General features: G+C 38.5%; 7 protein-coding genes across 7 annotated transcripts; 2 read left to right on the top strand and 5 right to left on the bottom strand.

Annotated features, from left to right (window-relative positions):
• Positions 1-8,739: 8,739 nt before the first annotated feature.
• LOC138819493 (trace amine-associated receptor 7a-like) lies at positions 8,740-9,771 on the top strand. The gene has a single exon (XM_070011022.1). It carries the CDS (start codon positions 8,740-8,742, stop codon positions 9,769-9,771), a length of 1,032 nt encoding a protein of 343 aa, XP_069867123.1.
• Positions 9,772-18,854: 9,083 nt separating this feature from the next.
• Positions 18,855-19,892, top strand: LOC138819516 (trace amine-associated receptor 6). The gene has a single exon (XM_070011052.1). It carries the CDS (start codon positions 18,855-18,857, stop codon positions 19,890-19,892), a length of 1,038 nt encoding a protein of 345 aa, XP_069867153.1.
• An 8,933-nt stretch (positions 19,893-28,825) lies between these two features.
• On the bottom strand, positions 28,826-29,839 carry Taar5 (trace amine associated receptor 5). The gene has a single exon (XM_070010447.1). It carries the CDS (start codon positions 29,837-29,839, stop codon positions 28,826-28,828), a length of 1,014 nt encoding a protein of 337 aa, XP_069866548.1.
• A 5,964-nt stretch (positions 29,840-35,803) lies between these two features.
• On the bottom strand, positions 35,804-36,847 carry LOC138819225 (trace amine-associated receptor 4). Its single transcript, XM_070010569.1, has one exon. It carries the CDS (start codon positions 36,845-36,847, stop codon positions 35,804-35,806), a length of 1,044 nt encoding a protein of 347 aa, XP_069866670.1.
• A 6,402-nt stretch (positions 36,848-43,249) lies between these two features.
• On the bottom strand, positions 43,250-44,281 carry LOC138818946 (trace amine-associated receptor 3). Its single transcript, XM_070010086.1, has one exon. It carries the CDS (start codon positions 44,279-44,281, stop codon positions 43,250-43,252), a length of 1,032 nt encoding a protein of 343 aa, XP_069866187.1.
• Positions 44,282-53,246: 8,965 nt separating this feature from the next.
• Positions 53,247-54,158, bottom strand: LOC138819060 (trace amine-associated receptor 2). Its single transcript, XM_070010232.1, has one exon. It carries the CDS (start codon positions 54,156-54,158, stop codon positions 53,247-53,249), a length of 912 nt encoding a protein of 303 aa, XP_069866333.1.
• Positions 54,159-60,806: 6,648 nt separating this feature from the next.
• Positions 60,807-61,808, bottom strand: Taar1 (trace amine associated receptor 1). Its single transcript, XM_070010454.1, has one exon. The coding sequence runs from the start codon at positions 61,806-61,808 to the stop codon at positions 60,807-60,809; it is 1,002 nt and encodes a 333-aa protein (XP_069866555.1).
• Positions 61,809-72,089: the final 10,281 nt, after the last annotated feature.

Genomic DNA, 72,089 nt, shown 5'->3' with positions numbered 1-72,089 from the left:
ACAAAATGCCACACTTTGCGGCTTGAATTCCAGAAATGCATTTTCTCACAGTTGTCCAGGGTACATTTCAACCATGAAAGGACCTGCAAAGCTTTCTCTAAACGACTAGTTTTCTCTGTTAGGCTTACTGGTGTCTCTTCTATTATCTTCCTCACTATCTGACCAGTGTCCTGGTCATCTCCTTTTACTAACTCACATGTCATTTTAGATTCTGGCCCAACCCAAATGCTTCATTATAAATTAATTACTTCTTTAAAGTCTACAGTCCTTGTGGTTTGGACTTCAACATTTAAATTTGGGTGACACAATGACAATACTATCAGTGAGGCTGTTTGTCATTGCTCTTCAGTGTGTGTCCTTCCCCTCTGTCAATGTTTGTGTATCTTAAGTGTCTTGAAAGCAAGTTAGTGTTTTTTGTTTATTGGCAAGCAGGATTCTTGCAATGTTCACATATTAATGTGAGACCAACAAAGCCTTGGGATCATGTAGTAATGACAGACACTATTCAAAAAATTTGCAAATGGACAATCTGCCAAGAAAAAAAGACACAGTGATCACTCTATACCAATATCACCTGATATAGTGGGAAATTCACTTCTGCGATTTCTATCAATAGTTTTTGTCACTTAACAATAGTATGTCCCATGCTCCATTTTTATCACCAGAAACATGTCCGATGACAATCAATGGCTGCCCAAAACCTTGGATAATTTTGAACTCAATTTATACTGTGCTTTAAAAATGTATACTGAACTATGTAGAAATTTAATTACTAAATTAAAAACAACAAGCCATCAATGGCAATTATTACTAATCAACAAGAATGGTAGCAAAATACTATAATAAAAGTTATATGAATTTGATTTCTCTTGTAAAATGTTTTATTGTACTTTGCTAGGCTCTTTTCTTGTGATACTGTGAACTGGTACAGCACTCAGGTGATAAGAATGATTATTCATCAGGTGCTAGAAATGCAACTTTTGGAGTTAGAGGAGGAATAAATAAGATAGAACAAGCTTATTTTTTCCCTTACAATTTCATACATTTGATGTTAGCAGAGATAGAAACATTTTCAACATCCATTTTTTTCTTTCCTTATTCACTGAAGAACTTGTACTTTTTCATTTAAAGGAGGCAAGGTTTCTCTTTGGTAAATATGAATTTACAATACCACTTATTATATGCTTTGGAGCAATAGTTAAGAGAATAAGTGTTCTGTGTTAATAAAACAGGCCTGATAACAAAGATGCCTAATAACTGAGCACCTAATAGGTGGGAAAGGTATAGAGTGTGCAAATAGTGGACAAAGAGAGGATTCATGATACTTAAATAGTGCTCAATTAAAAACCAGAAATTTTCAATTCTGGCATTTTAAAATTTAATATTTTCTGACTGAAGTTGGCTATGGCTAATTCAAATTAACAAATGGGAGACTGGAGAGAGTACTTGGAGAAATTATGGGACAAGACTAGATTTTATTTCCCTAAAAAGATACAGGGTCCAAATTTTTTTTATAACTTTTTTTTTTTCGGTTGTGGGGCCTGAACTCTGGGCCTGGGCCCTGTCCCTCAGCTCTTCAGCTCAAGGCTAGCACTCTACCACTTGAGCCACAATGCCACTTCCTGCTTTTTTTCTTTTTGCTTATGTGGTGCTGAGGAATCAAACCCAGGGCCTCATGCATGCCAGGCAAGTGCTCTACCACTGAGCTACCTTCCCAGCCCCCAGGGTCCAAATTTTTATTGATCATGGAAAAGAAGTATATGATATATGTCAAAATATTGAAACATATTGAAAAATAGCATAGAGATGCATTTTTAATTGTATAGTTTGTTTTTGAGAATATTTCATACTGTTGATTTAGAAGAAGTCATTTTGGAATTCATATCTAAGATACTTGTATAATCAAAAGAAATTATGCCAGGATAGTTTTAGATAAACAGTTTTTATAATTGTGTTTTTATTATCTGTGAAAGTAATAATTGGAATTTTTCAAGTAGCTTTTGCATTGGTTTCCAATTAGGCTTCTAATTCTTTTCTAACAAATTATGAACATAAGTAAATGTAATTATCTGTGTCAGGAATAATTAAGGAAAATGCATTTTAGTTATCATATTCTTTAAGTAAGATCATTTTGAGGATAATATAGCAGCACATGTGAAATGATACTAATGAGGTCCATAAATGTCTGGGATGCTATGGTCTGTGAGCGAGCAGAGGACCAATTACCAAGAATGGAACTTCATGCTGGTCGTTTGCATATCATTATCCTCTCACCAGCATGTGGTGAAGACCTGAGGGAGCTAAACAAAGAATTAAAAGAGATTTTCTTTTTGAGTAGGAAAGTTTTTTGTTGCTATTGTTATTTTTGCGGGTCCTAGGGCTTCAACTCAGGGCCCCGGTGGGTGGGTGCTGTCTCTGAGCTTTAGTGCTCAAGGCTAGCACTCTACCACTTTAAGCCCAGCTCAATTTTCAGCTTTTATAGTAGTCAATTGAAGATAAGACTCTCACAGACTTCTTACCTGGGCTGTCTTTGAACCATGATGCTCAAATCTCAACTTCCTGAGTAGCTAAGGTCACAGCATGAGCTACCAGTGCCTGACTAATTTTTTGATGGCTCTTCAAGCATCATAAGTAAGAAGGAATGTGTGTACCTTTTGCTGACAATAGAATTAATTTTTCTAAGTGTAGGCTGGGCTGGCAAATTGAATAAGTACACCAGAAGCAAGATGATAATAGGAGCTGTTTCATACCATCACTTACCTCTGAATAGGCTTGGAATATTACACAAATGATATCAAGATATTTTAGAGTGTGTAAACAAACAAAATTAAATGAAAGAGATGGGTGATAGTTTCATTCAATATTTTTTCTAGAACTGTACTGTTGATAAGTTAAATTATGAATGTGATGGTTCACAAGTAAGTGAAAATAAATAAATTTTCCCTGAAAGCAAGTAACACAGTTCGTTATGAATGATGCTCAACACCTCAATGTAATTCTAAGCATGCTATGTTAAACTTTACATAAAGGAAAAAAGCTCATGGCTTTTTTTATTTTATTTTACTTTTTTGGGTCCAGTCGTGGGGCCTGAATGAACTCTGGGCCTGGGCGCTGTCCCTCAGCTCTTCAGCTCAAGGCTAGCGCTCTACCACTTGAGCCACAGTGCCACTTCTGGCTTTTTTCTTTTTGCTTATGTGGTGCTGAGGAATCGAACCCTGGGCCTCAGGCATGCAAAGCAAGCACTCTACCACTGAGCCACCTTCCCAGCCCCAAGATCATGGCTTTTTGATTGCACAAGTATATAAGAGAATTGCTGGACTCAGTTACCTCACTGGCTGTAATTGGCTGAATTAGAATTGGACAGGATTCTAGAGAAACTCATCAACAGGGTTGAGAGTTGAGCTGTATTTCTATGGTTGTGTACTTGAGCATATGTTAAGCTAGAAAAAAAAAGAAGACTAGATTAAATCTGATATTTTTTTCTATTCATCTTTTTTTAATCACTATCTTTAAGTAGATATACAATCGAGTTTTTATTTAACAAAGTAGTTTATAAATACAATATATCTTGATCAATATCACCCCTTTCAATATTGTTATTCAAGAAAATATAAACTAAGACACTGGAGCAGGTTAACGTTGAAGATTATAACAAAGTTGTCCAGATTTTTCAAAGATCTAGTTCCTAAGTTATGATTTCTCATGTTTTCTTAGTTAATATAATACAAAATAGGTTTCAGCAGTACATGGAAGGCAAACATTAGAAGAATTCTTTGTAGAGTCCAGATGAAGACAAGGTAATCTGATATGGTCACATCATATAAATACTGTTTTAGAAGTGACTAATAGTTACAATGAAGTGAGAGAAAGAATACATAAAGAAATTCATGCCAGGTACTGTTGCCTCAAGCCTATAACCCTAGCTACTCAGGAGGCTGAGATCTGAAGATCACAGTTCAAAGCCAGCCGTGGCAGGAAAGTCTGTGAGACTCTTATCTCCAATAAACCACCAGAAAACCGCAAGTGGTGCTGTGGCTCAAGTGGTAGAGCCCTAGCCTTGTGCTGAAGAGCTGAGGGACAGCACCCAGGCGCAGCGTTCAAGCCCCAGGACTGACAAAAAAGAAAGAAAGAAAAAAAGGAATTATAATATACTTATATGCACATGATATGATTCAAAATAAATTTTCACACAAGCTGAATTGCAACTGCCAGCACCAGAATGTGTTTTGCCTGAGATCTTCTCTTACATGTGAGTTCACATTAACCTGGAAATGTAGGTGGTTAGATCTGAAGAAAGAATACCTTTTGGAAGCCACTCTCAGCTAGTGAATAGCAAAGCCTGGTGTATAAAGTTTCCAGGCAGAAAGACTACACGGTTCACACTCACACTGGTGGACAATGTCTCCTACAATGACATCTTCTCTCTCTCCAGTCGGGAGCATCTTGTCCTGGCTCTTTGCTATCTATGCCTCACTCCTGCTACTCTGCTTTATTTCCTAAGGGAAATTCATTCATGGGTGTTTCTATGTTTGAGCTGGCTTCTGGGGAACCTAGATTAAATCACCCTTAGGTCTTGTCTACTGGTTGGCTTCCTGTAACTCCACAAAAATTTTAATCAAAAACATTGAAAACCTGTCCATATTGCCATTGGTCATGAAGTTAGCTTTGTTTCTTGGTTTCTCTTTAGGGATATGTCTTTTGATTAGGTACCTAAAGCATGTTATTTCTTAATGACATAGGAAAGGCAAGCATATCAGAAAGAAAAAAGGTGCAACAAAATTTGAAAACAATATAATCTCTACGTGCAATGAAATGGTTTTTATGTTCAGAAAGAGCAGTGGCGTCCAGGAATTTGTCTCCTTCAAGTGATCTAAAGTCTCCTCATACAGATAGGAAATAATATAATTGTTTTATGTCTACAGGGAGAGCGAAATTCCTCGCATACCAGTACATGTGTAATGATCCTACAACAATACAAATTTTCTCCAGTAGCTTGTCTATGTTAGCACATAGACACAAATTATTAGCCCAGTCCTGGACTGACCTTCCCAGTGGTGGATTTGTGAATCTGTGACATTTCCAATATAGCAGCAGAAAAAGAATCCAAACATCATGCTAAAGAGTAATGGTCATCTGGGAACCTTCCGGGCTAAATGGAAACAACCTCTAAATGACCAAGGAACTAAATGTGTGCTTGGGTGTGGATGAGGAAGAGTCAAAATAAAAACAACTGAACAAATCTCCCTACTCAAAATAATAAAAATCCAAAGCACATGACAAAAAATATAAATCTAAAGGTGGAGCCAATAACATCAACAATAAAACTTGAAATACCACTTGGGCATCTTTTTTGAAGATCATGATCCATTACACTGAAAATAAACCAGTCAGGCAAGATGAACAAAGGTACCTAGTGCATCAAAGGCTTTAATAAAATAATGTATTTTCCCTCTGTTCCATGCTGGGTATGAAAAATATCTGCTAACTCTGTGTGAATGTTTGTGCTGTTGGGAGTGTAATATACATGGCTATTGGTCCACACAAGCAAGCAGTCTCATGTTGCCGGAAATGTTAGATACAGAAAAAGATGCTATGGAAGCTCCACTAGGGAAACAAAGTGCATCCTTTGGGCTTCTGACTCAAGTCCATGCTAGTTCCAGTGAAAGAGACAAGATGGTTTTTAAGTGTGGTACTAAAACCACGTGATGATTGATGGTCCCTTTGAAATCACATTGGAATTCAGAAAAGGCAGAATTTGTCATCAATAACATATTTACAAGGAGGAAGAATGAAAATGGTCCCCAAGAGAAGGCATAGACTGCAGGATAGGCCATCTTCCAGGCAACAGTGGCATAGTTATCCTACCTTCAAGTGATAACAGACACAACAACTTCTCTGGAGGCCCTCCCAAATGACCAACCAGGCCATTCATTGACCAGGACTCTTTAATCATCATGCACACTTTTGACCCTGTCCCTTATTTTTTTTTCTATTTAAACCTAAAGATCATATCTTTACCCAAAGATAGCTAAATATGGAAGCCCATCAGCCCAAAGCTCACTCAGAGAAAACCAGAAGCTTTAAGACAGACATTCAGAGAGGAAAGACACAAAGGAGGCATGAAAAAATTGAATATTTCACATGTAGGTCGTTTTCTTCAAAGCCATCTCCAACAATATGAACTTTAGGAATCATTTTCCTCCATGCCTTCTTCAATGGGCTGATGCTTCAATAAGCCCCAGTAATATATCCTGTTTGCCTGCCAATATGACAGGTGTACCACATTCAACTTTTTTTTTTTTTTTTGTCGGTCATGGGGCTTGAACTTTGGGCCTGGGCGCTGTCCCTCAGCTCTTCAGCTCAAGGCGAGCGCTCTACCACTTGAGCTACAGCGCCACTTCCGGTTTTCTGGTGGTTTATTGGAGATAGGAGTCTCACGGTCTCACCTGCCCTGGCTGGCTTTGAACCGCGATCCTCAGATCTCAGCCTCCTGAGTACTAGGATTACAGGCGTGAGCCACCCGGCTCAACTTTTGTAATTACTAAAGGTACTGTCTACGGTGAATGTAATCAAATTGGGCGCTGTAATATAAGAAGGAAGGTTAGGGCTGGGAAGGTGGCTCAGTCGTAGAGCGCTTGCCTTGCATGCTCAAGGCCCTGGGTTCGATTCCTCAGCACCACATAAGCAAAAAGCCAGAAGTGGCACTGTGGCTCAAGTGGTAGAGCGCTAGCCTTGAGCTGAAGAGCTGAGGGACAGCGCCCAGGCCCAGAGTTCAGGCCCCACGACCGGACCCAAAAAAAAAAAAGAAGGAAGGTTATTTGGAAAAATAAGTCGAGGTTACCAGCGACTCCAAAAAGCATGGAAGCTTAAAGGCAGTGTTCTATTTTCACAGGAATTTCTGTATGACTACTGATGATTACAAACCAATTAAGAAAACTACCATAACTGCGATGGTCTTGAGTACCACCAAATAGCTCATTCATTTACAATGATCAAAATAATTTTTTATTGAATTTCAAAAAAAATTTAAATGAACAAAAGAGACAACCTGAAATAGAAGAGGGACTATTATGGACTGGGAAGTGGACTTAGGGGAAGTGTGGTGGGAAGAGAAATTGGGAGAGAAGAGTAAGAAACACAATGGGAGCACATGATCAACCAGGATACATGCATGTGTGGGAATGGAACATGGAATCCCATTACTTTCCATAATTAATGAGTTAGTAATTATACTTTTTAAAGATCATGTGGAGATGACTTACAAAAATAATGCTCATAAAAATGTCTAAATAATAAAGCAGGCAATGTGCTATTAAATAGAAAAGTGAAGAAGTTACTGGTACAAGTATGAAAATATATCCATTGTCTCTTCAGTCCCATAAATATAATTCATGACAGGTGACCTTTTCATCCTGTAAAGTAGGCAAACATCAAACAATGTGCTATGTTGAATAAACAAAGGGGACATACATGGTCAAATACACTGATAAAACTGAAAGTTGCTTTAATTCTTTAGTAAGAAAATTTGGATTGACAAAATTTTGAATATATATCTCACCATCAAGAACCTGATTTTATAGAATTCCAGGAAGTATCATGACTCATAAAGGCCAGGTTGAGTGTCACTCACAGCACTAAAGGGACTGAGGTAGGAAGAGCATAGCTTGAGTCCAGAACTTGGGAGACCAGCCTAGACAACAGTCCTTCCCCACAAAACAGAGAAATATATGTCCAGCTTCAGAATTCTCAGAGGACAAGGAAGTTTTTCCAAGGCAAAATAGAGCCAAATAATCCCCACATTCTAAAGAACCTTTCTATATTTTGTAATTGAATTAGCTTTCCAATAGTTCCCTAACATTAGAAGTACTTTTTACTTCCATTTTCTTGTTTAATGCCTTGAGGATAACACCTTGTATTCTACTCTAATACTCTTCAGATCAGAATTACAAAAATGAAACCTGAAATGCTACATATATAACCGATAATATTATGTAACTGATAATATTATGTAATACATGCATTTTATTTCTTCAATATGAATCAATGCTAAAAGGCATAAAAACATATATGAGAGAACTTTTTGTTAAGTCATTATGAGATCAATAAATGGTTCTCAGAAAAATACAACACACGTTAAAATCAAAATATAAGATAATCTCTAATCATTGAGTCAAAACTCTTAACCAAGGTTTGTCAGGAAAGGTACATTTCCTTCCCATCTCATGAGAACACAAATGTCATCAGCCAGGAAATATATTTGATATGGAATAAACATTATGGAAAAGTGTTTTCTTTTGTCACCTCACACTATGGGGATTCAATCTTAGGGGCTTTAGGTCTTCAGAATCATTAAACTTCTTCCTGGGGGTAAACAGTGGTTTAATAAAAGACATCACCCAAACAGACATCACAGAATAGACCACTGCTTTGAGGACAAACATTTCACAGCTAAGAGGATGTAGGTAACACACAAAAATACTTCTTTAAAAAATCGAAACAGATGGCATTTTGTGTGATGATGACAGTTGAGAGCATATGTATCAGAAAAGAAATTATTTAATGAGATGAGGATATGAATCAGCTTCTGAACAAGAAAGAAAGGATTTTTTCTGAAAAAAAAAGAGAAATCATTTTAGCAACTAGGAATATATTTATATCCTTTCTTTGGATTTTTGAAAACTGAAGTTACATATTTGATATAGTCGAAAACACTCTTTTCAGGAATCAAAACAGAGAAACATGAGAAGTGATCTGAGCCTGCCTGCAGCTGTCCAGCTGTGCTATGAGAATGTGAATGGATCCTGCATCAAAACCTCCTATGCCCCAGGACCCCGTCTGCTTCTCTATGCACTGTTTGGCTTGGGGGCTGCCCTGGCTGTGTGTGGCAACCTACTGGTGATGACTTCCATCCTTCACTTCAAGCAACTGCATTCTCCAGCCAATTTCCTCATTGCCTCTCTGGCCTGTGCTGACTTCTTGGTGGGATTGTCTGTGATGCCCTTCAGCATGGTCAGGTCTGTGGAGAGCTGCTGGTACTTTGGAGACAGTTTCTGTAGATTCCACTCTTGTTTCGATGTGGCATTCTGCTATGCTTCTATCTTCCACTTGTGCTTTGTCTCTGTTGATAGATACCTGGCTGTCGCTGACCCCCTCATCTACCCAGTCAGGTTCACTGTGTCTGTCTCTGGTGCTTGCATCGCCTTCTCCTGGCTCCTGTCCATCACATACAGCTTTTCCCTTCTTTACACAGGGGCAAATGAAGTTGGGCTGGAGGATCTGGTCAGTGCCCTCACGTGTGTGGGGGGCTGTCAAGTCGCAGTGAATCAAAATTGGGTCCTGATCAATTTTCTACTCTTTCTCATTCCTACTCTTGTGATGATTTCTGTTTACTCCAAGATTTTCCTCATTGCCAGACAACAGGCAAGGAGAATTGAGAGCATGAGCAACCAGACCACAGTGTCCTCAGACAGCTACAAAGACAGAGTAGCCAAGCGGGAGAGGAAAGCAGCCAAGACGCTGGGAATCGCAGTGGTGGCTTTTCTGATTTCATGGCTGCCGTACTTCATTGATTCCATCATTGATGCCTTCCTGGGTTTCATCACGCCTACATATGTGTATGAAATACTCGTTTGGGTTGCTTACTACAACTCAGCCATGAACCCTTTGATTTATGCTTTCTTTTATCCTTGGTTTCGGAAAGCCATCAGACTGATTGTCAGTGGCAGGATCTTGCAAGGAGATTCTTCATCCATAAATTTGTTCCCTGAATAGGCTTTTGCTTTAGATTGGGGAAAATATAGAGTCATAATACACACATGGGGAAAAGCATTGATTGTGCAAGTTCAAGATTTCCTAACAAAATAATGAAGTACAGTTAGAGAGTCAGAATGAGTCTACTATGTACAGAATTGTTGCATAATCAAGCAAAATTGTGATCTTATTATTGTATACTGTTTAATCATTTGGATCCTTTGAGCCTCTGCTCTAACTCCTAACAAATTCAAATTCACACTTTACCCTGAACTTTATAGAGATTACACAGTGTCTTTAACTTTTCTCCAAAAACATCATCAAATCATTTGAATAGCAATGTAATCATGTTTGTGAAGCTTATGTACCTTTAATAGCTCATGTATGTTGCAATACCTAGTCAATTTCCCTACATATAAAAGTTTAACACACAAGAGAATCTGGGTATATTTGGATATAGCTTCCTATATTTTAGGAACCAGGCTGTTATTTTATTTTTGCATTCTAATGAGCTGTTGTGCCTATTTGTATTCCCAGAAAACTATTCCTCAAAAAAAAATTGTCCTTTCTTGCTCTCCTTTCTATCTCTAACTAAACCTGGGACCTCCCTTAGACATGGAACATAATGATTAGTCAATAAATGTTTGCTGAATTAAGTGAATATTTTCTTTAAATATATAAACATTTTAATGAATTTATGTAAGCATAATTTATGTTCATGCTTACATAAACAAATGTGACTGTATGGATTGTTATGAGTCAAGGTAGATGGTAGACACAACCCATGTACATATTAATCTTGAAGTATTTGAATGTTCAAACTCTTATAAAAGGATTTTATTTGAACTTCCTCATGGATAGTACTTTTATTTCAAACTGTAAGATGTTGGTGGTTGAGTTCAAGAGACATAAGAAAAATTGCAAGTCAAGACTTTCTATGTTTTCCCACATTTTCCCTAACCCTGCTTTTATCATAGCATGATAACAGGCACACACTTTTAGAATGATGTATATTATACTTTTTTAAGTTGCATCGTGTCTCTCAAGTAATGTGAGTTATAGAGAAGCAATGTAAGACGCTAGTCACACTCCTCAAGTATCTCGGTATTCCAGCACTGGGACTAGGCCTTGGGGACATAAGCTGGAGGCTCTCTCTCAGCCCTCAGGTGCAACCTCTCCTTCTAAGCATTGCTTCAAATCTCACTCTACCACTTTCTGTTCTTTTGGGCTGAAATGAGTAATCCTCTTCTCTGATTTTGTCAATCAATTTTATTCCCGTAGCTTCATATATTTTAAGGGGGCATTTCAGTGGAATTTCGGGGAATAATGTAAATAAAATCTATGTATTCACTTAACTTGACAGTGCTGATCTTCAAATTAGATGTAACAATTCAAACACTTCAAATTGTTAAAAATATTGGCCTGTTAGAGGTATCTGCGAAGTACAAATCCTAGTGGCTCACTGCTGTAATCATAGTTACTCAGGAGGCTGAGATTAGGGAAAGTACAATTTCAGGTGAGCTGGGAAAGAAAAGTTCATGAGACCCCCTTGTCAACCCATAGCTGAGTAGACACCACATGCCTGTTATCCCAACTTACATGGAGTATGGGATTGGAAAGATCCTGGTTCTTGGCTAACCCAGGCCAAAATGTCTGAGAAACCTCTCCTCCCACTCCTTCCCTCCTGCCCCCCACCCCCAGCAATGGGGAAGCTAAACATGATGGTGTAAGCCTAAAGTTAATGGATTGTCATTCCAAGGAAGGAGACCCTGTCTTGAAAATAACCAGAACAAGCCGAGCTAAAGGCAGAGATGAAGTGGTAGAATGCCAGCCTAGCAAGCATAAGGCCCTGAGTTTAAACCTCAGTGTCGCCCAAAACAACAAAGGCTGAAATGCTCAAAGAGAGGGTAATAACCAATGTTTAATCATTAATTATCTATTGCTGTGAATCATCCTGCAAGATCTGGCTGTGCTCATCTGGCTCCTTCCTGTATGCCACCCATGCTTAATTATAATGCAGAAGCTGACCACTGTTGAGGAAAGTATCCCAAGGGCTTCCTCACCCATCACAAGAGCAGCCCTTGCTGTGTGTACTGCATCCGGTCATACTGTCTTCCCGGTGTTCAATTAGGAAATCTGAACGTTAATCTAAAAATTAAACAGACACATTTGGAAGAAGGTCCTGTTCTGAAGCAGTAGCTACTATCTCCCTTAATAAAATGGAATTGTATCATTTAATGTGATTTTGTAAGGAATGTGAGTTTGCCTGTAAACCTAGCTTCCATCATTTTATCAGACAAAAAAGGATTGGTGTGTTGGAATAATAAATATGACTAAATTTTCAAGAAGAATAAAATTGAACCAGGAAGGATATTTCCAACAATATTTGTACTATTCATTTCATAGATAGGCCTATACATTCTATATAGTTATTTTAAGACCTGAAAGTGAACTACCTAGGAATGCATTCATTTTTAAATGAATTACAATTAAAAATAGTTAAAAATGAACACAGTGTCTTTTTTATCAACATGGTCATTGTTTTTCTAAGCTTACTACCAAGAGTTGTGCTTGAGTTTTATAAAAACTCATTTGCCCGTGATGGGAATTTTGTACTTAAAAATGTTATGGAACAATTTCATTTCCTAGGATACCACCTAAGGATACCTGCATGCTTCCTTGATTTAGATAGGCTGTACCAATGTGGAAACAATTGCAAAGAATTTTATTCCTCACATCCTAAAAATGGATCATTTTAGAACAAGGTATAATTTTTTTAAGTGTTTTATTGTGATAAGTCTGTACAGAGGGGTTACAGTTACATGACCAAGGTACATTTCTTATCAAGCATTGTTGCTTCCTCCTTTGTTTTTCCCCTACCATCTCTTCCCTCCCACCTCCTCAACTACACCCCTCCACCACCTCCCAAAAATTGTAAAGTTTGTTTTTTGACATCACATCTTGTACTTCTCATTGTTGCAATGGGTCAACCTGTAAGAACAAGATATAATTTAAGATAGATTCTGAGGAAATGGTTACAACAATTAACCAACCCCAGAGGAAGTTTTAAATGATAGTATTTAAGTTATTATTCCCTTAGAATGAATTTTTCACAGTGTTAATTCTAAATTGCAAGTGCAAGTGCACTGGTAAGAGACAATATAAAGATAGTGCTCTAGCAATGCAACATTGGGAATAAAGACTATTTTCTCAGGTAAATAAACATAAATACCCCTTCAGTTTCAACCACAATCTCATGTCATAACTTTTCTCTGTTTGTCTATGGTGAGTAGTACAATCTATTTCTAAACCTGAGAAGTTTCTACTTCTAGACAGCCTGGGTGTTTCAATTATTTATACGTTACTATGATGTGAGTTTACTTCCAGAGGCATTTCCCCCAAATACATCCTGTTCAGAATCATGGGTGGAATGCCTCTTACAAAATTGTTGTTTAAAAAACAAGTAAAAATTATACACACACACACACACACACACACACACACACACACACACACACACACACACACACACACACACACACACACACAGAGAGAGAGAGAGATTCTGGAACTTGTTTTATCTAGCATGCCAGTACAAAGATGTTTCTGAATGCCTGACTGCACCACATGGGTGGACTATTCATAGCTAGCACAAACAGAAACAACCTGATTGGCAGCAGCCAGTATTTACCCTATATGGACATGGTCTGCTCCTTTGGCAGCCTGAGATTAGCTGAAGGTTGATGGCTATGATTTGCTTGTATACATTTGCTTAGTTACAGAGTATATGCTGAAGTTACAACTCTTGTATATCAGGTTAGAAATCAATTCATGATATGCAAAGGCAAATGTTATCATTGGAGTATGGAAAGAGATTTTGCCAGACCTATCAAGTTCATACCATTCTCTAAAGAAAACACCCTTTGGTCTATAGATCATATAAGGATGATGACACTAAATATCTCAAGTCAATTTATCTCCCCATCTGAGAAATCAAAATTGAAAATGTATCTCTTGTTGGGAGGGTATGTGTACATCTGAATATGTATAAGAAGTTTATAAAAGTTAGGAAACAATGACAGTAGAGAGTAAGAATGCATAGAAAATGGTGATACAGAGTTTCAGCTTTCATCAAAAAAATATGTTTCTGATATTCTAGGACATGATTTTGAGAAACACAATACAGCTTGAGTTCACAAAAACAATGACCTTGATATTTTAAAAACCTCTACCTGTGACAAATGCTGCTGTTGTGCTAAATTAGAGAAAACATATCATTCAGGAATAAAAAATTGACTTAGGACTAGAAGAATGGCTTAAGTACTAGAACACCAGCTGAGTGAGCACAGGGCTCTGAGTTCCAGACCCACTATCAGCTAAAAGCTAGTTCTACATATTCCACATGTGTATTGATTAAAATATTTTTCTTACTAAAGAAAAACATAAAGTTGAAAGCTGTTGGCTCATGCCTGGAATCTTAGCTACTCAGGAGGCTGAGTAGCTGCCAGGTTTGAAGCCAGCTGGGGCAGAAAAGTCCCTGTGAGACTTTTATCTCCAATTAACCACTCAAAAATTGGAAGTGGTACTGTGACTCAAAGTGGTAGAGCACTAGCCTTGAGCAAAAGAGCCCAGGGATAGCAACTAGGCCCTAAGTTCAAGTCCCATGACTGACAAGAGGAGGAGGAGGAGGAGGAGGAGGAGGAGGAGGAGGAGGAGGAGGAAGAGGAGGAGGAGGAGGAGGAGGAGGAGGAGGAGGAGGAGGAGGAGGAGGAGGAGGAGGAGGAGGAGGAGGAGGAGGAGGAGGAGGAGGAGGAGGAGGAGGAGGAGGAGGAGGAGGAGGAGGAGGGGGAAAAAAAGCATTTACTTTCCCTAAAAACAAACCATGGAGCTTTACGCCTCATGGGAATAGGAATGCAGAGATGTCCTAAAAGGTATAGATCAACATTTTTAACTGGGGTTCCTACAGATAAAACTATTTAACACTGACAGTGACAGGACAAGGATGAGTCATGCCAGGAGCTGACAGAGGGATGAATGTGGAAGATGTGACTTAGAGGCTGTGATTAGAGGCAGAAAGGGGGGAGATTTTTGCTTTTTCTTCAATTCTACTCAAGGTATTCCATAAGCAGCTAATACGTATTTTTAAGGAATACGTGTCACACTCAGCTTGGGCCAATAATAAATCAAGATGATTCAGTAATACACCAAGTTACTGAACTACTTAGGCTATTACTTAGACAAATGGATTGCCTGTAATCAATACCCACTGCTCTTCATTTGCAGTTTAACACTTTGACCCTGCCTTGGGTTAGGTTACTTCCAGCTTTAATCCACAGAGGGAGTGTACGTTTCTCCCCTTCCTCTCATGAAGTCTTCTGAGAGTTGGGCCCTGCCATGAGCACAGCGTATCATTATCACCTCCTTCTCTTACCATGGTCATAATGAGGACTATTTCACACTATCAGTCACTGGGGAGATGGCCTAGTTAAGGAACCTGTGTTTGAAGAAGAGTTCACAACCTGTAAACTAAAGATCGATTGTAGAAATGACACTGAAAACTTTAGCTGATGCAAGAACCAAAGTTTGCCTGTGAATTCTGTCCTGGGTGTTAGAATCAAAAACCCCTAGGGAAACAGGAACACCGTCTAGGCTTGACCAGACCTATTCCAATTTGCAAAATATAGTCTGATCATGAACTGTGGAAGAGTTATCTATGTGCAAGAATTTTAGGAAGAATTTGGGAAGAACTTCCAACTTCCCCTAGCACTGAGTGAAGCACTCTTTATTTACTAGGCTTAAACATGGAAGAATAAACTAACCTGGGTTCCTCTATTAAGTTTAGGTGCTGTAATAAAAATGTAGAATAGTTTACATTTTATAAATACGTAAGTGGCATATATTCCCTACCTGCCCGAATCTGTCACTCTGCTTCCTGGGCCCTCAGAAGCATTTCCATTTGCTTTTATAGGGCGAATCATCATTGATATTCATACACCCATCCCTGCCTATGTGTTTCAGGTTTGTTTCCCTCTCAAGACTGCAGGTGTGTGAGCATAGAAATCACATGTGGGTTTGGGGGTTTTTTTAGTTATTTATTTTATTTTAATGCATTTTTATTGTTATTGTAAAAGTGATGTACAGAGGGGTTACAGTTATATAAGTCAGATAAAGAGTAAGTACCTTTCTGTTTGAATAATGTCACCCCTTCCCTCGCTCTCTTCAGTTTTCCCTCCTGTTCCCACCCACAAGTTGTATAGTTCATTTTCAACAGAGTGTCTAGTGAGTACCACTGCTGCATTTGTTCATTCTTTATCCCTCCATTTCTGTGCTCCTCCTTGCTCCCCCAAAGACAGATACATGAACAAACAAAAGGAAAAACAAAAACAGTAAATCTAAAATCTCGTGTTTCCATTTCATGGAGTTCATTTCAATAAATATGAGTTTATTTTATATGATCAGTGTAAGGTCCGCTCCTGGATGTCAAGCAGACTCCAGCCTCCTCACAGCAAAGTCTCCACCCAGTACCTGTGTTACCTAGGCAACTGGCACACCTGGAAGAGGTCACATCTGCATCCGCTGAGGTCACATCTGAATTTGATGTGGCCACACCTTTCTCCACCCATACCCTAGATAAGGCCTAGCACAGGCCCAGACGCCCTCTCTCAGCTCTCTCTGCTCTTTTCTAGCTCTTTCTCAGCTCTTTCCTTCTCTTCTCTTTCCTAGCTTGCTCTTCCCCACCTGCTCTCTTTTCTAGCTCTTTTCTCTCTTTTCTAGCTCTTTTCTCTCTCTTTCCCAGATCTCCCAGCTCTCTTTCCCAGGCCTTTCCCTACCACGTGGAGGGCCAACTTGGCCTGGTCCCAGCAGGTCTACTAAATAAACCTACCCCTTACCTGAATACTACGTGTGTGGTGCTGTTCTTACTCGACTACTTACGGAGACATTGTGGCTTTATGTTTCACTCTTACTATCCTCCTTTAGTCTCACTGTGTGTGAATGCCTAGAGACCCATATAAGTTATCATGTCCCAGTGTATTTTTTACAGGTGTTTTTTTCTTTATGGCCAGGCACAGGAATGTATGTTCTTGGTAGAATTAACTAATGAATAAATCTCAAGATGATAAGGGGAGATATAAAGTTATTTCTCTATTCAAAATGGCAGATGTTTCTGGAAGCCTATATTTTGCTTAGAATGATAATCTCAGTATGCTAAGAAGGTTAAATTTGACCTATTAAAGGATATATAGTAATGTCTCCAGAAACTTGTGGCTATCAAATTTATGGCTACCAGAGATTTTACTGGTTCCAGTAAGAGGCATATAGTATGTCACAAAGACTATCTCTGTGCATTATCAGAACTTATATTAATACAGCATAAGTTTGAGAAAGTCTGACATAGATTTTTCCTACATAAGCAATTGAGATCAACTCACAAAATCAAACAATCCAAAAATGATGGAGGAATTGAAAGAATATTTGGCTAAGAACTTAATTATGTTCATTAGTGATCATATGACCAGTAGTGTTTTTATTTTCAAATCCTTATACGTCTCCCCTCCCTCCTTTCCTTTTTTCCTTCTTTCCTTTATCTTTCTTCCACTGCTGGGCCTTGTGAGTGCTAGGCAAGCACTTTACCAATAAGCCATATACAATCTCAGCCTAATACCTCTGACAGTGTGAGAGGCAAGTTCACTGCTATCTCAAAGGACCCAGCCCTGCACAGATAGAATCCCGGCCTTTCCTTCAGAAAGCCTTTCCTGGATCTATAATATTTCACAATTTCAGGATTAAGACTATGAGTATATTTCCACATTTCTACTTTCTGCTAGTTATTCCTCTTTTTTTGGCATTTTTAACACTGGGGGCAGAAAGTGTTTAGGAACCACAAACAAATGTACAGTCAGAGTGTACACTGGAAGATGTGGCAAGTGGACTCTCAGTGACAGTGTCTTGATTTTCCTACAGAAGAGCTACTCTATCTAAACATCTTGTGGCTGGTTAACAATTCCGTGGAATATATTTCATAAATGTCATGTTTGCCCTGCTCCATGCTATCTTGTTGGCCTGTTGGTAGCCATAACAAATGGTGAGATGGATTATTTTTATTTTCCCAGTGGTTCTGAGGATTGAAAACATAGAGCAGGCTGGACAAATGCTCTATCTCTGAGCTAGCTCCCCAGCCCCTACTTTTCTGAGACAAGATCTCACTACGTAGTCCATGATACACTGAACTGAACTGTGTAGTCCAGGGTGGCCTCCAACTCACAATCCTCCTGCCTCCACCTCTCCAGTGCTGAGATTACAGGTGAATATCTCAATGCCTAATGTCTGAAATGAAAGGATTCTAGCAAGATTAAAAATAAGTAAGATTATCTGTAAAGCCTGTGAAAGATTACTTGCACCTCTACTGCACCTTTGTAACAAAACCCCAGTATCCAGTATAATGGCTCAGTCATGTTTAGGAACAGAAGAGTAGTTCGTCTATACACTGAGGAAAAAGAATGTTTTGGCCTAACACACTTGGTGGTAATTGGGTTTCATGCAGGATGAAGACATGTTTTGTAGAATTGTTTTCCTAATAATCACTACTGAAAATACTCTTAAGAGTTCACACCTAGTACCACGGGGATTCCCCCCCTGAGACCTCCCTATTGATGGCATCTATTTATCTGGAAGGTTCTCATCATTTAGCCAGCAAGGCAGGTTTTGTTACAATGACATCGATCAAGAGGAGGAGATCCATCGGCCTCACAATTATTTGTCACATCACACACTGCTGCTCAGTGGAAATCTAGAGGTAAAAAAAAAAAAAAGAGATACCAGGGAATAAAAAAATATATGAATGACCACAGAGCAAATTTACCAATTTGCAGAAATAAGGCATTTATCTCTTGAATCAATTCTCAGTAATCTTATGTGGTAGAGTTTGTGGGAGTCTATTTCTTCTCTGAGGACAGGTTTTTCATACATCATATAAACCATTCATGGAGATTCTATCTGATAATTAACGTCCTGCAGGATGGATTAGGACGTGTCCCCCCCCCCCCAGGAGTAAATTAACATCGCACACTTGGAAAGCAAGGGCAGGACTTCTGCGTCCATTCACCATGAGCACCAACTCATCCCCACCCTCAGCCCTGCAGCTCTGCTACGAGCAGGTGAACGGGTCCTGCGTGAAAACGCCCTACTCGCCTGCGCCCCGAGCCCTCCTCTACGCAGTGTTCGGCGCCGGGGCGGTGCTGGCTGTGTTTGGAAATCTCCTGGTGGTGACTTCCATCCTCCATTTCCGGCAGCTGCATTCCCCCACCCACTTCCTCATCGCCTCGCTGGCCTGCGCGGACTTCTGCGTGGGAGTGGCCGTGATGCCCTTCAGCATGGTCAGGTCTGTGGAGAGCTGCTGGTACTTCGGGAGAAGTTTCTGCACGTTCCATACGTGCTGCGACGTGGCGTTCTGCTACTCGTCTCTCTTCCACCTGTGCTTCATCTCCATCGACAGGTACATCGCCGTCTCGGACCCTCTGATCTATCCCACCAAGTTCACGGTGTCCGTGTCCCGGGTTTGCATCGGCGTCTCCTGGGTCCTGCCCCTGCTGTACAGCGGCGCCGTGTTCTACACCGGGGTCTACGACGACGGGCTGGAGGAATTATCCGAGGCCCTCAACTGCGTGGGAGGCTGTCAGGTGGTTGTCAATCAAAACTGGGTGCTGATCGATTTTCTGTCCTTCTTGATACCCACCCTGGTTATGATCGTTCTGTACAGTCATATTTTCCTGGTGGCTAGACAGCAAGCGAAGAAGATTGAAAACACGGGCGGCAAAGTCCAATCATCCTCAGAGAGCTACAAAGCCAGGGTGGCCAAGAGAGAGCGAAAAGCTGCCAAAACTCTGGGGATTACAGTGATAGCGTTTATGATCTCGTGGTTACCTTACAGTATCGATTCGCTGGTTGATGCCTTCATGGGGTTTATCACCCCTGCCTATATTTATGAGATTTGTGTTTGGTGTGCTTATTATAACTCAGCCATGAATCCTTTGATTTATGCTTTATTTTACCCATGGTTTAAGAAAGCTATTAAAGTTATCATCAGCGGTCAAGTTTTCAAGAACAGTTCATCAACCATGAATTTGTTCTCTGAACAGGTGTAGGCAATTGAAAATATCTTTAGCCTTTCCAAATCAGATTTTTTTTTTAAATCGAGGAAGATAATTAATGAAGAGTATATAGATTAATTTTTACATTAGATAGAATAAATCAGTGTTTTCCAGCCTTGTATATTGTGAGCCTTGCCTTCGCTTCAAAATATATCATCTTAATTTTTTAAATTAAAAGAAATCTATAATCTTAAGCAATAAATCCTAAAATCTTATTTGCTAATTACTTCAGAGCTCAAGGTAACCCACTCCCCGAAGACATAGTCCTTCTTTTCTTCCCTCTTTCAGTATTCTCTTTGTTCTGGTATATTCCCTGAAAATATCTTTATTTACCTTTGAGTCCCTTTTCTTTTTCCCCTGAAAAGCTTTTTACTTGATTGTAGCTTGCTAAAAATTTCATGTGTGTGTGTAGTTTTCACTGAGTTGTCTTTCTTTTGTTCTTTTCAATGTTTTACGGAAGAAGCCTCCTGGGTATCAGTTAAATTTAAGCAGTCTGGAGAGAGATGCTGGAATGGGGGGTGGAAGGGAAGTGATTTTGCAAAGGTTGACATCATCTTGACCAGGCTGCTTTAACTGTCAATTATTTGCCCTCCCGATAAACAAAGCAGATGTCAAATGATACCAGGATTATTGGCTCTTCTTGCCCTTGTGGGAAAATGTGTTGGCATAGGGAGCACCCTAAATTACATTAATCTGTTCGGGAACACTGAAGGTGATGTATTCATTTAGGGAGAACCATTTCTGAGTGCAGAGTCTATAGTTTTCTATCTTTTCTGTAACAATGTTTAATTACAATAGAAAATTTGCAAGTTTCATGATGTGTTGTCTGTATGGATAACCAGCATTCAGACAGTCGTCATTCATTGTTTTCTTTTTTCAAACCTGAGCCATATGCCTAAATCATATTGAAACCAGTGCTCAATGGAGACAGCTAATACTTCATCTCTAATAAATCTGATAACATTAGTCAGGGTGAAAATATTTTTTTGAAAGACAAATACTAGGCCAAGCAGGTGATTAGGGTTAAAATCAAGAGTATCTTTAATACGGGCCCCTGACATCATGAGCTGAGAAATGCCTTTTATCTCCTTCATCTTCCTATCCCAAAGCTATAAACCCATATAATCCTCACTAATATATCAAATTCCTGGCCAATATTTCTTAAAACTGTCAAGGTCACCCAAAAGAGACTATGGGGGAAAGGGTATGTATATCTGTAATTCCAGTTCTCAGGAGACTAATACAGGAAGATAAGGTTTTTAGGCTAAGCCTAAGTTACATAGTAGACATAACCTCCAAAATAATTTTTTAAGTAAGTAAATAGTAAAAGTCAGTAAAACTAAGTCTGAGAAACTGATACAGTCCAAAGAAACTTGAGGAGCTATGACAGTAAAATGTATTATGATTATTCAAACCTTACTGTATTCCTAGCTATTTGGGAAGCAGAAATCAATGGAGGACAGTTTTAGCCCAGCTGGGGCTAAAGTTCAGGAGACTTCATCTGAACCAATGGGAGCGTGGTGGTACAAGCTTGTTTTCTCTATTTTACAAGGCGTGAGAAAAACTGTCTTTTTTATCTAAAGGGGTTGCTTAAAAGTTTCTGTTTTGGCCTAGTGGCTTGGATCTTGTTGATTAATCTGCTGAGACAAATCAGCAAGTGCTGAAAGGAAAAGAGGAACTGCTTTGAGACAAGGAAGAACTTTTTTGGAATGTAAGACTTTGCCTTAATGGGTTTTACCCAGATGGAATTAAAACACATCTCAGACAACTCACCTCAATTGTTCCAGAAATAATAGAGAGGGTGGGTTTTGTGATTACTTCTGTACCGATAATCTTAGTCTTTTAATGATCACCTTATGTAAATACATCTTTCCTTATTCAAACAAGCCAATGAGGAACAGATTGTGAACCTGAGCTCAACCAATCTGAGCAGCAGGATGGGACTTTCTGTGTTAGAGATAAATCAGGGAGCAGCCTGTTTGCTCTTTGTGTTTGCTTGCCAGATTTTTGGCTCATAGCTAATCCTTCTGAAGAAGTAAGATTTGCATTGCTGAGATAATTTTTTATTTTCTTGTCTATGTTGTGATTCCAGTCATTTTTGTAGGGTATGTTTATAACAGGGAGAAGCACAGTGGCTGGGCTCAGTTGGCATATGCCTGTCACCCCCAGCCATACTAGGAAGCTTAAAGATCAAAGTGAAGGAGCCTGGGAATACAAGGAGACCCAGACTTGAAAATAATCAATGCAAAAAGGGGCTGAAGGAGTGGCTGATGTGGCAGAGTGCCTGCCTAGAAGGCACAGGCTCTGGTTCCATTCCCAGTACTGTAGAAACAGACATAATAAAGCAAAGGTATTGTGATATCCTGAATGGAAAGCTGAATCAGAAAAGAGACATGAGAAAATCTAATAAGGAGTGGAATTTTTATTGATATTTTAATCATAATGTATGAATATTAGTTATAAATGTACCATTCTAGTTAAAATAATAACAATATTGATAATAATAGGAGAAACTGGGATACAATAATAATAGGAGAAACTGTGATTTTGGAATATAAGAATTCTCTCTTTGCAACTTTTCTATGACTCTAAAACTATTCTAAAATTAAAAAGATTATTTAAAAAATAAAGTGCACGATTAATAATTTTGTGATGTTTCCAATTTATCTCTGAGAACACTCACTCATTTATCCACTTTGCAAATGTTTTTGAAGACTTCGTGTATACAAATTCATGGTTTGGTGTTATCAAGAATTGAAAACAAAAACTCATCATGCCCTGTGAGGAGTCAGGATCAGCAATGATGTTATAATTCATAAAAGATACCATAATCCATAAAAGATACCGTAAAAGAAGGCAAAGGGTCTTCAAATCTAGGTGGAAGACCAAAAAGACATAGTAAAGATGTGAGCTGAAAGCCAGTCACCAGTGCCCCACATTTGTAAACCTAGCTGCTCAGGAGGCTGATCTGAAGACTGCAGTTCAAAGCCAGCCCAGGCAGGAAATTCCAACAGACTATCTCCAATAAACTATTCAAAACCCCGGAAGTGTTGCTGTGGCTCAAGTTGTACAGTGCTGCCTTGAGCAAAAGAAGCTCAGGAACAGCACTCAGGCCCAGAGTTCAAGCCCCAGGACTGGCAAAAGAAAAAAAAAATAGATGTCAGCTGGGTACAGTGGCACATGGGCATATTACCAGTATTTGGGAGGCTGAAAGTGGAATGATTGTGAGTTTGAGGCCAAGCTAGGTCACAGTTCCAGGCCAGGACAGGACAGGCTACAAGACCGGATCTTGTCTTTAAAAAACAAAACAGATGGAGAGGGAGCAGGAAAAGGGAAAAATGACAACTGGCATTTAAATTGGACTGTAAATTAGTAAAAAAAAAAAAAAATAGTGAAAGGTTTTTGTAAGAGCATAAGGATGGGAAGGGAAATTCAGGCTGAGGGAATATTGTGAGCAAAGAAACAGCACAAAGAACTCTGTGAAGATAAACAAGTAAGAGGCACTGAAGTAGTAGTCACTCTTTAAAGCTTCCTCATATAGAAGTCTGGTTGGCATCCAACCTCCTCCAGTTCTACTTTTCACACCTCTCCTTAACTAATCTTCATTTTACTGTGAAAATGTTCTTCCTTCCACCCTCTGCTCTGGTTTTACTTCTATAATCCTGATTGTCTCGTATGCCAACATTTCTAAACGAGAGTCCATAAAAATAGTCTTCACATAAAGTTCTCCAAGGAGTTAAGTTTATGTATCAGCCTTGTATTGGAACTATACTTTACCATATTCTGCCTTAGCAAAGCAACAATACATTGGCATATTTAAGACTTCAGCAAAGATGCCCCTCAGTAGATGAATGGATCAAGAAAATGTGGTATATATACACAATGGAATTCTATGCCTCCATCAGAAAGAATGACATTGCCCCATTTGTTAGGAAATGGAAAGACTTGGAAAAAATTATATTAATTGAACTAAGTCAGGCCCAAAGAAACATAGGTCCCATGGTTTCCCTTATTTGTAACTAGTATATGTCTGAGACAAGCAGAAATGATCAGATAAGCTGATGTTAAGCAAAATGAATCCCAACTTAAGGACTCAAATGTTTTTTTCTTTCTTGCTATTGTCTCCCCCACAGTATAACCCGTTTTCACTGTATTTGATGTTGGTATAATTTGTGGAGGGGAAGAGAAAAAACAAAGTGTTTAAATAGGGATACAGGTGTACTCATTGCAACAATGAGATGTACAAGACGTTATGTCGAAAATGAACTTTACAACTTTGGCATGGTGGGGGAGAGATGGGAAGGGATGGTAAGGGGAAACAAAGGAGGAGGCAACAATGCTTGATAAGAAATGTACTCATTACCTTGCCCATGTAATTGTAACCCCTCTGTATGGTATTTTCACAATAAAAATAAATAAATAAATAATAAAATAAAATGACTTGGCACCAAAAAAAAAGTTGTTTAAGGAGAACTGAAAAAAAAAAATAAGACTTCAGCAAAAACCTGTCCAATCTTGTTTACATACCAATTTCAAAATGTATGTAGCTGGCCTGGTGCTGGTGGCTTACATCTGTAATCCTGGTTACTCAGGAGCCTGAGATTTGAGGACGGTGGTTTGAAGCCATTCCAGACAGGAAAGTTGGTGAAACTTTTATCTCCAATTAGGTGCCAAAAAAAGCCAAAATTAGAGTTGTGCCTCGAGTGGTAGATCTCTAACTTTGAGCAAAAAAATGTTTATAGTCAGCACCCAGGCCCTGAGTTCAAGCTCCAGGACCGCACACAGACAGACAGACAGACAGACAGACAGACAGACAGACAGACAGACAGACAGAGACACACACACACACACACACACACACACACACACACACACTAAAAGTATGTAATCACCCACAGAGACATCTTCGGGATACAGGACTATATAATGGAACTATTATCCAAAGAAAACATTTAGGAAGCACTGTAATATATCATTAATTTCATACTTAACAAATACATTCTCTGTTTTGTATTAGCATTGTATTGTATTGTATTTATTCTTTTTATGTATAAATTACACAATTCAACTTATGTTTCTAAAAAGTAGGATGTTTTCCACTACATGGCATAATAATGAGTAAGCAATCATAGTATTTGTTGTCAACTATAATATATAAATACATCCTAGGGGGCAGGGGGAGGATGGGAAGGGATGGGAAGGGGAAACAAAAGAGGAGGCTACAATGCTTGATAAGAAATGTACTCATTATCTTGCCCAGGTAATTGTAACCCCTCTGAACAGTATTTTCACAATAAAAAAAAAAAAAGAAGAAAAAGCTATCACAAAAAAAAACATCCTATAATATGTAAATGAGATACCTGGTGTGGCTGTGGATGCAGGAGAGTATGCTGTGGATTGAAGAGTATGATGTCTCTTAGAGAACTCAGAATATAACCTGATCATCAAATGACAAAACCTCATTTGTCTTTATGGTTGAGTAATATTCATATATATGTATATATGAATGTAGATAAAGATGTATGAGTGTGTGTATATACACATATATATATTTCTTCCAATATATATTTAGCAGGACAATAATGTGGTCTATTTTTAGATTTCTGAGGAACCTCCTCCTGATTTCCATAGTGGTTGCAATAGTTTCCATTCCCATCCACACTGTATGAAAGTCCCTTTTTCCCCATATCCTTCCTGGCCAGCATTTGCTGTTACTTGTTTCCTTAGTAATTGCCATTCTAACCAAGACAAGATGAGCTTTTGGTGTAGATTTGACTTGCATTTTCTTTTCTATTCTTTTTGTATGTTTTTTTATTGTAAAAATACTGTACAGAGGGGTTACAGTTACATGAGCAAGGTAATGAGTACATTTCCTATCGAGCATTGTTGCCTCCTCCTTTGTTTTTCCCTTACCTTCCCTTCCCTCTTGCATTTTCTTTATGCTCAAGGTATTGAACATTTCTTCATGATATGTCTGTAGGATGGCTCTACACAAGATTAAAATGAACTACAAAACTTGGCTCTAGCATCAGTGTTTAATAATTAATAAGTCAGAAGTGGTACTGTGGCTCAAGTGGTACAGTGCTAGCCTTGAGCACAAAGAGGTTCAGGGACAGCACCCAAGCTCTGAGTTCAAGCCCCACAGCTGACAAAAATATACAAATTAAAATTTTTAAAAAAGTAAGTCTAGCCCTCAAGGTCATGACATAAACAATAAGTGAAAATATATGAGCTATAATAAAAGTTAAATGATATTTGTTCTACAACTGATGTGTAAAAATGCATATAGGACTCATATTAAACCATATTCTACCCAGTTTCCAGGTCAGCAAACTGTGTATTAGAGAAGCAAAGTAACTTAACATGAAAACTTGTAGCTAATCGTGCACTCTGTTATGTTGGTTGAACTTGATGCAAATTCTTAGCCCAATTTTATTTCTCTCAACAGGAATGAGAATTTAGGGAAAAATAAAAAGGAATATCACAAAGGGGTACAATTAAATAAGTTCTACCTATAAGACATTTAAAGTTTATCCTGTAAGTCAGTGATTCTTGGCAATTCTTAACATGGTCATATTGCAAATGTATGTTAAAATCTGTATTCAACTCCCCTCAAATGCATATAACTACATATTATGTGTCTGTGGCCTAACACAAGTTTATTTCTTGTTCCTGTAGAGTCTACTATGGATGGGTAGCTGTGCTGAACATCAGCAACTTAATCTTATGGGTTGGTTTAATTTCAGGACTCCATCTTTTCACTTAGGGACAACTTTCCTGCTTCACCCTAAAAAGAAGCATTAACAAGGCAACCTGCTGTTGATTCACAAACCATGCAGACAGCCCCACCTACTGGTCAGAAAAATGTAAGGTTGCAAGTGGAATAATCAAAGAAGGTCACACTGTGTTAAGATATCTCAGGATTTTAATTTTGTAGAAATTACCCTTACGGTCCTTAAGTAATAGTGAAAGTGAACTAAGATGAGGTGGGTGCTGGCTTTGATTTAGTGATTCAAGGATGTGAAAGTCAAGGGTTCTGAGATTTGCCTGGTAGAGCTTTAGTATTCTTAGAGAAATAAGCACTTATTTATCCTGAAGCACTTATTTATACATGAAGTAATTTAGAAAATGAAATCTAACCATAGAAAATAAGACTTATCAAATTCTCTCAAAGGGATTGTTTCTACAGTCAGAAGGCAGTGAACTGAGAAAAATAAGAGAGGAGAAAGTTGCCAAGGTTTTTGTAAGTCATTTTCCTCTTAAATTTATCCTTTAGTGTTATTCATTTATTTTTTCTGTCAATGGCTCTTATATATGTGCTCTATCACCACTCAATTTTTGTCAGTCATGGGGCTTGAACTCAAGGCCCGGGAGCTGTCCCTGAGCTCTTTTGTTCAAGGCTAGCACTCTACTACTTTGAGCCATAACTCCATTTTCCACCACACCTTTTTTTTTTTTTTTTTTGTCAGTCGTGGGGCCTGAACTCTGGGCCTGGGCACTGTTCGTCAGTTCTTCAGCTCAAAGTTAGGGCTCTACCACTTGAGCCACAGCGCCACTTCCAGCTTTTTTTGCTTATGTGGTGTTGAGGAATCAAACCCAGGGCCTCATGCATGCAAGGCAAGAGCTCTACCACTGAGCCACCTTCCCTGCCCTGATTTCTATTTTTTTATTTGTTTAGAATCTTGCTAAGTTACTCAGGCTTGTCTTAAACTTGCCATCTATCTACTGCACTCTCCACTGAGGCTAGAATAGTTATTTTATTAATTGTAGGTGTTATTTCTTTATACTGTGTCTTCAGATTTAATTATATTTGCCTATTTTTTCCATCTGTTGGGAAGCTATTGATCTTTCAATTCCAGTGTAAATGTCATTCTTCTCCGAGCTTCTGTGATCGAGACAACCAAGTGCTTAGGCAATTGACTGCATGATTATCAGCTCCATTTCACAGATGAGAAACCTGAAGCCCACAGGAATAAATAACTTGCCTGAAAATATGAGGAAAATAAAAGAAAGGCTCATATCTGATGAAATTACCCAGACCTGATTCTTTAGCTCTTGACTTGAATATTGATTCATCTAGAAATAATAAATCACTTCTTCTTATCAGGATAGCTCTCTGTTGTGCCTTTGCTGAGAGATGATTTTATTCTGCTATATTTGTTCTTATTTATAAACTATTTCTTATCCTAAGATTTAAGTTGCTCAATACAAATATAAAGGCGGAAATATTGAAATGCCAGAATATCGACAATTATCACAATGACACATTTCACATACTTTCAAGTTTGAAAGAAAAAGAAATTATCATAGTACATTAACTTAGGAATTCTAGAAACAGACAAATAGAGCTGATAAATCTATTTACAAATTAGGCTTCAAGTAGACAACAATTCTAAAATGTATATTTTGTAAAAAGAGGCATTCCAAGGATCTAACTATGATTGTGAAGTATCAAGTGGTCCTATAATTCAAACAAGGGATTCAAAACCTAACTGATGTCTTATTTTAGTGTCAGACTACTCTTGGGAGGAAATAGTACAAACCTCTGGTTTTCTAAATGAAGAAACTAAAGCAGGCGGGAAGGCTGATGCAAAATGACTGAATTTTCATCAAATGTTGCATGTGGTAGAGTCAGGGCAAGAACTCAGAAATGCAGTCTTCGAGACTCTATTCCTTACACAACTCCATGTCTTCGTTTCAAGGACATAGAGACTTAGGGCTTACATACTTTCACTGTGTTCTGGTTTAATCCAGTGAGTGTTTAGATACCTTCATTCTGTCCTGTTCTTACAGTAAGAACACTGAATGAAAGGGATCTTTTCTGTTTCCATTTCAACACTGGAGCTGTTCACAAATTATTCCCTTGACTCACCACTCATTCCTGCAAGGCTGTACTTCTGAATCCTTGCCTGCTTCCATAGTAGGTGTCATTCTTGGTACAGATCAATGGTGGATGTCCTTGGCGAGAAGATCTCCCAGCTCAGGGTGAGTTTCAGTGCCTTCCTGAACCACCGGTAGGAAAAGACATAGATGATAGGGTTGCAGGCTGAATTAAAGTAAGCAAACCAGATAAAGATGTCAAAGACCAGAGGTGGTGTGATGAAGTTCAGGATGCTGTCCACCATGGTATCTATGGTAAAGGGAAGCCAGCACAAAAGGTAGATGCCCACAGCAATGCCCAGGGTCTTGGCAGCTTTTCTCTCATGCTTGGCAGCCCCAGCCAAACTTTTGCTCAAGGTGCTGATCTGCTGAGCCTGCCTGGTAGCCACCATGAAGATCTTCACATACAAACTGATCATGATAAGACAGGGGATGAAGAAAGCAGGGAAGTTCAGCCAGCCCCAAAATTTATTGAAAAGCAGCTGGCAACTGCCCACACATGGCATCTCTTCCAGCCATTGGCGGAGTCCTCTCTCTATCACATCGGTGTAGAGGAAGAAGGCAGTGTAAGCTGCGGGCACCCCCCATCCTATCAAGATGTATCTGACTGCCATCTTGACCGTGAACTTAGAGGGATAGAGCAGGGGGTCACAGATAGCGCAGTGGCGGTCAATGGAGATGAAGCAGAGGTGGAAGATGGAGGTGAGGCAGAAGAGAGTGTCCAGGTAGGTATGCAGACGGCAGAGAAGGTCCCCAAAGAACCAGCAGCTCTCCACAGAGCGAATGGCACTGAGGGGGAGCACCAGCAGACCCAACAGCATGTCAGCCAGGGCCAAGGAGAGCAGCAGGAAGTTGGTGGGAGTGTGAAGCACTTTAAAGTAAGACACTGCAAACACCACAAACAAATTCCCCAGGATGGTGATTAGCATGCCTGCCGCACAGGCCAGGTAGATGACCAACCGGATGGCCAGAGGATGGACCGTCCTGGGGCAAGATCCATTCACCTGGTAGCAAAACGCCGTCTGGTGTTCTTCAGCACCTTGCGTGAGGACAGCTCTCATTGATGGATTCTCCTCCTTCTTCTCTCTCCCTGGGAATGCTTCACTTTCCCCAACACAGGTAACAACTGTCTTTTCTTGATCTGCTCGACAAGCAGAAAGTGAGATTAAGAAGAGGAAATTAATTAGACAATGTTCCTACATATTGAAACGCATGTGCCCTAAAAATCAAATGCAGCATAGGATTCAAAGTTACTCCTGCTAGCCCTGGTTTGTCTAACTAGTCCATTTTGGAACCTTTATAGGCAATATCCTTAAAGAAAGAGGTTGTAAGTTAAAGGTTTCCTCAAGGAAAATGCTTAAAAGCCAGGCATTGTGGTTCACCTCTGTAATACTAGGTACTCAAGAGGCTGAAATCTGAGGCCCAAGGTTTGAAGCCAGCCCAGGCAGGAAAGTCTGTGAGATGTTTATCTCCAATTAACCATCAAAAAGCCAGATGTGGAACTGTGACTCAAGTGTTAGAGCACTAGTCTTGAGCACAAAAGCTCAGAGACAGCATCAGGGCTTGAGTTCAAGCCCTAGGACTGACACAGGGAAGGACAGACAGACAGACAGACAGACAGAGAAAAAGAGAAAAATTCCATTAAGTCATTAAGTATAAAATTATTGATGGGTATTGCATTGTAGTTGTAATTTGCTCTGGGCAGATTTTATTTTTGTTGCTGCTGGTTTTTACTTTTGTCTTGTCTGTTAGTCTATTCGTCTTTGGGAGGATAAAGGGGCACAGAAATGGTGGGGCAAAAGGTGAGCAAATGCAACAGTGATACTTACTAGACACTATGTGGGAGACAACTATACAACTTGTGGGTGGGGACAAGAGGCAAAAAACTGGGAGAGAGCGAGGGCAGACGTGTTTCAAAAAGAAATGTACTCCTGATCTGACTTACATAGCTGTCACCTCTCTGTATATCACCTCTAAAATAACAATATATTTTAAAATTATTGAGAAAATATCTTTAAAGTATGAGTCTGAATCAAGTGACAGAGTAAGTCATGTTAATAAAATCACTGCTTGAGGAAAGAGTAAGTTCTAGCCTCCCTTTAACCATTCAGTCAATTGATAATAAACTCGGGAGATGGAAGTTTTTAATGACATCAATGTATCTCAAAAGAGGAACCCAACAAGCAAATTAATGAAAAGAATAGAAAATGCCACTGTTTTAGCTTGTATGCTGCACATTTTCTAATGATACCAAACAGTGTTTCTATATCCTGGGAGAACTATCTGATATGACAAAATATTTCAGTGCTTAATATCTGTCAAACACTAGTCTGTAAACTATTAAGCAAGTTCTCATAAGCTGAACTTAGTTTCCAATCTACTTACACAGGTAGGGACCAATCCCTTCAGAGGAAGAAGTCTTTCTTGTAGCAGGTGCACTTAGGGAGGGGCGTCCCCGACAGCTGGGCAAATCTGTGATGATAGCTGTGTAATCTGTGAGTGGTTTTATATTCTCAGTGGCAACTCCTCCCCCACTGTGCAGAATGGCCAAATGAGCAGAGAGTACCAAGGGGCCTAGTTTTCATTACCTGGAAAGTCTCTGTTGCTTAAGTCTCCATCTCAACATGGAATTATTTGCTCTGCCAATTAATTACAAATGAAATTTAAAGACACTGAGTTTATGCATTCTTTTTTCCCATTCCTGCATTTGTAGATATACACAAAAGTATCCTTTTTGTGGACTGATTCCTTTTAAATGAGTGAAGTCCATTACCTTAAAGGCCAGTGTAAGCCTATATGTATAGTTTTTAATCTGTCATCAATGACACATTGAAGTACACTGAGTTATTTAGTTTGTATCTCTTCCCTTGCATCCGTCTATTAGGACCAAAATGTCAGAGAAAAGATTTAAACTTGGGTACTGGGAACTTTTATCCGTTTCAATGTTTCTGACTCTCTGAGTAGACAGAAGTTCTTAACAGAGCACCTAAGATGCCCTTAGGCTATTCCCAGCATCCCTGCGGCTTTATTTCTTCTCACTGTGGGAACAAGTGGATTCTATGCCAACCATAAATCACCTACTATTGTTCCTTTTGCTCATTTCATTTCATGTAACACATCATGCCATTTCTGCTGGAACCTCTTTCTCCAAATCTCTTTCTGGACATGGTCCCAACAGCAGCAGGTCATGCGTGAGTTTGGAAGACAGAAGCAGAGCTGCAGCCATCATTCCAGGTGTTGGGAGGTCAACAGCGTCTCAGCTTATCTTCCTAACTGTAGGCTCTGCTGCAACAATGCTCCCAGGTTTACCATCCCATGGATGGCAAGGGAATAGCTGGCCTTCCACCATAGACTTTTCTACTAGTTCCAGTTTTGCAGTCCCACTTCATTGGGAAGAAGTGGCTGAATCAACACGTTCCTCAAACTAGCTTCAGGAAAACAGTTTCATGATTCCTTCCTCTGAAGCTCCTTTCCCCTGACGTCATCTCAGTTCTAATATACACTCTGCTGCCTGTACTGAACCCAATGACACATTCCTTTGACCTAAACTGTGGGTCATCTTCATGAATCCCCATGCGCTCAGCACTTCCTGTATCTGCCTCTGTCATAACACCTATTATGTTTCAGTGTCATCGACCAGCTGTGGTCTCTCTTATTAGGCCATAGCTCCTTGAGTCTGAGGGTTGAGTGTTTGTTTCTTTTAATTTCTGAGCCACAAGCACTTTAAGCAGCATGGAGAACACAGTAAGTGTTCAGTAAATGTTACTAGCCTGAATGGCTCTTTTATGTTTTCATGTTGACTTGATGGTTGGTCAGCTTTTGAGGGAGGGTCTCTTGATGTAGCCCAGGCTAGTACAGATTCCAAAGTGCTGGGATTACAGGCATGCACCACCATACCTAGATGAGTGGCTTTTGATACAGAGCCAATGTACTATGACAGTTACTCTTGCCGCAGTGGGTACTATACTCAGCCTAGATAACTTCCCCTTAGACTAATCTAAAAGAAGCATGAATACCTGTGTTGAGAAACCATTCAGCTACTGTTTACAAGCATCCTTATAAGTTGTAAAGTGATTTTTATTGCTGCAGAACCTTCAACTTAGTCCTTTGTTTTCTTCTATTTAACTCTGCTCCTAGTGAATGAAAGAAAATGCTGGTATACAAGAAATACTACCCAGTGGCCTCAGGTCCAATTCCTTCTCATGGTTACAGATTGTGCATTACTTTGAGGATCAAATAAGAGAATGAAGGATGAACAGAAGAGATGAAGGAAAGTGAATATAGGCAAAAATACTTTATGTGCATATATGAAATGAACAATGAAGCTTGTTGAAGTTGCTCAGCCCTTTTATTCTTTGTTTTAAAGAATCACTTGGTCTCTTCTTTGAGCTTTAGGTGCAAAGAAGAATTGAAATCTTCCATAGAAGAATGCAAACAAAAAAGAACTGACTAGCATCTCAATGCACAATTTTTATTTCAAACACTACTAAGTAACACTAATAGTAGTATAGTGAATCTTCTAAGTACCTGAAAATACTACGTTCAAATTGCTAAATTACAAATCTTGATCTCTGGAAGCTAAAATGGTCATCTAAGCACTTAGGAGGTCACGAGGGCGTGTTCGCCCTCAGCTCCCCGCAGACCGCGGCGCGAACAGATGGCGCAGGTGGACAACGCCCCCGCAGGGCCGGCCGCGCTCCACCTCCTATTTCCTGACAGTTAATTGGAGATAAGAGTCTCACTGACTCTCTGCTTTGAACTGAGATCCTTATATCTAGGTTCCTGAGTAGCTTGGATTACAGGTGTGAGCTACCAGCACTCAGCTGACCTTAGTTTTATGAAGTCCAGTCTTGGTGAACAATTTGTATGTGCACACACACAAGTGAGTACACATACCACACCATGCACAAAAACACACAACATAGAAACATCCCCTGTATGTAAACTGGTGTGTATGTATCATATCCAAGGTGTGCTGAGAAAAAGAAAAACAATTTCCTAAACTGTTTTTCATTACTCTTATTTAACAGCAACTTATTTACCAACTATCCACATACTTTACTTTCATTCTTTTTCTCTTTTTATTAATTTTTATTGTGAAAATATCATATAGAGGGGTTACAATTACATGAGCAAGGTAATGAGTACATTCTTTATCAAGCATTGTTGCCTCCTCCTTTGTTTCCCTTCCCATCCCTGCCCTCCCATCTCCTCTCCTTGCCCCCCCCACAAAGTTGTAAAGTTCATTTTTTGACATAATGTCTTGTACATCTCATTGTTGCAATGGGTCCACCTGTATCCCTAATAAAAATTTGTTTTTTCCTTTCCCCTCCACAAATTATACCAACATCAAATACAATGAAAACAGGGGTTATACTGTGGGGAAGGGACATACAAAGCAAAAGAAAAATCACCTTATAAATATATTAGAAACAATAGCAAGAAAGGAAAACCATTTGAGTTCTTATCTTGGGGTTCATTTCATCTAACATCAACTTATCTGAACTTTTCCGCTTGTCTCAGACATATACTAGTTATGGCAAATAAAGAAAACCATGGGACCTATGTTTCTTTGGGGCTGGCTTATTTCACTTAATGTAATTTTTTCCAAGTTCCATTTCCTAACAAATGGGACAATGTCATTCCATCTGATGGGAGCATAGAATTCCATTGTGTATATATAATACCACACAACTGCCCAATAAATAAGTGGGCTAAAGACTTACAGAGAAACTTCTCTGAAGAGGAAAGAAGGATGGCCAATAGACACATGAAGAAATGCTCAACCTCCCTAGCCATTGGCACATGAAGAAATGCTCAACCTCCCTAGCCATAAAAGAAATGCAAATCAAAACAACATGGAGATACCACCTCACCCCAGTTAGAATGGCTAAAATCAAGAACTCTACTAACAACAGATGCTGGAGGGGTTTTAGACAGAAGGGAACTTTGCTGCATTGTTGATGGGAGTGTAAACTTGTTCAACCACTTTAGAAAGCAGTATGGAGGTTCCTCAAAATACTTCACATAGAGCTCCCCTATGACCCAGCAATCCCACTTTTGGGCATTTACCCAAATGATCACAAACAAGACCATACTAAAGCTACCAGCACAACTATGTTTATTGCAGCATTATTTACCATAGCTAAGATATGGTGTTACGCCAAGGTAGCAGGACCCCCTCCCCCCCCCCGCAAGAAGACCACCGAGAGTCAGACTCTACAGCTGTTTTATCTAAACAGGCTGCAGCTCGGGCCTCGTCCTACACTCCGACACAGCAGAGCCTAGGAGGAGAGCCCCAAGCTAAGGATTTGCAGGTCTTATATAGGCACACAATCAACCAGGTGTTTTGATTACCACCACATGTTGCTTTGCTAGACAGAAACAAGCAACAAGTGGTCACTGCCTCAAACTTTAACCTTTCAATGGAACCAACCCACATGCCCCTCAGTAGATGAATGGATAGAGAAAATGTGGTGTACATACTTTCTTTCTAAAAACAGGTTTGAGTCAGAACCAGAAAAGGTTGACATTACTACAGCTACCTGCTATCTTCTCTCCCTGTCACCCGCATGCTCCATTACAGTCTTTCCATATGCTCAAGTTCTCTCTCACTGCCATGAAAGTCAAGAATAATCTCGAGTGATTCAGATAAACTTAGATGTCTTCCTTGGCTGCCAATGATTGTGGAAACTGAATTGTGTCTTCTCTGACCTCAAGAGGTCAAGAGAGAAATGTCCTGACTAATTTAAGCTAATGGAGTAAGATTCAGCATCCAGAAACATCAATCTTTTTAAAAAAAGAGCTTAATATTTATTGGAGATACCAGTCCTAGAAGCTCAGGAATAAACTACTTTGGTAGCAGGAAAACTCAATTTATACTCATTTTGGAGGTACCTGTTGTGTTATCTGGAATGGAATTTGCTCATTAAATCATGCTATGCTTATATTTTAAAGAGAAAAAAAAAAACAACATCCAAGATTTCCTGTTTGGAAGAACAATGGTAGCAAACATGGAGCCTTCCCTAAGGATGTGAAGGAAACAGGCTGAAGGTAGAAGAGTCTGGGCGGAATATCTTCCCTGTCACTAACATCCACAATGCCTTGCGAAACCATGGATAGAACATGCCATATATAATGGGATTGAAAGTAGAATTAAAATAGCCCAGCCAGAGGAAGACATTATACAAATCTTCAGGGGTTGAAAAGTTAATGAAAGGGTCTGTGATAGTCAGGATAAAAAAAGGCATCCAACACAACACAAACACTCCCATCACTATGCTTAAAGTCTTGGTGGCCTTGCTTTCTTTCTTAGATGTTGCCTTCATGTTGCTTTCTGAGCCAACTTGTTTCATCTTAGGACCTGCACCAATTTGTTTAGCATGCTTCCTGGCTACTGTGAAAATATGTATGTAAATCCCGACCATCACTGTCCCAGGGAGAAAGAAAGCTATGAAGGAAGCCAATACTCCCCAGAGTTTGTTAAATATCAGTACACACAAGCCAGTGCAGTCAATGGCTGTGACAAAATCTTCTGCACCAATAATGTTTAATTCTGAGAATACCAAGCCAAAGGCAAAGAAGATGGGAATGGACCAACTGATCAAGAGGAAGAATACTATCACAGGGATGGTCATCCTCGTGACATAGTGCAAAGGGTCGCAGACTGCATAGTAGCGGTCAACTGAGATGAAGCAGAGGTGGAAAATGGAGGTGGTGCAGAGCATGATGTCACAGCAGCTGTGGACTTTGCAAAAGAGATCTCCAAAGTACCAGCAGGACTCAATGGACCTGATCATACTGAAAGGCATGACCACGCAGCTCAGCAGGAAATCCGTGGTGGCCATAGAGAGGATCAGAAAGTTGGTGGGTGAGTGGAGCTGCTTGAAGTAGGCAATGGAAATGATCACAACCAGATTGCCCAGCATAGTCATGACTATTGCACAGATCATGATGACATACATGGCACAGACAACGGGCATGGGCCTCTCCTTGCGGAGACATGAACTGTTGACCAAGGCAAAGCAAAATTGTGCTTCGGGGGGATTCCAAAAGTCAGGTGAATTCATCGTGTTTGTCCTATGTCTTTTTCAGAAGTGCTGTGTTTCTTCCCTTTCTGTGAAAGAACAAAAACGATGTTTAAAAAAATTGCAGAGCCCACGACACTATGTGGAGAACAAACTTTACAAATTGGGAGAAGGGAGGAGTTGGGGAGGTGGAGAGGGAAGAGATGGTTGGGGAAAAACAAAGGAGTGGGTAACAATGCTCGATAGGCAATGGACCCATTACCTTATTCATGAAACTGTAACCGATCTGTACAGTAACTTTACAATAAAAAAGTATATGTGTGTGTGTGTGTGTGTGTGTGTGTGTGTGTGTGTGTGTATATATATATGAAATTTCAGAGCAATTGCCCACAGAAGTCCAGCTAAAATGCATTGGCAATGCAAGGTTGAACTCCACACTGACCACACCATGGTCATAAGGATCACCTAGGGTTCTTTTGAAAACACAGATTCTTGATTGGGGAGGAGAGACAGGGGTAACAGTGTCTGACAAACTGTATTTCTCACAAGCTCTCACTAAAGATCAAATCTGTTCATCCCAGCACATTTGAGCAAGAGGGTCTAAAGAAAACTTCAAAGATATTCAGTCAATCAACATCCAAGTAGCACAGGTGGATGCTTGTTCTGGATATACTAATCTGGAGTCCAGATTGTAGATTCCTTATCCATATATGGCCCTGGGATTCTTTATTGTCTCTCTTAACTAATTTTTTAAATACAAGCCCCCTTAGGAATGACAGAGCTGTAGAACTAATATTTAATGCTGAACTTAAATAGTAATTGAAGATTGTGGCAGGCTTCTCTGTGAGAAATTGCACATATGACTCCTGTATATCGTTGATTAATAAAGCATTTTCTTTCCAATGTGAAAGTGATAGTTTTTATAATTTAGAGCAATGTTATGGCAAAGTGAAGACATGCTAATAATTATAAGATTATGCACGAGTAATGTCCAAAACAGGATAATAACTCAAATAATGGATTCTCTGGCTTTCATGAGTTGTCTCCTTTCATTTAGCAGTTGCATTCATGAATTTAAATGCAATAAATTGAGAACCCTTGGCCACCAATTTCAAGTTTTAACATTATTACAGATTTGACATATAGAAGTGCTCACTGATTGTTTAATCTATTCTTTTGTATACTTCATGCTGTCACCTTTGTAATAGCAAAATAATGCCACTGATTCATAGTGTGACATGGGTTAGATTTGGTTTTCTAGTGTTAAATCTGTTTGTGTGATTCTAATGGCCAATGGCAAGCATTTGTGAGCTCTAGGGCCAGGACACAGAGATGGATGTTGGTCCAAGACTAAAATAAAACTCACTGACCTATTGGGGAAATGAACTCACAAACACATTCTCACCAGACTGACCTAAAAAAGATAATAATGAAAATACAAAGCATCCCTGAAATCAATATTTCCATTGTGTGCTACAATATCTCAGCCACTATTTATGCCAGTCTGTTCTTTGAAATCTTAATATCATAGCCTATTTTATTTGCTTTGGATATAATAATTTCTCAGATTGGTATCTTTATTAATTTTTAAGTATATCACCAAATATTATGCAATGAAGTTGAACTTGAGAAACTAAGCCATAGGGAAGTAAACTGTAAAGATAAAGATTTATGCAGCTTCTTTATGAAGCGGACTCTCAATCAGAATATGTAAGTACAGTTTACTTGGTTAGTTATCACTTCCTATGCTCTAAGAGACTGGAAGAATGAAACCTTAAACACCTAATTATCTATTTAATAAATCAACTGTAAAGTCATCATCTTTTTTACTTTTGTGATTTAGATAATACGTTAATTTTTTTCTAGTCCTCTAAAATATTTTTAAAGATAACCACGTTTCCACAGATTGTTTAAGCTTTTGCCACTATGCATTGTTAGAAATTGTGCTCTCCTAAACAAAAATGGGACACTCTGAAAATACTTTATTGGGTAGCTATTGAAGTTTAAATTCCTATTTGAAAGCCTAATTCCTCAAAGGATTGATATAATGATATAATTTAACTGCTTGGGTTGTAGAGTGAAGTGGTGTGTGTGTGTGTGTGTGTGTGTGTGTGTGTGTGTGTGTGTGTGTGTGTGTGTGTGTGTGTGTGTGTGTGTGTGTGACAGAGGAAATAGGGCCAATATATGCTAAGTGTTCCCTGGTCTCTACCACTGAGCAATATCCCAAGCCCTCATTTTTCTTTTAGAATCACTTCTAAAACTGGATTCTCTCATGTTTCTGTTGCATAGTTACATTTATTAAGAAAATATTTAAACAGCATAGAAGTAAGTAAGGCAAGATAACAGTAAAACATACATATTTATTTTTAAATTATTATATGGGTGAATAGTTAACACAACATCAAAAATAGGACTTAAAACGTGATTTTAAGCCTTTGGTCAAAACTTATACAAACAAGTAACCAAATGAAAGCTAACTGCTGGCCTGCTACTTTGTTAAAGGGAATTGTTAAGACAGTAAGTGGAGTTGTGGTTTTGATATTTTAATAGTTGGCAGGATAGAGATCCCTTTTCTTTGAGAACTGTGTACAGAAAAGAGTTGTGCCGTAATTAGTTGAATAAAATAAAATATGGTGGAATCTTGTATTACAGCATTTCACTTTCATCAAGGGACACAGTTTTGCCTTTCATTTCCCCAATCATCAGCAGAAAAGGACTACATGAATTTCAGTATTGGGCAGTCACCTAGGAAAATACAGGAAATTATTAATGACTTCTACAGTGGATATTTGCCTCCTTAAGTGAGAAGCAGACACGAGAACTCTGGGATCACACAGAATGGGCATTTTAATGATGCAAAATATCCTCAGAATTCCAAAGGAAAATAAACAACAAAGGAGTAACAGAATAATTTTCTTCTGTGTTGAGTATTAAAAGATATTAGTGCATATGCATTTTCCTCCAACAAAATCAGAATATTCAACTACTCAATAATTCATTTATAAAAAGATAACATAATAATTCATTGATGCATACATAAGAAAGCAGAAGACACATCACACCTACTTTATCAGGCATAATTTTTCTTTGCTTACTGGTCACATAACTGAATACTTTACTTGGGGACTAATTGTGCAAAAATAATGATTTTTTATCTTGCTTTGATGTGTCTTACCCATACAGTAGTTTATTAGGTATGGAAGATTATTTATGAATTATCTGTAGGAGAGCTCTATCTGTTATAGGTCTTCCAGTCATTGTCTTTTTACAAACTCAGTAATTTTTTTTTTAAAAATCCGTATTTCTTGTTATAGACCATATTCTAGTGTTGTTTTATTCTATGTGCAAAAAAAAATCTAGCCCCCAAAATTACAATATTTTTTCCTTCCCTGAGATAGTCTCCTGTGGTTTGTGGGAATTTGTTTTCCCAATTAGGCAATTTAGAGTTAACTTACCTGGTGTGCCAGGGCTCTAACCAGACAAGTGAACATTGTGATCGCTGGTCTCCAGCTCCACCAGCATCTCCTTCTAGACATTCAGGTCACGCTCCTGGAAGGGACTCTGAACAGGCTGGGCAGTGCACATTTAAGCACGAAGTAAAGCCTCTTGAGGCTGCTGCCCCAGGTCTTGCTCTAGACAGGTTTGTCTTTCCACGCCATTTGGTGTAGTGCCAACATGAGACACAGAAGGTCACCAGAGAACTGACTCCAGAGAGGAAATCAGCTCGGTGCTCTGACTGCTACGACTTCTGAGAGACAGCATGAGTAACCTCTCACAGGCCAGAAGTGGAGAAAAAGGAAAAACAGAGGGAAAGGAGAAGGAGAGAAAGGAGAAGTGGAGGGAGGAGAGGGGAAGGAGAAAACATAGTCCAAACCCAACGAATGTTCACTCTACTTATTAGCATAAGCTAGTTAATATTTTCAACCTGTAAGTTCTTTAAGCCCTGTACAAAGAAGGAATACTCCCCCACACCATAGTTCTTTATCATCTTCCCAAATAAAAGACTTGGCCCAAACACAAATTTAAAAAATGTCTCAAAATATACACGTGAAGCTGGGCGTATGTGTCCCAGCACTCAGGAGAGTGAGGCAGTATTTTTACTTGAGCTCAGTAGTTAGAGACATGTTCCAGCAATATACCAACACCTTGTCTCTTAAAAAAAAGGAAAAGCAGATGAGTGGTTGGGGCTGTGGCTCAGTGGTAGAACTCTCACCCAGTATGTGTATGCCTGGGTTCAATCCTCAGCTTTTCCCCTAAACAAAATTGATGGAAATTGACAACTTCCAACAGTTCTTTTTAGCTCCTAAGTCTCTCAAATAGCAAATATTGTTATTTTTGTATTAATTCTTTTGCCAAAAGAGTGGCTTCTTATTTCTTTTTTGTACATTTTTTATTATAAAAATACTGTACAGAGGGGTTACAGTTACATGAGCAAGGTAATGAGTACACTTCCTATTGAGCATTGTTGCCTCCTCTTTTGTTTTTCCCTTACCATCCCTTCCCTCCCACCTCCATTATTTCTTTTTTTTTTTATTGTGAAAATACTGTACAGAGGGGTTACAATTACATGGGCAAGATAATGAGTACATTTCTTATCAAGCATTGTAGCCTCCTCGTTTGTTTACCCTTCCCATCCCATCCCCTCCCCGCCCCCCCAACCCTTCTCCCCCCCCCCCACCAAAGTTGTAAAGTTCGTTTTCGACATAACTACTTGTATGTCTCATTGTTGCAATGGGTCCACCTGTATCCCTAGTTAAACGATTTGTTTTTGCCCTTCCTCTCCACAAATTTAACAACATCAAATACTAGCATACAAACATACACACACACACACCACCACCACCACCACCACCACCACCACCATCATCGTCATCATCATCATCATTGTCATCATCATAATTTTGTGTGACTTTTAAGTTGAAAGGCACAAAAGTTTGATAAGCTGTAAATTTAACAGCTTATGATAGTAAATGGCATTATAATTTTCATATTTTTAAAATTCATCATATTTCAAATAAGTCATGGACAAGTTATTTAAGGATAAAGTTATAGTAATCTGAAAAATGATCAAAAGAAAATCAAATTTTCATAATTTGAAAAATGCAAATACAATATGAAAAAATAAATTAGGGTATAACTGGCAGCTAAAAGTCATAGTTACTAAATTCACAAATAGAATAAGTTCTAAGCTAAACATTTGTAAGTTATAAAATAATAAAAGTCAAATAACATTATAAGGATGAGCAAGGTCCATTTTTTTTTTTGGTCAGTTGTGGGGCCTGAACTCTGGGCCTGGGCGCTGTCCCTCAGCTCTTCAGCTCAAGGCTAGCACTCTACCACTTGAGCCACAGTGCTTCACCGGCTTTTTCTGCTTACATGGTGCTGAGGAATCGAACCCAGGGCCTCATGCATGCAAGGCAAGCACTCTACCACTGAGCCATCTTCCCAGCCCCTCCATAATATTTAATAAATAAAATACTACTTATTACATCAAAAATTGTCTTGAAAAGTATTTTGTACACACATGGGGAATGTCAAAAGTTTCAAAACAAACTTATCCTAAAAATGGAAAGAAATGTGCCAAATGGAGGAAGGATGAATAGCCCTATTCCAGACAAATGGCAGGTCAGGGATTTCTTCCAAGGAAGGGAGCCCAGAGGAGGCAGTAAAGGTGGAAAAGCGCAGAGAGGTAAACTCAGCCTCGTACAGAGCTGGACATCTGGGGAAGCAATTTCAAAACTTGGAGTAACGAAAGACTACGTGAGTTGGATGTAAAACAGGAAACAGATGGTAGTGTCCACCGGATGACTGAAGAGAGATTAAGAAAAAGACTATTTATGAAGTGTGTGTGGGCAGCTGGTAGAAAGACAACAGCCAGAAACAGCTAAGGACCTGGGGGTAGTGATGGATGCCAGATACTAGGTGCAAGGTACCAGGTACTATCTAGGCCAGAGTAGAGGGGGAAAACAGTAAAAGGAATTCTGAGATGATAACTGCTCACATTCAGGTGGCCGTTTCCAGAGGAACATGGTCAGCTGTGGAGCAGGAGGGTAGAAAGGTTGCCTGGGTGGAAAATTTGATTTCATTGACCTTCTTTCTACCTTTGGTTCTTTACAAGTGCCTCTCAATGGCAAAATGCTATCGGAAGCCCTGAGCAGCTCTTAATTTTCATTGATTTTATTGATTTTGAGATAGTGTCTCACTCTCCAATCAGATAAATGTTCATTGGGTGCAGAATTAGCAATTAAATGCTGGATGTATTGATTTCCCCCCCCCAAAGATGTTGAAAGTCACTGTTTGAAGGTTAGAGACCTGAGGTGACTAAAATTGCATAAACTAGCATTTATAGCAGTCTGTGGGATATAGAGTACTGGTTGCAGGGTAAAATAGTAGGGGTATCGTTTTCATTTTCAATACGCTGTTTGTTTTTGTAAGGATTTCTCATTAATGTGTTTCAGGAAACAGATTTGAAGTTTCTGAATGGGAGCTAAATATTTTTCCTGACACTATGTATTTTAGAGCCTTTCGAAACCATGGATAAAAAAAGCCATGGATGAGGGGGTTGCACGTAGAATTGAAGTACCCGAGCCATACCAAAAGATCAAGTACTATTATAGGAGTGGAGTAATCTAAATATGGGTCAATCAAAACTGCAAGAAAACAAGGCAACCAGCAAGCTAGAAACACCCCCATGACTATGCCCAGGGTCTTCGCTGCCTTTCTGTCTTTTTTCTTAGATAAGCTTTTTCTCGCTCCCCCTTGCACGTTTTCAGGTATATTACTGATGGCTTGTGCATGGCGTTTGGAAACAATAAAAATTCTGCCATAAATGCCAACCATGATTGAGCCAGGAGTAAAGAAACAGGTAGTGAACAAGATGGTTCCCCAAAATTTGTTGAAAGTGAGCGCACAGAAATGGAAGCAAGCCACAAGAATCTCATAGCCCCGCATCCCAGACACATTGGCCTCCGAAAGAACCAAACCAAAAGAAAACAGAGCTGGGGCAGACCAGCAGAACACCAGCAGCCGCTTGATGGTGGAGGCTGTCATGGTGGTGGTGTAGTGTAAGGGGTAACACACAGCATAAAAACGATCGACCGCAATGGAGCACAGGTGGAAAATGGAAGTGAGGCTTAGCATCATGTCAAAGCTTGCATGGAATTTACAAAAGCTATCCCCAAAGTACCAGCAGCTCTCCACAGATCGCACCATGCTGTAGGGCATAATGACAAAACCCAGCAGGAAGTCCGTGGTCGCCATGGACAGAATCAGGAAGTTGGTGGGAGAGTGGAGTTGTTTGAAGTGTGAAATGGAAATCATGATAACCAGGTTTCCAAAGATAGTGATAACCATGGCTCCGGACATCAGCAAGTACATGATCACTCGGACATGGAAAAAGCGATTGGTGGGAGGACAGGATTTATTTCCAAATTGGGGGCAGCTGGATAGGTCTTCAGGAATATAAGGCAGATCCATGGAGCTTTTTAGCACCTCCAGCTCCTTCCCAGGAAGAACAAGCCGGTGTTTCCTTCTTAAGGTGATTTCAGTCAATGTCTGTTCCTAATAGTACAATAGAGTTCAAAGTCATCTGTTGGTGACTCACACTGATTGTAATTTATTTAAATATTTATCTTCTGGATTTGCTTTCTCAGTTACTGCCCTTAGAAAAATGAACTTTTTTCCAACTGCTTGTTCATTCCCATGTTGCTCTATTTTAGTCTACTATGCCCAACCATGCATTCATTCAAATTGAGCTTATCTGTTGAGTGCTCTAGTCCTGTAATGGGGTAATGGTTTTTTTTTTTACAGTTTTGGGGTGACTTTCATCCTGTGCACATTCCTTGAAATTGAATGATAAGAAAACATCTCTTTTATCTCAAATACAAAGTCAATGTCACAAATGTTTTGGGCATGTGTTCTTGTTTCAAAAATAGGTGAAAAGTTTTCAGACACTTTTTTAGCAACTGGAAATTGTATATAGTTGTTAAAATATATCATACTTTCAACAGGGTTAATAAATGTGATGGACATTCAATACTAGAAAACCTACATCATATTATAAACCTAAAAGCTTAACTATGCCCCTGGGTCGATGCATGATTGTGTTTCTATTTTCCAATCTCTTTCTCTCCTCTATCCTCTTCTTCTCATTCTCTTTCTTGCTTTTTGTCAGTACTGAGGTTTTAATTTACAGCTTCACGGTTGCTAGGGAAGCACATTACCACTGAAGCCATTCCCCTAGTCCTTCTCAAATTCAGTTTGTTTTCAGAGGGTGTTCCCAAATTTTTTCCCAGAGCCAACGTCTCTATGGCTTCCTGTGCAGCTGAGCTGAGCTGGCTCTTCTGTTGAGATGGAGTCTTCCTAACTTTATTTCCTAAACTGCCCATGAACCACAATCCACCCAATCTTTGCCTCTGAAATGGCTGGAATTACAGGTATAAGCCACAGCATTTCTACTCTCTTGTATGAGCATTATGATTTACCTGAGGTTCTGACTGGCAGAAAGCCTTGTGACATGTTTTATCCCTAAGTGATCGCATTTGACATACTCTCAAGTCCCATCACTGAGATCTCCCCTCAATTACCAGAGACTGAAAGAGGATAGTCAATTTGGTAATCATTTAAACTTTCAGTAAGTTATTGCACCCTATTTACCTTGACCCCAAGGTAAATATCCTGAAGGAAAAAAAAACCCACTCACCAGTAGGCTTTGGGAAGGCTTGATACTGTGTCTACCACAAGCATCATGTTGGTTTAGTGGGCTACAGAAAAGTAGGCCCAATCTTGAGAAGACTGGACATAGGGATACTCTCAATCTATGTTGGATTCTCCCAAACCAGAGGTTCAGCCTTAATGTGCATGCATCGAGTTCATCTATTTAGGTAAATTTAATTTAGGCTTCCTTTTAGAACCTCAATTAAAAAAAATAAAAAAACAGAAATATTCCTTCGTTGGCCTCATGGTGTTAGAAGCTCCTTTCATTCCTTTTGATTCTGTCATTCTTACCTGACTTGGGGTGGGTGATGAGGACCGGGGTGGAAGGATCTTGCTATAATATGTCAGAGACATGTCTGAGTCAGAGGAGGGCTTTGCTTTGGAAAGTCTTGGGTAAGGAGGTAGCTGTTGGCAAGGTGACTGTTCCACATGACTCTCTAGTCATTGCCACGAGTGACTAGAACTGTTCACTCTGGAATTCTCAGCCCCTAGGTTAATATGTAGGAGACACTAGATACATAGTGTGTAATGAAAGAAAGACTCTTACAAAACTGAAAGAGAATACTGTGTTGGAGAATGCAAGGTGAAAATTAAACATGTACTGTATCTAAGGCTGAAAATATATTTGGGATGAAAGCATATGATTATGTAGTTGAATTTGCCATGCTCTAATTACCTAATGTGAACGTGTGTGTGTGTGTGTGTGTGTGTGTGTGTGTGTGTGTGTGTGTGTGGCAATTCTGAGGATTGAACCAGTGGTCTACCCGTGAGTTAATCCCAGCAGCTTTGCCCATGTGAGTTTAACGGTCAAGGCTATAATAATATTGAAAGAAACTCACATGAGAATTATGTGCAAGTTAACATCCCATTTCTTCAGGATTAAGATGTTTCTACTATAAGGGGTTGGATAGATCACACATTTTCTATTAAGTGCACTTACTATTTAAATTCGGGCATGAAACTCAAGAAGACCAGTTTGAAATGTCTATAATGAAAGGTTTAAAATGACTTATTATATGGTACAAATTCAGTTCCCTCTCCTTGATATTATAGCTTTGAAATTAGAGTTGTTTGTTTATTGGCTCCCCCACATATAAGTCATATAATGTTGGGCAAATCTCTCACTGACTCTGGGCCTGTTTACTTCTGTAGATTTTAGGAGTGACACAGATCACACATTTAATTTGCTAATTAGAGATTGTTTCTGAAAAGCATAGCATTCTATGAAGTCCATGGCTTTAATGAACTATATTCTGAGCTCAGAATGACTGATTTGCAGATAGACTGCTTTGTTTTGTTTTGTTTTATAAACTGTTGGTTCATTTGGAAGTGGCCTGTGTGAATATTTTAGGGTTTTGCATTGTTCTTACCTCCACCACCATGAAATACAAGGATTCACTTTGTAAGAATTATGTCATGTCCCTTAATTTTGCTTTGTTAAAAATGTCTTCCATTTAATCTATGATTTGAGCTGTATAACCTCTATGAAAATGCCATGTTTTGTAACTTTAAAAATCCAAATAATAACAATTTATCTTTTTTATGTTTCCCCTGAAATTTTAGTTTCTAGCCCTGAATGATAAGATTGGCACATCTGCAGCCATATGTGTTTTTTTTTTTTAAAAAAGCCAGATATGCAATGTGAGCTTACGTCATGGGGCTTATTAAAGGGAATCTTCGATTTTCTGGACAAATTCATTTTGGTAGGAAACAGAGGTGGTCTCCCAATGTGCTCTAGCTACAGAGTCTAATTTTCAGGGTCTTAAAATGTGAATGCAGTATAAATCATTGCTGAAAATGAAAGCTGCCCATCCATGGTTCTCACAGAGGAGACAAGAATCTGTTCAACTCTATAACTCAACAAGTAATACAAACATCACCATGGAAACAATGCTGTTTTAGCTCTACAAGACACTGGCTCATCTGAAGGCTTTCCTGTGGTTTTGCAAGTGAAGAAGAGTCACTTTCCAAAACAGCACCAATTTTAGGACTCAGTACGCCCATTGCCACAGGCCAGAAAACAATGTCAATTTTTATAGAACCTATTAAAAATGATCTATTTAATTTCTATTTTTAAAGAACCTCTAACCTTCTTAGTCTGAAAGCACATTTCATACAGAGATTTGTGTTAATTTCTATTATTGAAGTAGCTAAAATAAATAACAATAGTTCATAATTTGGACTAGTATTTCATCACAATAGACTAATGAGCATATGAAGTTTAATAGAAAGCATAAGTGTAGATCTGATATTAAGTTCTTTGACATACTTTGGTTTCTGCTCAGTTCTCTAATATCTAACAAAAATCATAAGAAATATTTAAAGTTTGTAGTAGTTTGGTAAGCATGTCAGGGTTAATAAGTAGAGTATATTCAACAGAGCACTGAAAACTAAGATGAATGGGGGGAAAATTCTATCAATTTCCTCATAAACTATATGAGGTAAATTGTATTTTGTAATAGCAACAAATATAAAGTAGTATGTAGCTTATAGATGACGAATTACAATCCAAAACAACTCACAGTTCAGGATAAGCCTTATAAAGTGGCAAGAGATGCTACCTTAAAAGAATATTTTCTTCTGAAAAACAACTGGGAAAAGAAAGAAATTTTTAGGGACAGGAAATACATGCACAGTAACAGGAAAAGTAATTTCTGTTTCAGGGAGCAGGTACAGAGAAGCAATAAGAATTTTTTAAGCATCTTTATTTTCATTAGCTATAAACCATAGCTTTATTTGGAAACCAAAAGGTCTCTACTGAAAGTTAGTATCACAGAATGTGTAAGAGATGGGAAGGGACCCAGAAGAAGTGATAAACTGTATCTTCTCTTTGCCTTTTCTTAGTGTGGATTAACAGGAGTATTTGGGAAAGCACATCTTGGTCTGTGCATGGCCTGACATGGATACCATGTGAATATTTCAGCATCCAGTTGCATAGAACCTTGGTATAGCCTCTTCTGCCTTTAATCTCCATTCCCCAGCATTAAATAAAATCCAAATCTTCGGCCGGGCGCTGGTGGCTCACGCCTGTAATCCTAGCTACTCAGGAGGCTGAGATCTGAGGATCGAGGTTCAAAGCCAGCCCGGGCAGGAGAGACCGTGAGACTCCTATCTCCAATAAACCACCAGAAAACCGGAAGTGGCGCTGTAGCTCAAGTGGTAGAGCGCTCGCCTTGAGCTGAAGAGCTGAGGGACAGCGCCCAGGCCCAGAGTTCAAGCCCCACGACCGACAAAAAAAAAAAAAAAAAAATCCAAATCTTCGGGCTCAGTTCCAGTGAACCTATCTCTCACCTCTCCTTCTCTGATAATAGCACTGGTGATTTTGGATCCATTTGATCAGCATGAAAGTCTATGGTATCAGCTGTTTATAACCCTTGCTACTCAAAGTACAGCCCATGCACTAGACATATTGCCAGCTACTGATCAATGGGATGTTTGTTTTCTCCTTTCTCAAAAGATTTACAGGGAAAATAAGACAACATGCTTTTTTCTAAGAAAAAATGAGTGACATCAGAAACCATACTGGGAAAGACTTTGAAATGAAAAATCTCAGCATTATTAAAATAAGTGAGCATTACTGAAATAAGTGAGTGCCTGACACTTACTAATGATGTCTTGTGTAGTCTTTGGATTTTGCAAAAATATTTTACATGCTCCTACCCAGAAATTTATATGCCTTATCACAAAATTTTGCTGGAAAATTAAGACCTTTCATGATATCATAATTATTTTCTAGTTAAGAATAAAAACTCTATGTTCCTATTGCAACCTATTTGTAATACCTTCTGATACTCTATAAATGTTTAATTATTTTGATGAGAATAAATCAAGCATAATCATGAAAGAACAGTACATTTTTAACTCCTTTTATTAATCCAGTACCTTTCATTTCCTGGAAAATTAGTTGTAAATCGTTGAGCCTCTTCTGGTGGCTTGGTTGATGTGACACAGGAAATTGTGGGAAGTTCAATGCCAAAGATATCTGATCATATAGGTTTCCATCTGCTCTCAAGAGATCTACAGTGAAAGCCTCAGATCCAGAAGTTCAAGAGGTACTAGTTACAGAGCCCCATTGGAATTGTGCTTGGACTTTCTTTCCTGAGGGAGGGGTGAAATGTCCTGTGCATTTTTGTGTCCCAGGGACATTAACTCTCAGAATGTTTTAAGTTGGTTTTTTTCCAAATGAAGGACAATTATTTCATAACCAATTTCATGGTCATTTTTGTTTCATTCTGAGAAGATAAGGTTCTGAAACTTTCATGTATTAAAAATGCAGCCATGTATAGGCTAAATTAAATGTTGACTGATAGTCAAGGGAGAAATAGTTATCTGAATAATAAAAAGTTTCTGTTTGTACTTTGAATGAAAAGATTATGGAATGAAAGAGAAATATTTATTTTTACTTCAGTGAGAGGTACTATCATGACTAAAACCCTTAGTTTTAGAAAAGGGATCAAGCCGGGCACTGGTGGCTCACACCTGTAATCCTAGCTCCTCAGGAGGCTGAGATCTGAGGATCGCAGTTCAAAACCAGCCCAGGTGGGAAAGTCCATGACACTCTCATCTCCAATAAACCACTAGAAAACCGGAAGTAGCATTGTGGCTCAAAAGGTAGAGGTTTCACCTTGAGCTGAAGAGCTGAGGGACACACCCAAGCCCAGAATTCAAGCCCCACCACCTACAAAAAGAAAAAAGAAAAAAAAAGATCGAGAGGAAGGGAGAAAGGGAGGAAGGAAGAGATGGAGAGAGGGAGGGAACAACACAAAGTGTAAGAGGAGCATTTGTTCAGCATGTCCCATCTCCTGCAATGTAAAAAGTAGAGTAAAATAAAATTTATATTTAAAATATAAATAGGCCACAGGAAAGAAGGAAGGATAGAAAGGAAGAAAGAAAGAAAGGAAGAAAGGAAGGAAGGAAGGAAGGAAGAAAGAAAGAAAGAAAGAAAGAAAGAAAGAAAGAAAGAAAGAAAGAAAGAAAGAGAAAGAAAGAAGGAAGGAAAGAAGGAAGGAAGGAAGGAAGATCATTATAAGCTAGGTGGCATAGATTTAATTTAATCAGAGGCTTATTTATCCCTAAACTACAGAGTTTCCTTAATAGGAAACTATAGACTCAACTAATAAAAAAAAAACCAAAATAATAGATGAAGAGAGGATGGATGAGTGAAATACAGTCATAATGTTAAATGTACAAAAGTGAAAATAGAACCAGATAACTTGAGAGGATAGGTGGGGTTAGGAGAGATCGGGGAGAGAATGATAGAAGGAGTAACATTGTTTAAGAAGTATTATAACTATTTGAGGGTGTGTTAGGGTTGGGAAAGATGGAGAAAATTATGGAAAGGGGTGACATTGTTCAAGAAGCATTGTATTTATCAGCAGACATATTGAATTGAAACCCCCTTTTACAACTATATAAAGATAACAGTATCATTTGAAAATCATATTTACAGCCTATACAAGGCCAAATTTTTATTTTTTTCTGCAGGCTCCAACAAAAGCAAAATTAATTTCACAAACATTATCACTTTATAAAGAGGACAGTCACAAACTCCTTTCCCACAAATGACAACAGGCAATCTCCCACCAAAATATTTCATTTTATTTCCTCAAGCTACATTTGACAACACAGATATCATCCAATTTTACAAGTCAGTGCAAAACATTTGCCAGCATATGACAATGCAAGTCCACCATGTACTAGTGAGTGTTAACATAAATTTAATGTTAGTCTAATAACAAATGGAAAGTGGATGGTACCCAGAACATCCCCCAAACACAGTCAATATTAGTTTTCATCTTTGCTTTTTTTCTCATTAACTATGATGCAAATATATAGGTATAGATACTACTTCTATAGTGGACCCAAACCACAACTTTTCTGGGTAGTTATGTTATCCAGTTACTGATTAAATGTCATCATATCAAATGTCAAAATGTGCATGGGCCTAAGAAAGGAAAAGGACCATCAAAGAGAATTCCATTGCCTGTAAAATGGGAAATCCCACTGCTGGGATTAAGATAAAACATTAATGAACTCAGAGACAAATGGTGCATGTTTTCTCTCATATGCAGAAACTAGATCTAAAATACACGAAACACTAAACAGGACTCAAGGCTTGCATACACTGTGAGACCAAAGAAGAGCACTTTTAGGGAGAAACATGTAGGTGCAATTTCTATCTGCCTCTGATCATATAAAATAATGTTCACCAAAACGAACTCCAGGATATGGAAACAAAAAGGCTTTTTCTCCTTTTTCTTTTTGTTGTTTTGTTTATTCATTTTTATGTATCCTGGAGGGTAAGGAGAGTATAAAAATAGAAGGACATAGGGTGAACAAATGCAGCAGTGGTACTCAGTAGAAACCATGATGAAAATCGACTATACAGCTGTGGGTGGGGACAGGAAGAAAAAACGGAGAGCGAGAATGAAGGAAGGGGTGACATTGTCCCAATAGAAATGTACTCATGGTCTGACTTATGAAAAGGGAATCCATCTTTATAATCAGAGTAAAATTTCAAATATATATATATATATATATATGTACATTAATGAAATATTGAATGGAATGCTGTATTTGTTACATCGTTTTCTAGTTCTTTTATTCTTTATTTTGCTGCACCTGGGGCTTGAACTCTGGGCCTACACGCTGTCCCTGAGCTTCTTTTGTTCTACCACAGTGCCACTTCCAGCTTTTTTTTTTTGAGTAGTTTATTGGAGATAAGAATCTCGCAGAGTTTTCTGCCTGGCCTGGGTTCAAACTGTGATCCTCAGATCTCAGCCTCCCGAGTAGCTAGGATTACAAGCATGAGCCACCAGAGCCCTGTCAGAAGATGGAGTTTTGAAATTATTGTTCTTGTATTTACATCCAAATAACTTTTCACTGTTCTTTCTTTCTTTCTTACTTTCTGTCTTTCTTTCTTTCCTTCTTTTGTCGGTTGTGGGGCCTGAACTCTGGGCCTGGGCGCTGTCCCTCAGCTCTTCTGCTGTACACTTGTGCTCTATCACTTGAGCCTCAGCCCCACTTCCGGCTTTTTCTGCTTAAGTGGTGCTGAGGAATGGAACCCAGGGCCTCAAGGCAAGTGCTCTACCACTGAGCCACCTTCCCAGACCCTCACTGTTCTTCCAAATTCAACTTCATCAGAAGCTGAGGAAGAACAAGTAGATGAAAACGTCAGCCGAGGTGTGTGTGGTGGGCAGGAAAGAGCGTTCCTCAAGCTCAGCCTGCATTCTCATCCTTTTTGAACAGCAAATTTTTGCACATCCTTTTCTTTACATTCCTGACTTTCCCATTTTCTATTAACTAGTCTAATTCTCCTTTTGCTCTATCTAGAAGTAGTAGATATATGAAGGATGAAAGATGTTGGAGGAAATAGCATTGTGGCTCAAAAAGGTAGAATACTAGTATTGAGCAAAAAAGCTCAGGGACATCGCCCAGGCCCTGAGTTCAAGCCCCACAACCAACAAAATTAATTAATTGATTAATTAAATAGCTAGATAAATAGATAAATAAAGGATGTTGGAGTCTCAAGAGAAACTTCTTAGAAATCAAGAGCATTATGGTCAGCCAAACACACACACACACACACACACACATACACACACACATACACAGGCACAAAACACACACACACGCACACACACACACACACATGCAGAGCAATTTCATTCTGCTAAAGTTTAGTGCTTTTGTTCCAAATCACTCATACAAAATAAGTCTATTCAGTTTATTTTTGAGTGAACAAATCTGTATTATAAAATTGTGAGCTGAAAATTTTACCTCGCAAAATGTATTTAAGGGCTCTATGAAACCAGGGATAGAAGAAACCATAAATTAGGGGATTACACGTGGAATTAAAATAGCCAAACCACGTCAAGGCATCAAACAGGACTACAGGAGTAGAGAAGTTCAAAAAAGGATCCAGTAAAATAGTGAAGAAACAGGGAAACCAACAGAACAAGAACACACCCATCACTATTCCTAATGTCTTCGCTGCTTTTTTGTCTTTTTGCATTTGGTTATTTTGATTCTCTGGCAAGTTACTGATTGCACGGGCATGTTTTCTGGAGACGGCGAAAATTTTACCATAAATCCCCAGCATTATAGAACTAGGAGTCAAAAAACCTGCCATGAACAAAGTAGTCCCCCAGAGCTTGTTGAACATGACTGGGCAGGAACTGGAACAAGCAACCAAGATAGCATAGCCGTCGATGCCATCAGCGTAGGCCTCGGAGAAGACCACGCCAAAGGCGAAGGCTCCAGGGACCGACCAGCAGAGAAACAGCAACCGTTTAATGACTGGGGTTGTCATCTTGGAAGAATAACGTAAGGGGTAGCAGATAGCATAAAACCTATCAAGAGCCACTGAGCAAAGATGGAAGATGGATGTTATGCTAAGCATGAGGTCAAAACTATAATGAACCTTGCAAAACGTAAGCCCAAAATACCAGCAGTTCTCTACCGATCTGATCATGCTGTAGGGCATAATGGCAAATCCCAGGAGGAAGTCGGTGACCGCCATGGAGAGGATGAGGAAGTTGGTTGGTGTGTGAAGCTGCCTGAAGTAGGAAATGGAAACAATCATGGCGAGATTGCCAAATATCGTGATGAATATGGCTCCTGCCATAAATGAATACATGGCAGCCCGGATACCCAGTGACCTCTTATTTTCTGTGCAAGATCCATTTCCATACTCAGAGCAATCAAATGTTTCCTTCAGGAAAGCAAAAAACAGATGAAATTTTGTCAGAAAAAAATAGTTAAAATACTCTTCATTTTATATGGATGCTTTCATAACAAAACCCAAAAACAAAAACCATAGAAGCATCAAAGAAGATGATTCTGCTAAAATAGTACATCTTTTTCACTCAACCCATTATACTTACTTGTAATTTTACAGAACTCTCATCCACGAGGTTCAGATGAAAACTATTCACTCTATACTTTGTAATTCAAGTTCCCCACCAACATTTAATATACACTTGCTTTATTATTCCACAGAAGGGGACAAAAGGAGGAGAAACAAGTTAATGATATAACTACAATGGATCCTCCTCATGTGTATAAAGAGAATATTATTGACAGCTATTAGACAATAATGGATTTTTTCTCAAATGAATTTGGGGAACATAATCAGACTCAAATTCCTTGAGGTCTGTTGTCTTGAGGGTCCAGAAGTTTATTATTTTGAATTAGTTTAATTCAAGTATGCCATCATTTGCAATATGCTTGCATGATTGCCTTATGAAAAACACTACACACAAACATTATTCTACCAAATTGTTAAAAATAAAAATGTTTTCTATCTTTGCCCCAAGAAAGTGATTAAACTGCAGGAAGCTGGCAAGAATAATAAAGAATTTTCTGATTTTTCTAATGTGACCTCATTTATTTTAACTTGTTCATTAAATTTAATTGGTGCTTTATTATTAAATATGTGCTGCTTTACTAATCACTTTTTTACAACATTTAAAGGTCTCTACTATGTTGTTGTTCCTGCTCACCCTTATTTCTGCTTTCCTTGAATATATGACCTTACCTAAGTATTAATTCCCTTTAGTTCCAATGCTGTTGAATTTATAATGTTAATGAATTGACACATTAAGTAATACATGTATTATCACAATGTATATTATGAACATTTCAAAGTTCTCCTTTCTTTCCTTTTTCTCTTCCTTCTTTTCTTTCCTCCTTTCTGTCCTTGAAATAAACACCACATTCATAAATGTATGTGTCCAGAAAATGTTTCCCCAGTGAAAGTAATGAGATAATATATTTTTAAAAGGTAATCTGAACGTGGTGCTTCACACCTATAATCCCATCACTTGAAAGCCTGGGTAGAATTATGAATTCAAGCCAGGCCATGGAACATTAGTGACACTGTCTCAAAACTAAACAAAACCAGGTAACTCCTTAGCCTTCTGTTTAACTTAGGTGAACACCTGTACTAAATAAATCATTCTGCTGCTCATGAAAAAGTAACCTTTTCCTGGATATTAAATATTCTTCCCAGGAAACAATTCATCATCAGAAGTTAGCACATTTCCCTGTTTACATATTTTAAACAAGCCCACATTTTGTTACAAGGTTGAATTAATTCCTCAACTTCAATCTTCTGCATTCCTACATATTCTCTCTGAACATGAGCAACAGAAAAGGAAAGAATTAATACACCACCAACACTACTGATTATTGGCATGACAATTTACTTCTTACCAAATCTCACAGATCCTTCCTGCATCATCCCTTCTCCACATACCTGCTGCTGCATTGTCAATGACATTGCTAACTCCTTATGGAAGAAACTCTCATTTCTATCTGGCGTGAATGTTTATATGGGACCAGAAGAGCTGGACTATGTTAGTTGTATTGTTTTATAATTCTATAATTAGTCTCAAGGGAATTTGATCTGAGAATGAGGGGGGAAACCCTTTTCATTATAAAATTAATAATTTAAATGAGCCTAACCCTTTCCTCACATGAGTGTCTATTCACCGGTGTTTTCCTCACCTGTCAACTGATGAAGCCAAGTCTTTCATTACATAAAGGCTGTAGGTCTGAATTGTGGCTTGTGGACAGAATCCCAATCACACATGGATGCCCTCAGTGTTCAAGTACAATGATGCTTCTTCCAGCACGTTAGGATGACCTGACAATCGCAGTCCCTATATTGCAGTACATGCAAGGAGATTTTAATCATCTATCACTCTCCTTTGTTAGACTGGAACTGAGGTTCTGGGTTCCATTCCTGAGACCAAAACCAAAACAAACAAACAAGAACCATTGCTGATTGTTTTCCTTTTTTTCCCCCTTTGCATAGAAGTGACTAAAGGAATGCATCTCATCCACACCGGTAGACTTGGAGGCATTAGGCATGATTATTGTCTTTTCAAGTAACTCCTGTGACGATGGGAGTTTACTATGTTTACAAGTATAATTAACTATATTTTTGTTTGTTCATCATCTTTTGCATTGTGACCGTTTATTTTCCACTGATCGTATTGCTTTTGTAGGTAAGATATCTCAGGTACAGATGAAATGAAGCACTGGTCATTGTATGTTACCAGGGTCCTACTAGAATTAATTTCAATTGAAATCATAGCTATTTAAGTGGCCACTGTGTGGAAATCCAACTTGAACAGTCACAGGGGAAGCTGAGCTTCGTAGGGCTGTCACTTCAAAACTCAACTTCTAACTGCAACTGTTTGATACTGTCTACATTTTTAGCATCTGTGGGATCAGGAATTGATGAAATATGTCTGATGGACAGATAGTAGGGAGTACTGGAACATTACAACTTTCTTGACTAGGAAAGATCATTTCAGGACAGAAAAGGGATTATAGATGCACAGTCAGTATCAAACTCTAATCCCTATTTCTGTATAAACCCCAGAAAATTTTGTTTGAACCAGCTTCTCTAATGCTAAAGACCATATTTAAGAAAAACAGCTCTGTGGTGATTGTGGATGTAACAAATACCAGTACACTCTTCCAAGCCCTCTTCTAGCCCAATGTCTGTGCAGTACTGCAGTCGAAATGGCTCCATTGATCTGGATCATTACCTGTTTTTAGCCCTGACACCTTGTGGTAGCCTAGAGAATAGAATCTTTTCGTTATTCTATTTGAAATCTTTAAGTAACTACTTAAAGAGTTGCCATTCACCAAAGCAGTCTGTAAATACAGTTCATCGTGATCAATGACACCCCTTCAGCATTCTCACACCCCTCCCAACCTACACCCCTTCCCTTTTTTATCTTAATTTCAGTTTAGATATTGAATTGTTTTTTCACTTAACAAAGCAGTTCATGTGTACAATATATCTTCATCTGGGCCATCACTTCAACAAAAAAAATCAAAATTTCTTTGTTGTTCATTTTTAATTAGTATACATTAGCTACAGTATACTTTGATCAAGTTCATCACCACTATTATATCCCAAACCCTTCCTTTCCTCCATTCCCTTGTTGGGTTTTCTTATACTGCCCAGTATTATCTCTTATCAGCATCATCATCTTCATTATTTAGGTCTAGGTTTTGGCTTTTTGATCTTGACATAACACTCAACAAGATGATCTCCAGTCTCATCCACTTTCTTGCAACTGACTTAATTTCATCTCTCATTATGTCTGTGTGGTATACTTCATGGTGTGTGTGTGTGTGTGTGTGTGTGTGTGTGTTTGCTTTATCCATTCATTGACTGTTAGGTACCTTGGCTAGTTGCACAGTTTGGCTATTGTGAAGAGTTAAAATGAAAGTGGAGATGCAATCATCTATCATAAATTGATTTTCTCTCCTTCAGATGTATCCCCAAAAGTGATAGGGTCATAATGTAGACCTATTTTTAATTATCTGAGGTAGCTCCATATTGGTTTCCATAGCAGTTGTACTAATTGACATTTACTCCAACAGTGTTTGAGGGTTCTTCTTTTCAGCATTTATTGTTACATGCTTTCTTGACAAATGCCATTCTGGCTGAGTTGAGTTAGAGTCTTATACACAGCTTAATCTTTGATTAAGTACCAGAGACTATAACCTAAGAAAGAAGACCCAAAGGGAAATAGGAAAACTAATTTAAATGCTGCAAACAGATCCAATTGTATTCCATGTGTTGTGAAAAAGAATATGTCCCTAGGAAAACTGTTCACAATTTTAAAAATCAACAATGAAATCCTCCTCTTATAACTAAGTTAATTTTAAAAGTTTACATTTTTAATGGAATATGAGTTTGCGGGATCTGAATTAATTGCAATTCATTTTGCTGAGCATATCTGGCTTGCTTATTTGTTTATCTATAACATATGAACTAGATTAGCACTGGCTTACTTACATTTATTTATATGCTACTTTCTTTCTGTCATGCTGAATGGATACTATATTAAATTCAGTGTTTGTCATTTTTATTCATTTGATAAATATGTCAATGTGTACTTGTATAAGTAAATAAGAATATTGTTTGGTTTGTTTTTATAACTCATTATACAATAGGTATCATGTTCTTATTGCCTTTTGACATTTATCTTGCTCCTATTTTTCCATTCAATTTCAGCAGCATTTCATTTATTTAACTGTTTGTTTTTTCCTATCAATAATGATTTGAATTATTTCTTATTCTGTAGCTATTATGAATGATACTTATATTGACCATTCTAATGTAAGATCTATTCCTGCCAGTGTTCATGAAATAGTAATTGCAGAATCCAAAAGGATATAGAAATTCATACCCACAAGATAAAAACAAGTGGTATTCCAAATGAAATGTTGGTTTACATTTTTGCAATCACTATAGAGAAGTCCTATCAAACTTTATCAGAAAAAAAGAACTATCAGGGTAAATTTTTTGACAATTAAACAAGTGAAAAGTAGTAACTTACTATAGTCTTGGTTTGCATTTTCCAAATGAGGTAGATTAATCCCCAATATAGAAAACAATTTATGATTGTAGTTTTTTTGTATGCCCCAAAGTTTCCATAATGTTTTGAATTTGGGAGATTAAACAGATAAGATGAAAACTTTAAGTCATTTAAAAGTAAAGTTATCAACATATGTCAAATATATGTTTACTTTTTACAAACCCTTCTGTTTGTTGAAAGAAGCTTTAAGAGAGTTGCTAATAACAGTAATTAAATGTGTTAATTGGCTATTTACTAATGCCCACTGCACTTAATTTGGCTAACTGGAGGCTCTAGTCTAAAGAGACAAGTATATATATATATATCCCCCCACCTCACTTGGTTCTAATTTGCCAAACTTTTGAGTAAATAGAGACCAGAGGATATAATTAACACATCAGCTGTTTGGTGTTGGTCATGATGGAGAACAATTTTTCATTATGAGTCACTGGGGAAGAAGTTGTACTTAATGGAGACAGGAAAACAAACATTTGTCACACAACATTACTTGAGGAGCAGAATGCTTGAGGGAATTCTCATCCTATTAAGCAACAGCCAAGTAAAAGTCTGAGCAAGAAAACTTTAGCTGATGCAAGCGAAGCCAAAGAGTAACTAGTAGCTTAGTCTACTGTCTTAGTTGATTTGATTGATGTGCACGTGTTCCTAGAGCTGGCATCAGGACAGAGGGAAAAAATCACAGATCAGATGTAATCAAGGAAAAAAATCAAGGAAACATTTCTTGTCTGAAAAGGTGGCGTTAAGAAGAGGGGGTGGATGGACACAAAGGAACAGTGGACAACTACAGTCATAATATTCGATATCCATATGTGAAAATGAAGCTAGGAAACTTGAGGGAGTGGGCAGGGTTGGGATAGATGGGGTAGAACAATGGAATGAGTAACACTGATCAAGACACATTCTACACATAAATAGATACATTGAATTGAAACCCCTTTATACAACTACTTAAGTAATTTTTAAAACTATCTATTTTTACTGTATTGTTATGAAAAAAGAATATTTTAATCCTGAAAATTTACTAGGACATACTCTTAGATAATTCAAATAAGCAAGTTTTCCAACAGGAAAAACTCACTAGATTATTTCTATATTTTAATCTATGATAATCTATAAAAAAAAAAAAACAAGAAAAAATGTGTGTGAGTTCTAACCAAGACTAACCCTTAGAATGGAAGGAATTGGAAATCTTGAATAAATTACAAGGTATCAGTAGTCTTAGAAAATATAGAACTACCTAAATTTCAAGAAATAACGGGCTGGGAAGGTGGCTCAGTGGTAGAGCGCTTGCCTTGCATGCATGAGGCCCTGGGTTCGATTCCTCAGCACCACATAAGCAAAAAAAAGAAAAAGAAAAAAGCCAGAAGTGGTGCTGTGGCTCAAGTGGTAGAGCTCTAGCCTTGAGCTGAAGAGCTGAGGGACAGCGCCCAGGCTCAGAGTTCAGGCCCCAAGACCAGACCCCCCCCCAAAAAAAAAGAAAAAAAGAAATAAGTTCACAAATGTTTGTCACTAGCTGGCTTTAAATGTTGCATTTGGGTCAGTTTTTGTTCCCTGAATGAATGTGTCCCTAAATGCAGCCTCATGGTTTCCACCATTGAATACCTTTGTAACAAGACCACTTTCAGCACACAATAGTTCATCTAAGGGCAGTTCTTTAAAATGTATTCCCTTAATAATATATTTTCAAAGCTTAAACCTAGAACATAGATAGTGAAAATGACAAATATCACAGGTACATGATATAGGAATATCATCATTGAATCCACCATATACACTTGGAATCAAACAACTGATAGTTGATACATGGTTATGTTTTTTTCATGAATACAATATCCAGATGTGTTTAAACACTAAAATATAATAACTTTATAAGTTTGATTCTAAAATAATTTACTTCTAGATGAACCTTTTTGAAAAATTTTACCAAACAGAATCATCTTCAGTGCTTTCCTGAACCATGGATAGAAAAATGCATAAACCATTGGATTGAAAGTAGAGTTGAGATACCCAAGCCAAATCAAGGCATCACTGAAAGTGGTTGGAATAGCATGGTCCAGGAAAGGATCTATGACTGTGCAGACAAAGAAAGGGCACCAGCATATCAGGAAAACGCCCATCACAATCCCCAAGGTTTTTACGGCCTTCCATTCTTTGCTTTGTGGCATTCTATTTTTCTTTTCTAATCTAATTTCAAATTTCTTATTTCTATCATGGATGGATCTTGCCTGCCCGTTAGCTATGACATATATCCTACAGTAGAAACACAACATAATAGACCCAGGTATATAGAAAGAAGTCACAAAAGCCAATGCCGCAGATATTTTGCTAAAGAAGACAGAGCAGGCTCCTAGGCAGTAAATGTGCTTGCAGTACACCTCTTCAACTCCCCTGATGTTCAGCTCTAGAAAGATCATCCCAAATGCAAACACAGCAGGGACACTCCAACTAATGAAGATCATCGCAGAAATAACCAAGTTACTGATTCTAGCTTTGTATCTCAGTGGGTCACACACAGCATAGTAGCGGTCAATGGAAATGAAGGACAGGTGGAAAATAGATGCTGAACTCAGCATAATATCGGTGCTGGTGTGGATTTTACAGAAGATTTCTCCAAAATACCAACAATGTTCAATAGATCTCACCATGCTATAAGGCATGACCAGGCAGCCAAGCAGGAAATCCACAGTGGCCATGGAATGAATGAGCACATTTGTGGGTGTATGAAGCTGTTTGAAATGTGATATGGAAATAATGACTATCAGATTGCCCATCAGTGTGGTCAGGATTATGAGCACCATTAAACTGTACAGGGATGCACGGATATCTCTTGGCAAATTACTTTTCACGCAGGAAATATTGATATTATAGCAAGAAGGCATCATTCCTGAAAATGCTCCACCAGTTCACTTTTCCCTCCGTGTGTTGAATAATCTTTCTTCCAAATCCATAGTGAAGTTAGAGTTCTTTCTTTGGATTTGTTTTTATTTGCATATGCCTACTCCAGAAATCTGAGAACAAAAAAGAAAAGAAAAATGAATAAATGAACAGCAATTTTTTGATAGTTCTAAAGGTTGAATTCAGGGCCTAACGCTTACTAGGCAGATATTCTACCACTTGAGCCAAGTACTCAGTGTTTTTGCTTTCTTCGTTTTTAGATAAAGTCTCATGTTCTTGCCTGAGCTGGCTTTGGACCGTGATTCTCCTTCCTCTGTCTCTCAAGAACCTGGGGCTATGGGTGGATAGCACCATAAATTTACTTGTTCTTGTTGAAGAACAGTTATTTGGGGGGGACAAAAACACTTTTATTTCCAAGTTCAGTTTAATAGTTCAAAAACATTTTAATCTACTTGGAGCTAGACTTTTACTAAAATATAAAGACAAAGCATTAGGCTAAAGTATACAACACTGCCAAATTTACAATTCACAGAGAAAGTCAAATTATGGTTATTACCCATATGCTTTAATCTATGAAAACAGTGTCTATAAGAACCTAGAATCTAGGGGTGTGACTTACATTCTAAAGGGCATATATAAATTGCCAGAGTGTTTAAAATTAAAATATGTTAGCAATAAGTGAAATGGTAATGAGGTGACTATGACCCAGGTACAATGTATATAAGAAATTAACATAATGAAAGTCATTATTTTCTAAAGCTAATACCTAGCAATAATTTTTTTTCTAACATGCAGGATGCTGAGGTAGGAGGACGGCAAAACTTAAGCCTCCGCTGCATAAAGATATCCTGTTTGAAAAAGAAAGGAATAGCCAGGCGCCAGTGGCTCACACCTGTAATCCTAGCTATTCAGGAGGCTGAGATCTGAGGATCACGGTTCAGGGCACTTTTATCTCCAACTAACCACCAGAAAACAGGAAGTGGTGCTGTGGCTCAAATGGTAGGGCTCTCACCTTGAACTGAAGAGCTCAGGGGCAGGGCCTAGGCCCAGAGTTCAAGCCTACCACCACTAAAAACAACAACAACAACAACAAGGAATATTTCAAATGTGACTACTTTTGTACTTGGTCATAGATATTTCTTATCTTATACTTGATTGTAATAAAAAATGTTTACATACCTGTATTTCCCATTTGCAAAGCCTTTTGTATTCCATTCATTATTTCATTTAGTGTTTTACTGCACATGTATAAAAACATCATTCCTTGTAAGGAGAACAAAGCATGTTCTGGCAGCCTCATTTTCCAAGCAACAAATTGAAGCTTAGTTAATCAAATGATTAGAGTGAATACTTTATCTGAAGTCTCCATTACTTTCTTTTATAAACCGTCCAGTTGTTCTTTGCAGGGCAAGAAATCATCTAAGCTAAATTAAAGCACTGAATGCTTTTCATTGGATTTATGATATATTAAATAATGACACATATTAAAGGATGATATATTCCATCTATTTACAGTATTTCCAATGTGCAGATCAAAGTCTAAGGTAAGAAGGGATGCCACATAGACAAAAAGCACCCAAAATCAGGGATGTTGCGCTTCATTGTGGAGACTGTGAGGAGACTGTGAGCATGCACAGTCACAGTCACTCTGCTTTTGTATTTCCTTAAGCTGTCGATCTCATCAGACTTTGCCTTCATGCGGGCACTGGTGGCTCATGTCTGTAATCCTAGCTACTAAGGAGGCTGAGATCTGAGGATCACAGTTCAAAGCCAGCCTGGGCAGGAAAGGTCATGAGACTATTATCTCCAATAAACCATCAGAAAACCAGATGTGGCACTGTGGTTCACATGGTAGAGGGCTTGCCTTGAACTGAAGAGCTGAGGGACAACTCCCAGGCCCAGAGTTCAAGCCCCACGACAAACAAAACAAAACAAAATTTGCTTTTGTGAGTTGCAAATACAGTGAACACCTGTACTTCCAGGTAGAAGTAAATAGTTCTACTATCTACTTCTGAGAAGGTAGAAGCAGATAGTTCCAGGCCAGCCTGAGCTAGATAGCAAGGCCCTATTACAAACAAACAAACAAAATTTTTATTGAATCTCAATTTATAAAATCAGTGATAGAGTCAAGTGCCAGTGGCTCACACCTGTAATCCTAGCTACTCAAGGCTGAGATCTGAAGATGGTGGTTCAAAGCCAACCCAGGCAGGAAAGTCAATGAGACTCTTATTGCCAATAAACCACCAGAAAACCTGAAGTGGTGTTGTGACTCAAGTGGTAAAATGCTAGCCTTGAGCTGAAGAGTCAGGGACAGCACCCAGGCCCAGAGTTCAAGCCCCGACAAAAAAAGAAAAAAAGAAAAAAAAATGAGTGGAAGAAAAACAGATATGTCATCTCCTCCTATCCCACTAAAGAACCCCAAAGTTGTACAGGCCTCAGTTAAGATACCTCTTTTAGAACTAAGGTGGCTCAAGTGGTAAAGAGCTGCCAAGCAAGTACAAGGACTTTAGCTCACTCTCTAGCACACACAGAGAGAGAGAGAGAGAGAGAGAGAGAGAGAGAGAGAGAGAGAGAGAGAGAGAGAGAGAGAGAGAGAGAGAGAGAGAGATGTTCCTTTTGTTTCTACCTGATTCTATAATTCAAAGCATGTGTGTCTCTGTGTGTGTGTATGGTATTCTGTGTATTTATATACATATATCACAGATAGATGATAGATAGATAGATAGATAGATAGATAGACAGACAGACAGATACATAGGAAGGAAAGTTACTGGAGGATGTGGAAGGGGAAGAAAAGGGGAGGGAAGATGAAGGGAAAAAGAGAGAGCAAAAAGAGGAGAGGGGCTAGAAGGTGGCTCTGTGGTAGAGTGCTTGCCTTGCATGCATGAAGCCCTGGTTTGATTCCTCAGCACCGCATAAGCAGAAAAAACTGGAAGTGGCACTGTGGCTCAAGTGGTATCGCGCTAGCCTTGAGCTGAAGAGATGAGGGACAGCACCCAGGCTCAGAGTTCAAGTCCCATGACCAACAAAAAGGAAAAGAAAAGAAAAAAGAAGAAGAAGAAGAGGAGGAGAGAACAGAAGGCAAGAGAACCTATAGGAAAAGTATGTTTCTGGCAATATGAAGTCCCATAGCCCCTCACTGAGTTGTCAGAATGCTACAACATAGCAATATTTCTTAGAATTTCACTATTCTGCCTTCCTTTTCATTTTCCTCCTCTTTTCCCTGGGCTGATACCTTAAATAAAGATCACACTGAAACCCAAACTAGAATTGGGTTAATATAACTTTTAGGTGCTCAAATGTATATTTAACAAATTTGAAACATTTCTCTATCCTCTCATAACTTTTCTCCTTATTAGGAAACATATTTATGCCAAATAAATCTTCATTATTTATTTGAATAACCAGTTTCATTCCATAATGGAGCAAGTAGCACACTAAAACTAGTAAGCTGTTTCAACTAAGCAATACTTAAATTGTAATTAAAATCTCACCAAGACAAGAATGGTTTTTATTATGAAATTTAGTATGAATTTATCTGAAGTGTCACTTGGACTTTTTTTCAACTATTTCCCCAATTTTCTTTTTTTGGTCCTGGGCACTGTCCTCAGCTCTTCAGCTCAAGGCTAGCGCTCTACCACTTGAGCCACAGCGCCACTTCCGGCTTTTTTCTGCTTATGTGGTACCTCATGCATGCAAGACAAGCACTCTACCATTGAGCCACCTTCCCAGCTCCTCCTCCATTTTCTTTATTCTCTTAGTTTTGGGATATCCAAGGAACCAAGAAAAAAACCAAAAATTTCTTTTCAGAAATGTTTGCAAGTGCTGGTTGTCAAAAAAAAAAACAAAACAAAAAACGCACAACTATTCAATGTCATATTAAGGACTGTCCACAGAAGTTGAATTTAAAAGGAAGGGCAGAAAGCAATCTGACAACTTTTTGTGTCTTAGATTAAGAATTAATCTAATTGTTTAGTCCATTCCCAAAGAAAAACCAAAATGACTCAGAGGCAGCTTCCTATCTTTATTTGATTAGCTTGGTTTCAGAAGAAAAAAAAGCCCTAAGTATGGTAGCTTAGAAATTGTTGATAATATTACTGGCACTTTGGCAGAATATGTCTGACCGACTTAAATTACAGTGTGTGTGAGGTTTTTTTTTAAAATGTGTGATGATTTGGTTTTAGGAAGATTTATCATTTAAATCAGTGCCTTATGACATTATGAATTGAATGTGTATTTAAGAAAGAACCTACCAAAAATAATGGCTCTGTTTCATCCTTTAAAATTTCAGCTAACTAGAGATGATTTTAATCTGACAACACAAATTATCTAGGCTGAACATACAATGGTAATATGGAAAGTGAATACATTTCTGTTTGGCCACCTGTTAAGCCCACAATTCTGTGAAATGACCTAATCAAGATGGATCAGTGACCCCTCCTGTGGGAGTTGTCCTTTGCAGAGTTGCCTCTTTCTTTCTGCCTGGCATGCTAGAATTATAAGGAGAACATGTGAACAGCTAAATCATCTTTCTTAGATTCACAGAAGCCAGGCCCTCTGGTGATCTTCAGAAAACATGAGAACGTGTAGCACCTCTCTTCATTCTTAGTCCCATGCCTCAACTAACCCAAAGCACATAAATTACTATAATATTTAACTTACAAGAAAGTCATATGTTTGTCTAAAAATTACAGAAACTATCCCGAGGTCAAAGTCAATTGCAATGTTTCAACTAGGAAAAATAATAAGACACTCCCACAATGGCAATAACCCTGTCCGTCACCTCATTTACTTATCTAATGCCAGCTCCTCCCTGTCTCCAGAGACACCCTTCCACATGCATGAACTGCCGAAGAGTCTCAGGGTTGGGCAACAGGTTTCCCCTATCTTTTCCTGATTAGCATGATTTTCCACCAACTCTTATTTCCCTGATATTGGCTTCTGAGAGGTAAGCAAAGGGACTTGAGTCCAGTAACAATCTATTGTTTTTTAAATGACATATATATTAAATTTATATCAGGAGGAGTTAGTTTCCAGTACATTTATCTAGCAAATCAGGAATTCAACGATAAAATGGTCCAACTTCCCAACAGAGGGCCATCAACTCAAATCCCAGTAAGCCCTTTGCTCCTGGCTCATATACCTCCCATCCCTGGTGCTCAGACTTTCAACCTCTTACTGTTCCACATATTTTGTAATCTGAATTATTCTCCCACTCCACTGTGACTCACAAAACCCTTCCAAGTATGCCTTCTGGGGCTCATAGTCTTCATTCTTCTTCCTCAAATCCTTTTCCAAACTAAGGGCTCATCAACTCCCTTTCTGAGGCCAGAAACATGAATGCAGTATATATGCACTTGTTCTGAATTCCAAAGGTAAAAGAGAAAATCTTACATGTACCCAGATAGAATTATTTAGAGGAAAGAAAGAGCTGGAGTGTAGCTGGGTGCTAGGGCACTTACCTCGCATACATGAGGCCCTCAGTTCAATTCCCAGAATTCAAGAAGGAAGGAAGGAAGGGAAGGTGGGAGGAAGGAATGAAGAAAGGGAGGAAGGGAGGGAGGGAGGGAAAAAGAGCAAACACATACAAGACCACTTCCTTAGAAATTCTAAGAAATAGGCTAACAATACAAAATTTAAATTCATCCAAAATTTCTAAACAGGAAGCAATTAAGAATCAAAGCAACAATAGTGAATAAAACATCAAATTAAAATTGAATTTAAATTAAAAAATTATGATAGTGACACAATGTAAAGCTCATTAAATACAAATGTTAAGGGAAGCTTACTATCAACGTTGAGCTTCTATTTTCAACCTTCTTTCTATGAACCATCTAGCTATTGTCAGGGCTGAGAAATAACTGGTTAGTTATGCTTCTTCACCAGATCTCAGGAGGCTGAAACTAAGTTTTGTCATGTTGATCTATCTACATTTGCTCAAGTGTAAATGTTCACTTTATTTAATGCAGCAAGTCATCAATATAGCAATTTATAGACAGCAACAAAAGTAAAACAAAATGGTCTAAGCATGTATCAGATTACATACATCCACAGGTAAATGATCCATATTAGATTACATATCAAATAGAATAAGTTGCTCCTTTTTATGGAGAAGCAGAAAGATTATTATATCTTGCAAAATAAGTTAAAAATATTAGAGTATTTTTCAACAGCATTTTTAGGGACACATATACAATATTTATTATATAGAAGATATATGTGTATGTGGTTTGATTTTGTGTGTGTGTGTGTGTGTGTGTGTGTGTGTGTGTGTGTGTGTGTGTGTGTGTGTGCGGTACTAGGTTTTAAACTTAGGGTCTTATGCTTGCTAAGCAATCATTCTAACACTTGGCCTCTGTCGCCAACACATTTTTGCTTTGGTTTATTTTTAGATAAGGTCTCGTATACAAATCGACAATATTTTTATCTCTACCTCCTATGTAGCCAGGATTATAGGATGTGAACCACCACATCGGAACTATATATTAAAATCACATTTTTAATACATTTCTAAACTGAACTCATTCCTTGTTTTGTACTTTGCCAATTTGGAGACAAAATTAGCAATGAATTTAACAATTATTTTACTAAAATGTTTTTTTGTAACTACTTTGGTACCCTTTATCAAAATACTAAAATTATTTTGTAAAAAATATAGATACCTTTAAAAATGAGGAAGACAAGGACAGGAACAGCATTTCAAAATAGTCACATTGTGATTCTTAAGACAACACATGACAAAAGGCAAGCCAATTCTGTTAGAAAGAAACAGGAAATGCAACAAAATCCAGTCTGTTTGATTGAATCTCAACACAGACCGACAGCTAAAAGAAAAACAATCTCTAGCAATATTGTGGTAAATAGACTATACACAAAAGTGTTCACTATTTTAACATACGTCAGGTAACACAACCCAGACTTCATACTGATTGATCCTACATTTAGCTTATAAGTAAGTACCAAACCTCAAATGAGTCTTATTACCTTTCACATTCTCCCCGACTGCTCCAGGGCTCAGAGTTGGTGTCAGATCTGGTATAGCTGATCTATGAATACAGACCGCACTTCTCCAGTAACAATGGACAGAACCAATGGATGAGCCAACGCGCAAGACTGCCTTTGTAACCAGGTAGCCTGCACCTGTCTCTACTCCTGCTGCTGGCCAGAACAGCCTGCTGCAGCTCTCTGTTATGCCATGGTTAACACAGCAAGAATGATGTAAATATCTAAACATGAAGAACATACACTAATAACACATCTTTGTAAAGTAGGCTAACTCTGCATTACCCATCCAACAAGTGCTTGTATTCTAAACAATCTGATCAGGAAGCTAGCCATGAGTAAGCTAAATACACAAGGTAATTATTATTATTACTTTAAAAATAATTCCAGCCAGGTGCCAGTGGATCACACCTGCAGTCTTAGGTATTCACAAAGCTGAGGTCTGGGGATCAAGGTTCAAAGACAACCCAGGCAGGAAAGTCTGGACTGAGGCTCTTATCTCCCCCAAAAAAGCCAGCAATGGAGCTATGGCTCAAATTGTGGAGCACTATCCTTGAGCAAAAAAGCTCAGGGACAGCATCCAGACTTTGAGTTCAAGCCCCAGGATTTATGCACATGTACACACAAAAAAATTAATAATAAAATTATTGTGGGGTACCATTGGCTCACGACAATTCAAAGCCAGCCTAGACAAGACTCTTATCTCCAATAAACTACTCAGAAAAAAATCAGAACTGGTGTTGTGGCTCAAGTGGTAGAGTGCTAGCCTTGAGCAAAACCTCCCAGGGACAGCTGCCAGGTGCAGAGTTAAGCCTCAGAACTCCCAAAATGAATGAATGAATAAATAAATAAATTTAATTTATGAAGCTTACTAAATCAAAGGCTTATACAGGAATACTCAGCTCTATTTGTGTTAATTAAAAAACTACAGTTGAAGTCCATCTTCTTTTCATTGTATATCCTGTTGTTTCTTTTCAATGAAAAAAAAAGGTATTTAATTGGATGATGGTGAATCTTTCTTCCAAGCAAAGACACATGACATACAACTTCCAATAACACAAGAGGACTGCTGAATAAAATAGAAAGGTACTAGGAGAGGCTGCAAATGTAAGCAGGTCAGGCATTACATGTGAGGCTGCACAAAGCTAAATCTGCAAAGATCTCAGACTTTGCCTTACCATGACATCTAGAACAATAAAACATGCCTCAAAACTTCCTATGTAATGAGCTTTTCTATAGTGGACAATTGAAATCTTTCAGTTAATTGGATCACACTTATATTTTTGTTTCTTCTAGTATTTTTCTTATCAACATAGTCATATAAATAAAGCTCCTTTCTCTGTGTCACTCAGATTTTTCATTCCTATGACCAGTGATCCTTGGGTGTGTTGGTAAGTCCATAGTAAGGCAGAACATGCTGGTGCTAAGACTTTATGGCAGAGGCTACTTGCCTGATGGAGATGGGAAGAAAGAGAAACAGAGACCCTCCCAGAGAAGCTCACTATCTGTGAGCTATGTCTTCCAAATATGACTCCTAAAATTTCCAGAACCTTCTCAAATAGCTCCAAAAGCTGGAGATCTAGCCTTTATTATAAAAGCCTTTTGGAGTGACCCTTCATATTGAAACCCTGACATTCCCCTTTCAATTAAACACACAGACTTGCCCCTAATAAATACCAAAAAGTAGAAAGTATCTTAATCCTCAAGATCCAAGCTCAATGAAGCAATGGATTACAAGAGATTGCAATGGATTCCAAGAATCCACTGGATTCCCAGCTGTCTTGTTTGTGAAGAATAAAATTGCCTTGGTTTCTGCTGAGAGTAACATAATGTTTTGATAAATGGCATGCTTCCATATGCATGTTATTGTCATTTTCAAAGCATATCTTTAAAAATTGTTTCGATGTAAATAAAGATAGAATTGATTGATCACTATTGAGTCATGCCAAATGCCCTATACATTTCAGGAAGAATATTTGAACAGTCCTCTAGAAACTATATTTTGAGGTTGAGTGTAGTAACACCTACTTGTAATCCCAACACTTGGGAAAACAAGGCAGGAAGATGGCAAGTTTGAGGCCAGAACGAGCTACATACTGAGAACATGTCTCATCAGAACAAAACAAAAACTTCACCTGCAATGTAAATTTCTTTTTTGCCCTTCCAAACATTTTATTAAATATTTTAGTATCTTTAAGTAGTTGTACAAAGGAGTTGCCATTCAGTGAGACAATTTATGAATACAGAATGCCTTGATCAGTGTCATCCCTTCCAACATCCTCACACATTCTTCCAACCCACCCCTTTCCTCACTTAATTTCTGTGGTGTAGTTATACTTAGCAATGGCACAAACACATTTTAACCTTCTCAATCATAATCACCATCATCCTAATCTACAAAGTTTATGAACTCTACCAACATAAACAATAAAACTATTTCTTCCAGATCAGGTGATATGTACATTTCTTTCCTTTTGCTTACCATCAGCCGTTCCCTCTTTCTCTCATCATGAGAAAGTGTCTTTTGTACTGGTTTCCTCTTCCCTCCTTTCAGAGTCCCAGAATGGAGTGAACCATTATGAATCAACTCTCCCTCTCACCTTCTGCCCCTGTGGGAGGGAAAAGGTTAGAGAAAACTAGGAAAACAACTGATGGTGGTGAACTTTCCTGAAGTCTGTGTGGCATTCAGGCTTTTTTGCATCTCAGAAACTCCCCAAGGAAGAACCTGAGAAGACTTCCTGTGGGGGGCACAGCCAGACACAGGTTTTCAGTAACAGTGCGAAGGAATGATAAGCAACATAAAGACAAGAGGAGGAAGAAGAACCAAGTATAGAGGAGAGAAATGGGAGCACAAGGAGAGAAAGATGAGACTGCAGGAAACTGCAGAGGAGAGAACACTTAAGAACTTTTACTGACCCTGTTCTGATTGTTCGTCTAAGGGCCTTAGGTGAAACCCTGAATTCATTCCCATGATGATTTTAAATAATAAAATAATGGATCATTTTTTATTTTTGCCAGTCCTGGAGCTTGAATTCTGTGCCTGGATGCTGCCCCTGAGCTGCTTCTGCTCAAGACTAGGTGCTCTAGCATTTGAGCCACAGTGCCACTTTTGGCCTCCTCTGAGGTTAATTGGAGGTGAGTCTCATCTCACTTACTTTTCTGCCCAGGCTGGCTTCCAAACTCAGTCCTCAGATTTCAGCCTCCTGAATAGTTAGGATTAGGATTAGAGGCAAGAGCCACTGGCACCTGGCTACATTTCTTTAAAA

This window comes from Dipodomys merriami, unplaced genomic scaffold (genome assembly GCF_024711535.1).
Source record: "Dipodomys merriami isolate MVZ:Mamm:240054 unplaced genomic scaffold, mDipMer1.0.p SCAF_8, whole genome shotgun sequence".
Taxonomy (NCBI): Eukaryota; Metazoa; Chordata; class Mammalia; order Rodentia; family Heteromyidae; genus Dipodomys; species Dipodomys merriami.
The sequence above is the reverse complement of the archived record's forward strand: the minus strand, read 5'-3'. Positions and strand labels throughout refer to the sequence as shown.

Bases quoted from the DNA above. Each gene is read 5' to 3' on its own strand.
- LOC138819493 (XM_070011022.1), top strand. From the start codon at position 8,740: ATGAGAAGTGATCTGAGCCTGCCTGCAGCTGTCCAGCTGTGCTATGAG.
- LOC138819516 (XM_070011052.1), top strand. From the start codon at position 18,855: ATGAGCACCAACTCATCCCCACCCTCAGCCCTGCAGCTCTGCTACGAG.
- Taar5 (XM_070010447.1), bottom strand. From the start codon at position 29,839: ATGAGAGCTGTCCTCACGCAAGGTGCTGAAGAACACCAGACGGCGTTT.
- LOC138819225 (XM_070010569.1), bottom strand. From the start codon at position 36,847: ATGAATTCACCTGACTTTTGGAATCCCCCCGAAGCACAATTTTGCTTT.
- LOC138818946 (XM_070010086.1), bottom strand. From the start codon at position 44,281: ATGGATCTGCCTTATATTCCTGAAGACCTATCCAGCTGCCCCCAATTT.
- LOC138819060 (XM_070010232.1), bottom strand. From the start codon at position 54,158: ATGTATTCATTTATGGCAGGAGCCATATTCATCACGATATTTGGCAAT.
- Taar1 (XM_070010454.1), bottom strand. From the start codon at position 61,808: ATGATGCCTTCTTGCTATAATATCAATATTTCCTGCGTGAAAAGTAAT.